Raw genomic sequence first — 72089 nt, 5'->3', positions numbered from 1 at the left:
GACCTATAAAACATTTATAAAATTACATGTTTGTTTAGGAAAAAAATATTTTTTAACTAAAAATAATTATCATATATATATATATTGAAATTGTATTAGAAGCAAATAATAAAACATAAATTTCAAAGTTATTTTAAGAAAATAAATACATAAGAAAAACTAATGTTGTACTCGTTTTGACAATTAACCATTGATTATATTACATACTTTTTCGCATATTCTTTTTTTAATTAAAATTGACTACTATATTTCTATTTTTTTAAAATTATATTATATGTTAGCAGTGAAAACTAAAATATCAAATTTATTTAAAAAAATAAATATAGGAGAAAAACTAATGTTGCACTCGTCTTGACAATTATATCTGATAGTTTTTTTTTTAATTTCTTCCATAATGTTTTTTTAATTAATTTTTTATTATAATTTTATTCTTTTTATTATTTATATTAGAAGCATAGAAAAATAAAGTGTCAAACTTATTTTAAAATAATAAATACATAAGAAAAACTAATTTTTCTCTCGTTTGGCAATTAACCTCTGATAGTATATAATTATCATCTCCACCATTAAAATTTTGTTTTGTAGGTTTTCACTAAAAAAATTAATTTTCTTACAAAAAAAAATATAGATTAAATATCTATAAAATATTTTATTTATATAGAGAATTTAAAGAATAATTTTTTTTTATATAAAAGTTAAAATATTTTATAAAAATATATTATTTAGACAATGAACAAAAGAATTAAAATTTAAAAAATTATGTGAATAATTGATTACTATTAAATTTTAGAAAAATCAAATTTTAACTAAGCATACAATTTAAAAAATATATATTTTCTATTTTCTCTTATACTTCGACACTTCTCTTTATATTTGTCTATAAATATCACGTAATGCGAACTCGGTCTTTTTTAGATTTTCCTAAGTCAATTAAAGTAGCGATTTCATTTGTCTCATATAAAAAATATGTTATTTTTAATTGAAACAATTTTTTTTTATATATATTAAGTATTGCTAGGCTGAGAGGTCTAATTGAAAAATTATACCGAAAAGTATAGTCGAAAGGTGTAACAAAAAAGTATATAAAAAAATAAAAAATAAAAAATAAAAAATAATATATATATATATATAATAAATATAATAAATATGGTTACGGTAGCAAGATCCAGTATGATAAAGTCCAAATTAATAGATGTGTGTTTAAAAAGATATTGGGTACAAAAAGAAAGGCCCAAGTAAGTTATGAGCCCAATAAGAAAATACTATAAATAGGACATTAGTCTAAGAAGTAAGTTAGTGATTTTTATCTAATAATTACATAAAACTGATTTTGACTTTGACGTCAGAGCGTCTTACAGGTACACACACCCAACCGTGAGAGGAGATTGAGAGGAGAAGCCGAAAGGTGCAGTTGATCCAGCCCAGCTTAGGAAGCTTGTCAAACTTAGGTCCAACCCGAAGAGCCCAATTCGAGAGTCCAACCTGAAGAGCCTAATCCGAGAAGTCAACGCATTCTGCTTGAAGAGAGTTTCTGGGCCCTTTTGCATGAATATTTTCGCGTACTGTTAGGCCGAGAGGTCTAACCGAAAAGTTGTTAAACCGAGAGGTTTGAATAAAAGTTTTTTCTTTACAAGTTAGCATTTTGCTTATAACAAAAATAAATCAAGAACAAGTTGAGAGAAATAAAGTTGAAAGGTTTCATATTAAATAAACTTCAAAATAATACAATTAACACAATCATAAAAATGACTATCAAAATGGTCTAAAACCTGATAATTATTCGGGATCTATACAAAAATTGAGTCAACACTCATTTAATTCACAACATTAATCTCTGTTGCATCTTCATCGGGAATTTCATTGATAGGAACTAATTTACCATTGTAGAAGTCCTTGCCCACATAAAAGTTTCCCACATCTAAGGGAATCCTGTAAAAATATTTGGCTTGTTGAAGAGTTTTATCGAAACCTAACTTATGTTGATCAATCACAAAACCTTCAGCTTCAGATACATTCAACTTCAATTGACTTATTTCTTTTTGCAGAAGCTGAATAGTATTATTTTCAATTTCTTTAGCAATGGATAGTTATGATAGTTTTCCTTCAGGTGTTGATTTTCATCTTGAACCTTTGACTTTTCCTCATGAATTTTCAATCTTTCAGCAGTTAAATAAGCAATTTCATTCTTAAGAGATTCCTTCTCGGTTTCTTGCTGAACATTCAAAGTATCCAACTATTTTATTTGAGCAGTCAAAGATTTAAGCTTTCCATTTGATTCATCAATTTTGGTCTTCATCCTTTCAAAATCAGTAGAGGAAATACCACTTGTACTTTTTTCCTTCATCATTTTTCCGATTAATAAAGTACGACTTGAAAGTTCAATAACAGAATCAGCCAAAGATGGAGCATCAAATGCTTTAAGCATGTTGTAGGAAGACTCATCAAGGTTCGTTTGAATAAATTTTGAAAACCGAGTAGTAGCATCAAAGATTGAATCTAGAAGTGATTGTGAATAACTCCCTTGAATATGACGATGACGCCTAGAAGATGAATGCGATCTCTTAGTACTTCAATCTCTTTTCTTATTCTTCTTTGAAGGACCATCAACATGTTCATCATTTCTGAGCTCAATAGCTTCAACTCGAGATATCGGTTCGACAATCTCCATTTGAACTGCATGATTAATTTATGGTTCAGGTCGAGGAGTCAAACCTCCTGCTTTGTTCACAATTTTGGAGAAGTAAGATCGAGCTTTCGGATTAGTGGTAGCCATCAAACTTGAAAACCAATAAAACATTTAGCCAAGTTAAAAATCTCTTGTTACGTAGCAAAATTTGAAGAAACACATACCAAGGAAATCTCGTTTCGGCATTTTTGAGGTGTATAACCGTAATAGAGTGCGAGTAGGAATCTGGTAGGATAAGTGACTGAGAACTTCAATAACACAACGATCTTCGGCATCCATCGAATGGTATGACCAAAAGTTAAACTTCAAGAGTTGACTGGTCTAGTAGAAAGGAAATTTTGGAGCATCACCATCAAAGAAATATTTCCTTCCATCCTCCTCTATTAGAATTTTGAAGAAACCTCCTTTGAAATTCTTATATGAGGAAGTAAAATGTTTAAGAAAACAAATTATAGATCTACTAATAAACGGCAACCAACTTGGTCATTTACCAGGCCGAGAACTATAGTAATACAAGAAAGCTTTTGGACTAGGAAAAAAGCGATAGTAGTTTACACAAGATACAAAAAGCTTGCATAGAAGCCCAACCATTAGGATGAAGTTGGATAGGAGAAATATTTAGATAATTCAGTACACCCATTTGAAATTCGCTTAAAGGAAATCGAATGTGAAGATCAGTAAAAAAAACATTCATAAAAATAAAAAAAAATCACAACTATCATCTTCACAACCATGACAAACATTATCAACATCTCCAACATGTCGAAAAGAAATTATTTCTTCAACAACATTGGGAGAATAAATGTGAATATTTGAAAGAAAATCACGAAGATCTTTAGAAGAACGATACCAGAGAGAAAAATTCTCAAACCTTAGGATTGACCCAATTATAACTAAGACGAAGGTTTATCCTTGGTGTAGTTCTCTCGGCTCTTTCGGCCTCAACATCTGTAGTCGCTTCATTTGAATCCTTCATACATGAAAGAGTAGCAAATGATGAGACCGAATATGCATCTCGGTCGGCTCGTATCACTCTTCCAGTAGATTTTCCACCCGCACTTGAAAAACCCGTAAATTCATTAGAAACGGAAACAGAGTTGGAGATAGACATTATACCTTTTGATGCAATTTACTAAAACTCTCAGAAGTAAGAATAAAAGAAAGTGTAAATAAGAACAAATGAGATTGAATATTTATAATAACAATAAAACCATACACTTGAAAGGTCACAACATCTTAACCATTAAAACGTTTCGCATCTAACGGTCAGGTGCATCTATCACATCAAGTCAATCGTTGTGATCAAGAAAAAACACATAAAACGAGGCATTTAATATGAAATCAAAATGATTTGAAAAAAGATTTTTGTCTGACAAAATTTGAATGCGTTTTTTTCTTTTTATTTTTAGGCATAATGTCTTTTTCAACAAAATCCTCATGTCCGGAGGCCTAGTGTACTGCTCGGCCGAGAGATCTAACCGAAAAGTATGTATGTAAAAAATTTAAATGTAATATATATATATATATATATATATATATATATATAAATAAATATGGTTACTGTGACAAGATGATAAGGCCCAAATTAATAGGTTTGTGTTTAAAAAGATATTGGATACAAAAAGAAATGCCCAAGTAGGTTATGAGCCCAATAAGAACACATTATAAATAGGACATCAGTCTAAGAGGTAAGTACGGTGATTTTTATATGATAATTACATAAAACTGATTTTGACTTTGGCATCGGAGCGCCTTGCAGGTATACACACCCAACCGTGAGAGGAGACTGAGAGGAGAAGTCGAAAGGTGTAGTTGATCCAGCCCAACTTAGGAATCTTCCCAAACTTAGGTCCAACCCAAAGAGGCCAATTCGAGAGTCAACCCGAAGAGCCCAATCCGAGAATCCAATTTGAAGAGCCCAATCCGAGAAGTCAACGCATTCTGCTTGAAGAGAGTTTTTGGGCCTTTTGCAGGAACATATTATATATAAATTTTTTTATATAAATAAATTTATCATTTTTAATTGTAATTTAGTTTTGATATAGTTTAACATAAATTTATGTGATAACACGTATAACTCAAATGTTTGGTAAAAAAAATTCACATTTTATTAGAATTATTGATGATGTAATAATTTATAAAATTTAGACTATATGATCTCTCTTCATAAACATAAATATGTGTATGTGTATGGTTATATAAGAATTTAAAATTTGAGAAACTGAATTTACATTTAAATAAAATATTAAAAAAATATAAAAAATTGAATAAAATATATTTTAATTCCAAACACTTTAATTTTATAAAATTTTAAAATTTCTTATATAAACTTAACCTTCCATGAAACAAAACACATAGCTTTCTCTCATCCTTCTCTTTACATATTCTCTCTCTTCTCTCTAAATTTTTTCTCTTTCTATCTCATCTATTTTGGAATTTGATCTCCCCTCACAATAGCTCAAGAATCAGGAATTGATCTTATCTGATTAAACATATTAAGTTTTTATTTAATCTAAAGATATATTCCTCTCTTTTTTAAGATTTTATCTCAATCTTTGTAAGGTCAGAAAAGTGTTCCTCTCAACTTGGTAAAACTCATACTAAAATTTGGTGATTTTTGGATACCTTGCTCTAGGTCCCTATACTTTGGAATGACTCCACTGCTTAAGAATGGACTTCCACTATAATAAGAAAATTCAGGTAAGGAAGATAGTTTTAACTTTTCAATAGTACCCTAGGCTAGAAGATCTGAATGTGAAAGTAAAGTAGTCACAAGTTCCAAAATTTTCTTGCATGGTCTATTTTTTTTAAGTAAAATAGATGTTATTTTTTAAAAATGGTTTAAAGTTTAAACAATTTGAAAAGTGATTGATTGTTTAGATTGATCATGACGTGTATTTTTGAAGTTGAAGTCTTGGATTTATTTATCAAATTTTGATAAAAATGATATATACTTGTATATATAAATCAAGACTTTATAGATTTAGGCTAACTTTCACTTTTAGAGTGCTCTTTGCCCCAATTCTGCTCAAGCACCAACTATATGCACTCAACACCAACCCCTTATGCTCAAGCAGGATGAGGTGCAAATTTGGGGTGCTCCCTGTCTTAAATTTGCTCAGCATTAGCTCTCTATGATCCAACGTTAGCTTTGCACTCAGTACCAACCCCCACTCAAGCGAAATGAGGTACAAATTTTGGATTGGTCTATGCCTTAAATTCACTCAACACTAGCTCTCCATGCTTAAGCGTTAGCTCCCTACACTCAAGCGCATCTCCCTAGGCTCAAGCTTCAACTCCCTAAGCTCAACCTGAATTCCCAACACTAGTTATTTTTGCTCAGTTGCCTCTTGTTTCTTTTCTACAGGTCATGAAATTTAACCGAATCTTATGAAAATTTATTATTTTGTAAATTGCAAGTGATTACAACTTTCTAAGGCCAATAATGGGTTCAAATCATGCAAATTAAGTGTTTAGAACAAGTAAATATGACATTATCAAAATGTAAAGTGAACACTAGTTTGTATATTCAACTGATTTGTGAAATTTAAACGTTGTACTATATGAAAATGGCTATCGAGATTGATGAAGTTTGTATGAAATTGAGGTCATACATTTGGAATAATGTGACTCATTATTTGTTTGTGTATTAAGTATTGCCTCCTATATTTTAATAGAGATATTTTAGTTTCATTAATGGTCTAGGTCACATAGACTAAGACATCAGATGGTGAGAAGTTGATGAAGCACACTATGACCACTTGTAGGCATTCAATTTTGGATGTATTGAATTTACCGTGATTTTTTTCTCTTAGGTTCGTTTGTAAATCTAAGTCTTGGATATTAGAGAAGATGTTAATCTTTGGTAGGGGATACTTAATACAAGTCTTTCTGAAGACGTTAGTCAATATTTTGCTTGATGAATATTCTTGATTATATAGATCCATATGTGGTCTATATTGATGTCATATTGTTGGTATTTGGATGAGATTAAATGATTATGATTTGTTGACTATAAATTTTTTGTTTATATATACACTTCTTCTTATGATTAAAATTTATTTTAATAACTTACCCTTTCGTGTCTTGTTTATTTTGTAAACTGCGATGACTATACTGCATACATGAGCATGTAGAGATGCAGGTGCAATAGAATCTGGAAAACCATAGGTTTTTATTAGACTCCTCCTTGTGAATATCTTGCATATGCCTAAAGTTTTATGTACGTATAATTACTATTATACTATTTTGAAATACTTTATGCCTTGTATAGACTCATTGTTGAGTCCACAATGTAATAGATAGTAAGCAATTTTTTATGGTGTTTCATAAATGCTCTATTTTCATAAATTAATAATATTGTTTTTAATTATTTTTTAAATCAAAGAATCTTTTTCTCAAATCAATACTTATTTTTCCCATAATTGTTAAATATGATTTTTTTTTCAAATCATACTATTCATTTACAAATTTATAAGATGAAAAAAAAATTAATGGCTTAGATTATTTTTTTTTTCATCTTCAATAAAATGTAAATTGTGTAACATTCTTCACATGAGTTAACCGGACAAGGTTCCTAAACCATCATTTGGATTTGTAGTCATGCATTCGGCCAATCAATTAATGAACAATAAACTCCTATGATGTCTCGACCTTGCGCCATAATTATTCATTGTTGAGAATAAGACGAGGGTTACTTAATTAAAAGACTTAATCAAGGATTAAATCTCTTAAGGAAGCCATGATCATATACTAGTAAGAGGATTGGGTTTGAATGCACTAGTGCAAAATAGCAAAACGAATGCGGCTATTTTACATTTATAAGGACGGTTATATAACCGCATTTGATGAGTACGCATTTGTAAATGGAAGAGATAAGAAGACAACTATATATATAGTCGCATTCGTAAATTCGATTTATAAATGCGGCTATTTACATAGCCGCATTTATAAATTGCATTTACGAGAGACATTTAGGGTTTCTTTTCTTTTTCATTGTTGATTGAGTTTCTAATCAATGTTCTCAACTTTGATCTTTTTCGAAGAACATGGTCATTATTTTAACATTTCTTTTGATCTCTTGGTGCATCCATATTATACATCTTCGTATTTCATCCCAATGGAAGTCCAGAAAACACAAATAAAAATTCTCCAATGAAACGCAAATATATGACAGAGTAAGGCGGCAACAACGACAAGGAAGACACAAAGCGCAAACAAAAACCTTCTCAAGCATGACCTTAACAATGACATAAAACAAAACATACAAAAAGGTGAAGAAGAAGAGAGGAAGACAATGCTTACCGATGGCACGAAGACAATGCAAAGAAGAGAGGAAGCACAATTAATGGAGGAAGCACATTAGAGAAACGAAGAGCGAGAGAAATGAGAGTATCAAAACGTAAGTGGTGCGTTTCTGAATTAAAGTTAAAAAGGTTTTAAGAAGGCGGCTATTTGTAAAGCCGCATTCGTAAATCAAATGTTTTGATTTACAAGGGTGACTGTACAAATAGCCGCACTTGTAAATGAACTTAATTACAAAAATATCATCGCGTTTTTTACGAAAACGTTTGAGCGCAAAACCGCACTAAATAAACTGCATTTGTTTATACATTTTGCACTAGTGATGAGACCTCCAATGCAAAAGCCCATAAATATTATATATAGGTATTTAGAGAAATTCATAATATTTATAACTTATTAATACAATATACTTACTTATCATCGACATCATTGTAAGTACAACACCCTTTATTACCAAGATTTAGCCAGAAAGAAGACTAATACGAAGAGAAAGAAGACATTGAGTAACAAGACCACATGTAAATAAAGAAAAGAGAAGTATAATTACGAAACTCACTTCCACCTTGTAAAAACATTATGTTTCAAATTTTAGGTGATATAGATTCAATGTTTTTTAAATATTTATCATAAAATATGAAGGAATGAATTTAGAATGTGAAATTGTAAAAATGAAAAGTAGAATAATAAATGTTATATATATATATTAAAATATTGAATTGTTATTAAATTTTAAAAATATAGTTTTAAGAGTTTAAATTATTCTTTAAAAAATTTATAAACATATTTTGATTGAAAGATTGACAAAATAATGTTTTAATTTAATATGTAAGATTTTAGATTGATTATTCAAATTATTAAATTATGATGAATCAACTTATTTTTCTTGACACACGAATTACAGCCTAAATATTAAAAACATAATTATTAAGTTTTTTAAAATACATTTAGACTAATTTAAATAAATATTTAAAAAATTGATAAATACATTATCTTTTATTAAATATATAGGTTGATTATTCGAGTTTAATGTTAAATTATGATCAATAAACTGAATTTTCTTGACGCATTAAAAACAAAAAAAAAAATACTAAATACACTGAATTGTTAAAAATTATAAAATATATTTAAAATAATATAAATTATTCTTTAAAAATGGAAAAAATACATTATACTAAATATGTTGTTTTGGCTATTTAATTTTAATATTAAATTCTGCTCAACAAACTGCTTTTTCCTTACATATTAAATTATAGAGTAAAATATTAAATGTATATTAAAATACTGAGTTGTTAAAAAGTTTAAAGTATGTTTAATGATTTCAATTATTTTTAAATATTACTAAATATATTATTTTTATTGAATATAAGAATTTAGATTTACTATTCAAATTTTATATTAAAATATAGAGTAAAATATTAAATGTATATTAAAATACTGAGTTGTTAAAAAATTTAAAGTATGTTTAATAATTTCAATTATTTTTAAAATTAATAAATATATTATTTTTATTGAATATAAGAATTTAGATTGACTATTCAAATTTTATATTAAATTATTACCGATACACTCTCTTTTAACACATTATAATGACAGAACCAATACTAAAGACATATTAAAATATAATTCAAAATATAATTAGAATAATTGAAATTATTCTTCAAAAATTCACAAAGATGTTATTTTTAATAAATATAAGATTTTAGATTAACTTTTTAAATTTAATATAAAATTTTGGGATCAACAATCCGAAGAATAAAAGACCTCAACCCTAGAAACTTATTATATGGGTAGCTTTTAAAATATTTTACTAAAAAATAAGAAGGAAAGGAATATAAAAAAACAACTTTTGATAAAATGTCAAAGAAAAGGTATTTTTCTAAGCACCAAGCTAACTAGACAATTAATATTAATTTATATTAAAATATTTAGACAAAACTTTTAAAATATAACTATTAATAATTAAAATATGTTGACTTTATTAAATATTTTAGACTAACTACTTAAAACTGAAATCTCAAAAAAAACTTAAAGCATTTAAACTTATTGAAATCTAATTAATGTTTGGTCTCAACTGATATTAAACTGTTGAGAAAAACACTTGAAGTATCAACTTTACTATTTAAACATTGTTTTGTAGTTACTAAAACATCATCCAAGGAGATGGAATCTTCAAAAGTTTACTTGGTTTGTGTAGTATCTTTTTTATTAGTTTCTTTTGTTATGGGTGGTCGTTTCATAAACAATGAAATTAAGAGCTTTGTTTCTATAGGTCCAAATTCTACTAAATTTCTTGATCCAATCTCAACATCAGTTGTTTCAATTGTTGATCCTACTAAATATCTTTATCCAACATCACTTGTTTCAACGGTTTTCAATGACATAAGTTTTCAAGGTGATATTAAGAGGCTTGTTCCCACAGGTCCAAATTCCGCTCAATCTCCTGATCCTCCAATCAAAAGACCTGTTCCCACAGGTCCAAATCCCGCTGAGTCACCTGACCCAACACCAATCAAAAGACTTGTTCCCACAGGTCCAAATTCTGCCCAATCTCCTGATCCAACTCCAATCAAAAGACCTGTTCCCACAGGTCCAAATTCCGCCCAATCTCCTGATCCAACTCCAATCAAAAGACTTGTTCCCACAGGTCCAAATCCCGCTGAGTCACCTGACCCAGCACCAATCAAAAGACTTGTTCCTACAAGTCCAAATCCTACTAAATTTCTTGATCCAATCTCAACATCAGTTGTTTCAATTGTTGATCCTATTAAATCTCTTGATCCAAGATCACTTGTTTCAATTGTTTCCAATGACGTAAGTTTTCAAGGTGATATTAAGAGACTTGTTCCCACAGGTCCAAATTCCGCTCAATCTCTTGATCCTCCAATCAAAAGACCTGTTCCCACAGGTCCAAATCCCGTTGAGTCATCTAACCCAACACCAATCAAAAGACTTGTTCCCACAGGTCCAAATCCTACTAAATTTCTTGATCCAATCTCAACAATTGTTTCTGTACCTGAGTGGAGAGATGGGGCCTAGGCACGGTCGGTTGATGTAGTATAGTAGCTGACGTGTCGGTCTTCTTCTCTTTCGGTCGGTCGCTTCTTCTTGGTTTCTCCTTCGGTCGGGCGGGGGAGGGTACCTGCGAAGGCACTCCGACGCTCAAGTAAGTATGAGATTCTAAGTGTGGTTTAGTAAGTGAATGAAAACGTACCTTTCTCTGGCTTGAGCACAGTATTTATAGGATTGCCTAATGGGCTTTCTATCCCTTGGGCTCGGGGTGGTTATGGATAGGTCTTGTCAATCGTGCTCCAGAATACCCGGGGAACATATCTTCTTTCAACGCGTATTCCTTATTTTTCGGAGGTGTATCTTAACTGCTTTAGCTTGTCACGGGTGCACTTACATTTATTATGCGTTCGGTCGGTCGGTCGGCTACGTGTGTTCGTCCGGTGCCTACCGGTACACTTGCCCCCCAGGCTCGAGGTGAATAAAAGCCGAAGAGTCGTAATGATTGTTTGGGTTTTCCAAGGTGTCAGAAATTAATGATAACGGCATGATGGGACGTTTTTCCTTTTTGTCGAAGGCGGCGGAGATGGATCTAGCGGTGTGGATTGAGTGGCGGTTCAGCTACCGGCTGATGGAGGCCGTAGGATGAGTGGGGATCTAACGGATGAGGGTGAGGGGGAAATGCTATAAATAGCGCTTGCATTTGCAGAGGGACTACGTTTTCTAGAGTTCGGCATCCGAATCGCTCCGAGCGCCGAGTCCAAATTGTGAGTTGTGTGACTGTACAATCCGTCATTGCCGACCGAGCTGTGATTTGTGAAAGGTTAGTTATGTCGTCCCAACTTTCTTCAAATAGAATAGGGAGTAGAGAGTCGAGCGAAAGTGGGGAGTCGTCGTCCGGTAGTAGTGAGAGTACTAGTGGGTCGTTGGGATCGACCTATGATTGGGTTGAGATTGCCGTTAGGAATGCTGCTACGATGCTTAGGAAACCTGATGACCTGGATAAGGTGATAGCAAAGGCTTCCCTTGTGCGTTCAGGTCTGCCGTCGGACATGATAGTTGCCGAGATATGTGGGTATATCGACCGTGTGTGTCATGGGAGGGAAAATGCTCTGGTAGATTTTTTCTTTATGTATAATACTTTGTTTGTCGATTTAAGAGTGACCCTGCCGTTCGATGAGTTTACGACTGATGTGCTGAGGTTTCTCAACCTAGCGCCGACTCAGCTTCACCCGAACTCATGGGCGTGTTTACAGGCCTACCGGATGGTGTGTCAGCTCTTTGACCTGACGCCCAAAGCGGAGGTTTTCTTATTTTATTATAACACGTATCCGGCCAACCCAGTAAGTTGGGTTTCGTTGGTGAGTCGTCCGGGGTGTGTTCGTTTTGCGGCCTTCACCACGTCATACAAAAATTTCAAGGAAAGGTATTTCAAAGTGTTTGTAGAGCCGGACGGTCGAGAACATTTCTATCTGGCCGAGGGTGGCACCAAATTTCCTTTTCATTGGAGGCAGAATCCAACGGCTCTCAATACGAATTCCCGAACGGCCGTGTCAGTAATGGGCAAGGCTAAGATGGCAGTGTTCGATCAGCTCCCTCACAAGTTGCCCACGAGGGAGATAATTTCCTTATATACGTCATCCGACCCTTGGGCGGATTTTGTTGGTATGTTACTTTGTAATTTGGGTTGATCGGGTTGTTTCATTAATAGTGTATAATTCCTGTATGTTTTGCAGAGATAATGACTCGGACGGATGCATCCCTTAGTGCGTACATGAATGACTTACACCGACAAAGGAATCGACAGGTTGGTTCGGTCGAGGCGAGTGGGGTATTGACGATTCAGCCGGCCACCACTATTCCTGCCGGGGGTGCTTCGGCTGCGGGGGCTGCCAAGAAAAGGGGACGGCCTACCAAAGGGAATCAAGAAGGAAGAGCGGGTCCTTCCCGGACGACCTCGGAGCCGACCTTGCTAACGGTCGGCATGGAGGTGGCGGCTCATTTGCAAGTGGAGTTGACGGCGGAGGATAACGAGGTTTTTCCAACCATTCCCACAACTAGGCTGATGGTGGAAACCTTGGAGTTACAAAGCCGAGCGCTCATAGCGAGCCGAACGGTGGTTGAAGAACTCGAGAGAGTGACGACCGTCACCGTTCCTCGGTTGAAAAAGGACGTGACCGAGGCCACCAAAGTCGCGAAGGCGGCGACCAAGATGGTCGAGAAATTGAAAGCCCAAGTGGAGGAGAACTGGGCAGCCGTGAAAGTGCAAGAGGGATTGACGAAGAATCTTGAGGCGCAACTAAAAGAGGGAGCCGACCGGGAGGAGGCGCTGAAAGCAGAAGTGGCCAAGTGCCATGACTTTATGCTTCGCATTAGCGAAGAGTATTTCCGGCTGGGTATCCAACAAGCGGCCTGTTTGCATGGGGCACCAATGGAGGATGACCGGTACGATATCGAGAAAATAGTGGTGGATGGAAATCTGGTACTGGCCAACCCTGACGACAACTCAAATGAGGAGGCCGAGGCGGAGACTCCTGACCCACAACCGGACGCCTCATTTGAAGAATTAATGAACAATGTTCCATAGAGAATTGCTGGACTTGGCATGTGGGCAATATACATTTTGCATTTTGTATATTTATAATTTCAGCTAGTATGTATGATGCGTAGGCCGAAGTAGTTTCTTAAACATGGTGTGGTTTATATATAAGTAATGATTTTGAATTCGGGTGCCGAACGAGACATAGGTAATGCCGAACGAGGCATAAGTAATTTTGATTACTTTTAAGTAATAAGTTAATTCTGATGCCGAACGAGGCATAAATAATTTCTCATTATGTTAAAGTAATAAGATAATCTTGATGCTGAACGGGGCATTACGTTAATAAGATAATTTTGTTGCCGAACGAGGCATAAATAATCCTGATTACGTTAAAGTAATAAGTTAATCCTGATGCCGAACGGAGCATTACGTTAAAATAAGATAATTCTGTTGTCGAACGAGGCATAAATAATCCTGATTACGTCAAAGTAATAAGTTAATTCGGATGCCGAACGGGGCATTACGTTAAAATAAGATAATTCTGTTGCCGAACGAGGCATAAATAATCCTGATTACGTCAAAGTAATAAGTTAATTCGGATGCCGAACGAGGCATAAATAATCCTGATTACGTTAAAGTAATAAGTTAATTCGGATGCCGAACGAGGCATAAATAATCCTGATTACGTTAAAGTAATAAGTTAATTCTGATGCCGAACGGGGCATAAATAATCCTGATTACGTTAAAGTAATAAGTTAATTCGGATGCCGAACGAGGCATAGATAATCCTGATTACGTTAAAGTAATAAGTTAACTCGGATACCGAACGAGGCATAGATAATCCTGATTACGTTAAAGTAATAAGTTAATTCGGATGCCGAACGAGGCATAAATTGAGAGTAATAAAAGGAATATGAGACTTTGATTTTATAGTGCCTCGTTAAAAACTTCTCGGTCGTAAACCCTCCTTAGGGAAAAACCGACCGAGCGAGGAAAGAGTACACTTTTATTAAGTTCAACTGTAATAAAATTTGAGATGTGTGGCATTCCACGTTCTCGGTATGTCCTTCCCAGATAAATGTTCTAAGTAATAGGCTCCACCAGCTGCCATATCTGCTATGCGGAATGGTCCCTCCCAATTGCTAGAGAACTTGCCTCCTTCCTTCCAGGCGCTACTCCGCATTCGCCATAGTAAGTCGCCTTTGTGGAACAGTCTCGGTTTGACCTTGGAGTTGTATCGTCTGGCCGCCCGAATTTTGCATGCTTCTTCTCTAATTCTACACTTGTCCCGAAGTTCGTTGATGAGATCGAGGTCGACCGAGAGGCTTTCCTTGTTTATATCAAGATCAAGGGTTTGTCGGCGGAGAGAGGGTTCTCCAATCTCGACGGGGATCATAGCTTCAGTGCCATACGTTAGGCTGTACGACGTTTCTTGTGTAGTCGTCTGAGGAGTACAGCGATATGCCCATAAGACCTCTAAGAGTTCTTCAGTCCAGTTGCCCTTTGCTGGGCCAAGACGTTTCTTCAGTTCGTTCAAGATGACCTTGTTTGCCGACTCTGCTTGTCCGTTTGTTTGCGGATGTTCGACTGAACTGGCGATGTGTTTGATGTGGAGTTTCTCGTAAAATTCAGCTAACGTCCGGTCGGTGAACTGTCGACCGTTATCGGTGATGATGATCTGTGGAAGGCCGAAGCGGCAAACAATATTTTTCCACACGAAATTTTGCACATTTCGAGCGGTGATAGCAGTCAGGGGTTCGGCTTCGATCCACTTGGTAAAGTAATCAATGCCGACCAGTAAGAATTTACATTGGCCTTTACCGGGGGTGAAAGGGCCAATGATGTCCATACCCCATTGGACGAACGGCCAGGGTGATAGCATAAAATGAAGTTCTTCAGGTTTTTGGTGGGACAAAGTGCCAAACTCTTGACATTTAAGGCATTTCTGGACGAAATCGGTACAGTCGCCTTGGACGGTCGGCCAATAGTATCCGGCTCGGACTACTTTGGCGACCATTGTTCGTGCGCCTGAGTGAGTACCACAAATACCTTCATGTAATTCCCGGACGACATAGGAGGCTTGATCAGGTGTCAAACATTTAAGGAGTGGCCGGGTATAACCTTGGCGATAAAGGTCGTCACCGATTAAGACGAAACAGGCGGCCTATAACTTCATGGTTTTTTCACCTATAGGACTACATGTACCATCGAGTAAATATTGCTTAATTGGGGTAATCCAAGTGGATTCCGCGTCAGTCGTTAGGCATTCCTGTAGGTCAATGCTTGGGCGTACAAGCGTAACATGGATGACCGACCGATGTATTCCCTTACACTTCGTGGTTGCCAACCGGGACAAGGCGTCCGCGCGAGTATTGTGATCGCGTCGAACGTGTTGCATGGAAATTTCAAAAAATGTACTCATCAACTGTTTGACTAAGTGATAGTATCGTTGCAGAAAGCTTTATCGGACTTCATATTCGTCATTAAGCTGACCGATGACTAGTCTGGAATCACTTTTACAAATTAACTTAGTGATTTCCAATTCTTGAGCGAGGCGTAGGCCGGCTAAAATGACTTCATATTCGACCTGATTATTTGAAGTTTTGAAGTCGAATTTTAGGGCTTGCTCGATGACAATCTCGCCGGGGCCTTCCAAAACGACTCCAGCGCCGCACGACCTTTCGTTGGAGGAGCCGTCCACGTATAAGATCCACGATGAGGGTTCGGTCTCGGCTGAGGAAGGGGTGAGTTCGGCTGCGAAATCAGCAAGAGCTTGCGACTTGATGGCCCCTCGTGGTTGGTACTGAATATGGAATTCGGATAGTTCTATCGTCCATCCGATCATTCGTCCGGCTAAATCTGGTTTAGTGAGAATCTTTACAATGGGGTAATTTGTCCGAACAATAATACGATGATTTTGAAAATACATACGCATTCGTCGGGCGGTAATGATGAGAGCCATAGCCATTTTCGATCGTTTGGTATCGGATTTCGGCGCCGTGGAGGGCGCGGCTGACGAAATAAACTGGCCGTTCTTCAAAATTAATTTCTTGAACTAAGACCGAACTAACGGCTTCGTTTGAAACGGCGAGGTAGACTATAATGGGCTCTCGGGCGTCCGATTTCTGGATGACCGGTGGGGAAGATAGAAAAGTTTTCAATTGGAGGAAAATTTCTTCGCATTCGGCCGACCACTCAAAGCGAGATGCTTTTTTCAATAATCGGACGATGGGTCTCGTTCGTTCTGCAAGTTTAGGAACAAATCTGGATAAGGCGGTGAGCCGGCCGATGAGTCTCTAAATTTCCTGAATGGAGTTGGGGCTTCTCATCTCGGAAATAGCTTTACATTTCTCAGGGTTAGCTTCTATGCCTCTATGGGTAAGCATAAAGCCTAAGAACTTCCCCCCCTCGACGCCAAATGCACACTTGTCAGGATTGAGTCGCATCTGGTGCTGGCAGAGGGCCTAAAAAACTTCTTTTAGGTCGGCAATATGTTGCTTACATGAGTCGGATTTGACAACAATGTCATCGACATAGACTTCAACATTCCTGCCGATCATGTCGTGGAATACGTGGTCCATTAGTCTTTGATAAGTGGCCCCAGCATTCTTGAGTCCGAAGGGCATAACTTCATAATAGAAATTGCCGGAATCAGTCATGAAGGCTGTCTTCTTTCGGTCGGCCGGGTGCATTTAGGTTTGATTATAACCTGAATAGGCATCAAGGAAGCTGAGGATGTGATGTCCAGCCGCCCCATCTACAAGACGATCAATGGTAGGCAGAGGATAAGAGTCTTTTGGACATGCCTTATTGAGGTCCATGTAATCAACGCACATTCGCCATTTTCCTTTTGCTTTCTTTACCATAACTACATTGGCTAGCCATGTAGTATAATGGGCTTTTCGAATGAATCCGGCTTGTAATAGCTTATCAGCTTCGGCACGTGCGGCTTGGCGTCGTTCGTCCCCTAAATTTCTTTTCTTCTGAGCTATTGATCTAGCTTCTTTATATAATAATAGTCGGTGTGTAATGACCTTCGGGTCTACGCTAGGCATGTCAGCGGCTGTCCATGAGAACAGGTCGGCATTTTTAGCAAGCGTTGTGCCGATGGCCGATCGGTCGTCCGGCGTTAGTGAGGTGCCAACATGTGTAGTGTGGCGATCATCGCGAAGTGGGAATGGATGCAGGTCTTCTCCTGCTTCCATACGGGGATCGTCCATACGAGGGTCGAGATCAACAAGGGCTATCATCTGACGACGGGACATGTGCCGTTCGGAACGCCGAGTGGGGGATCGTCCTCGTTTTTGTGGGAGTCGGTCGTCCGGATTGGTCGTGTAGAGTCGCCGAGTTGGCTCACTTTTCAAACTCGCAACATAACATTCCCTAGCGATTTTTTGATCAACATGGATTGTTGCTATGTCATCATTTGCCGAAAGGAATTTCATGGCTAAGTGTGGGGTGGAGACAATGGCTTTTAATCTGTTGATGGACGGTCGGCCGAGCAGGATGTTGTAGGAAGTCTGGGCGTTAACCAGCAGATATCGTACGTTTATTGTTTTATGGAGACCGTCTTCCTCACCAAAGGTTGTATACAGGTCTATATACCCCTTAGTGTCGACCTGTTCACCTGAGAACCCTACAATTTGCTCGTTATAGGGTTGAATGTCTGCTTTTGGGATGCGCATTTTCTTGAAAATTTCCCAGTATAATATATCGACCGAGCTACCCTGATCTACCAAAGTCTTGGCAATTGTGAACTTGTCAATTTCTACAGTGATTACCATAGGGTCGTCCTGGGCTGGATCTATAGTTGTGAAGTCATCGTCAGTGAAAGTGATCGGAGGTATGTGTGGACGCCTCCTTGTGGTAGCATGAGCGGACTGGATGTCCCAGAGATGTTTCTTTCTGGCGGAATTTGAGCACCCGCCACCGGCAAAGCCCCCGGCTATATAATTTGCTTCATGGTTTGGTTCGCCCAAGTTAACGGGTCCAGCAATCATGTTGATGACTTCGCGGACTCGTTGGCGAGGGTGGGCGTTTCGGTCGGGACTTGTGCTGCGGGCACGTGTACGCCGAACGGGGCTTTCACTGCGTTTCCGCGAAGCCTGGCTATGGTCAGTTCGGTGTTTGTAATCGTTACGGTATGACCGGTCGATACCACGGGATGGACGGTCGGTACTCCGTGGTGGGGATCTTGAATTCCTTGTCCTCTTGACGAACTGCCGCAAATGGCCAGCCTGGATGAGCTCTTCGATTTTGTCCTTCAACGCCTGACATCCTTCGGTCAATGCAATGCAACTTCCTGCTTGAGTCCTCGGATGTTCATACATGCTTTGTTGAACCTATCTAGAAAGGTTCTGAGAGATTCACCTTTTTCTTGTTGTACCGCCAGGAGAGACATGGAGGACATGTGATGCAGTCGGCTGGTGGCATATTGAGTGGAGAATTTTACGGCTAGGATGTCAAAGTCGTCAATGGAGTTCGAAGGCAGCTCTGTAAACCAGGTAAGAGGTTCTCCCTGGAGGGACGTGGGGAATACTTTACACCACACATGGTTATCTGTGGTATACAAAGTCATTTGCGTCTTGTAGACATTTAAATGCTCGTCCGGGTCGGTCGAGCCGTCATAGAGTTTAATAGCGAGGCCTCTCCATTTGTCAGGAAGTGGTGTGGTGATAATTCTGTATGTAAAAGGATGACCCCTTTTACTTGACTTTCTTTCGACTGTTTCAACTCTGGAAGCAGGATTGGTGTCGGCCGGTGTAGGTATGCGAGAGGCGGTTCGGTCGGCCATATGGGATTGGCCTTCTCGTTCGGGATTATCGACCTGTCGCTGGAGGCGTGCATTCTGCTCTCTCAATAAGGAGATTTCTTCTTCTTGGCGGCGTCTATCCTCTTCGTGTTGACGATGGTCTTCAATCCCCTTTTGTCGCAGTTCCTCCATCTGAGTTTGGAGGGTTTGAATCATAGTCATCTGTTCTGCCATAGTGTCGTTGTTGTTTCTTGTCGCAACCATTATAGCTTTAAAAATTGAAGATTTGCCTCGGCCCCACGGTGGGCGCCAATTGTACCTGAGTGGAGAGATAGGGCCCAGGCACGGTCGGTTGATGTAGTATAGTTGCTGACGTGTCGGTCTTCTTCTCTTTCGGTCGGTCGCTCCTTCTTGGTGTCTCCTTCGGTTGGGCGGGGGAGGGTACCTGCGAAGGCACTCCGACGCTCAAGTAAGTATGAGATTCTAAGTGTGGTTTAGTAAGTGAATGAAAACGTACCTTTCTCTGGCTTGAGCACAGTATTTATAGGATTGCCTAATGGGCTTTCTATCCCTTGGGCTCAGGGTGGTTATGGATAGGTCTTGTCAATCGTGCTCCGGAATACCTGGGGAACATATCTTCTTTCAACGCGTATTCCTTATTTTTCGGAGGTGTATCTTAACTACTTTAGCTTGTCACAGGTGCACTTACATTTATTATGCGTTCGGTCGGTCGGTCGGCTACGTGTGTTCGTCCGGTGCCTACCGGTACAGTTTCAATTGTTGATCCTACTAAATCTCTTGATCCAAGATCACTTGTTTCAATTGTTTCCAATGGCGTAAGTTTTCAAGGTGATATTAAGAGACTTGTTCCCACAGGTCCAAATTCTGCTCAATCTCCTGATCCACCTCCAATCAAAAGACTTGTTCCCACAGGTTCAAATCCCGCTGAGTCACCTGATCCAACACCATTTGTTTCCGGTCACATAAGTCGCCAAGTGGATATTAATTAAAATACTTGTTCCTATGATCACACTCAATCCCGCAACCCAACTCCAAAGTCAATTGATACTTACAACATATATTTCCGAAGATGATAATGCACTTAGCTTGGTTTGTATTTTGTGATGATTGTTTTTGTTTTGTCTTGTGGAACTTTGTGTGACTAGTGTTCTTTAATATTTTTGTTTGAGGTGTTGTTCATGTTTTTGTTTGAAGTGGATGTTCTTGACGAACCTTAATAAACCAGTCATATATGTGAGAATTGGCTTTTGAGTAATATCATCACATAATTAATTATTTGAAAAAATAACTATTATTTCCATTTTGTTTAATAAATTTTCTTACTTCAGTGGCCATAACAAACATTTAATCGGAACCATATAACTGAAAATCTATTTAAAGAATCTCAATCTAATAACTTTTGCTCGTATTTAATTTTTTTATGATATAAATTTAATTTTATTAATAAAAAATAATATTATAATCACTAAAAACTTATAACAGAATTGGTGAAAATCGAACATGCAATTTTTTTCAAAAAAAATAATTATATATATATATATATTCACATTTAAGTATTGATATTAAGTAATATTATATTAAAATTATAACTAATAACAAATTATGATAAATTGTAAAATACGGAAAATAACATTATTATATAAAAATGTTCACATCATTTGTACTTTTAATAATTTTATTCATTAGTCATAACAAAAAAAACTACAATTATTTTTATAATATTTCTCGAAATTTAAATTTATTGATAACATATCATTTTATAAATTAAATAAAAGATTAATTTAGTTTGTAAAAATTAATTGAAAACAACACCTGCATCAGCAAAGAAAACTATGAAAATTAAACAAAACAAGAAAAAACTCCTTTCCTTATGAAACCCTACTTGAAGGATGAATTTGCATGTTCTGTAGTATATTAGCTTCACCTAATCTTGAAAAACAAAGAACTTTTAAGAGATTCAAAAGGTTGCCTTTGTCATTTACCATAATCCAATCGAAAGAGGAGGAATTCATCTATCTAACCTGAAACCTCACCTTTCTCTTCATCTTTTATGTATCGTTTGTAAGTCAAAACAGGAATAAACGTAAATTGAACACATACAATTATGTTCACAAATAGATCTTATCATATCATGATTCTCACACAAAACATACAATGAAGAAGGAATAGGCACTTACCTTGATCCATGAGTGATCCTAATTGAGCAGTTACTTTATCTCCTTTATCCCAATCTATCTCTTAGCAATTCCGTACTTGTCACACACTTTCGTGATGGTTAACAGTGAGACAACTATTATTTGCAGAGACAGAACCCTATAGCCTTTAGTACCCAATCTCCATCAGATGTAGGTTTTCATTAGGTATATCATCAGATATATATTTTTCATGTTAACCAATGGGCCCTTTATTCTATTATTATTATTAAATCATATTTGGGCCCAAAGCCCAAACTCTAAGTCATGTGAGTCACTTTATAGAAATTAATTTACATAATTTCTTACATTCTCCCACTTGACTCATATGAGTTATAATACTTTCATGATTTAATAATTACATAAATGCGCATTTAAAAGGCCTTACATAAATTGGTTCTATCATTAATCATAATCAAGGATACAAAAATAATAAGATTCATGGCGGTTACATGTCATTTCAATCGACACATTTCCTTCCATGTACTACTATATCATCCTTTCTCCTTAATATGACTTTATAAGGAGAAATCCATAATAGGTTCAAACATAATGTCATTGTCATTAATAACAACATAATTTGTTTTCCACAACATAATAACATAATTTGCATATACATAAAGTAGAAAACAACATAAATTTCAGAAACTTTATTTATCAATGAGCTCAAAGTGTCAAATAAGCATTAATAACAACATTCATAATTCACTAGTAACATAATGCCCATATTTACAACATGACCAGTAAATGTTTTGGGCGGTAACCCTTTTGTTAAAGGGTCAACAATCATAAGATCAGTGTTAATACGTTCTATTGACACTTTATGTTTCTGAACTTCTTCTTTAACGACAAAGTATTTCAATTCCATATGTTTAGCACCTTTGGAATACTTGTCGTTTTTTTTTTAGAAAAGAAGATTGCTGCGGAGTTATCACAATAAATTTTCAGCGGCTTGGCAATACTGTCAACAATTCCAAGTCCTGAAATAAAATTCCGCAACCAATTAGCCTGAACTATGACCTCAAAGCATGCCACAAATTTAGCCTCCATGGTGGATGCATCAATGACTTTCTGCTTCACACTTTTCCATGAAATCGCTCCTCCGGCTAAAAGATACACATAACCAAAATGTAGACTTTCGTGTATCCACACAGCCAGCAAAATCTGAATCTGTATATCCAATCACCTCAAGGTGATCAGATCTTTTATAAGTAAGCATGTGATCTGTTATGTCCGGTTGACCTGGAACGTCTTCGTGTGCGACCTCGACCGTCTGCTAGGGACTCCTTCCCACAGATCACCCGTGGATTACTGCAAAGAAGGACAAAAGGGCGCCCTAGCGGCCGTTTGCACTCCGACGCTCAAGTCAGCCAGCAAGAAACACCAAAAACTATGCACCTCCGTATCGGAGCACCGCGTATGGCACTCTGAAGGTGGTAAAAGGAAATTGTGTCTAGTGTATATTTTCTCGTTCTGGCAAAAATCCTTCCCTAGTCCCTTGTGCAAAACCTCAAGGCTCGAGCAAGCAACTAGAGTGTTTCTGGAAAATTAGCCAAAAGTTCGAACCTCGTTCCCAACATTCTCGGCGTTATTTAAACTACCCAAGCATTTAAAGCGCCTTAAAGCGCTTTTAATCATAAAACGTAACACCCTTAATTAACGTGTCTAATTAGAAAACGTAGCGCATTTAAGACGTTGAAACGCTTGGGAGCCTTTATAGTACCTTAAACGCTCGAAACAGAAACTGTATTAAATGACTTTAATTACCTGGTACCTGACTAAATGGTGTTTCTATTCTGACCTGGCTGTCGTACACATGGAGGGCCTCACAGCGCCATGACCCCATCTGGGGACGTTTCTATGTGTAAGTCCTCCTGCTTGGGAGTGCTACTGCGCAAGGGGTGACTTTTTGGGTGCCAACTCATGCCCCCAATCATCTAGTCACTCACTTTGAGAGCGTATTTGCCTTCCTCTCGTGCTCTGCACCTGGCTACCTTGGGCGTGACCCTCCCCTTGAGTCGTATCTGTCCCAAAGGCGTCTCTGGGGCGGCAGGGGTACTTCACGAGTCAGGCTGCCCTACACTGGTGCTATCACTATGGCCTTGAAGCCACCTTTTCCTTCTCTTTATCACTACCCCGGATTATCGGGACCTGAGGCCTTCCCACGGCGTCGCTCCCTCCATGGTCTTTCCTACCCATGGGTATTGGGGAACCGCGCTGTGACTGCCTTGACTTAATGATATTTGATCTTGGTGACGCCCTGGTTGGGCGACGCCTCCACCTAGGCGACGCCTCGCCTTGGCGACGCTTCCTCTTGGCGACATTGGTACTTGGCGTCTCTTCACCTAAGCGACGCCTTGTGTTGACTTTGACTCCTTGCGTTGACTTTGACCTTGACTTTGTCAACGCCCGGATACGGGACGGTACATGATCCTTCGTTCCTTGCAAGTATCTTAAAACTTTCTTTGCAGCTTTCCAATGATCCAATCTTGGATTACTCTGGTATCTACCAAGCATACCAACTGCAAAACTAATATCTGGTCGTGTACAAGTTTGAGCATACATTAAACTCCCAACAATAGATGCATAAGGTATATTCTCCATCTGTTTCCGTTCCAAGTCATTCTTTGGACATTGCATGAGACTAAATTTGTCTCCTTTCTGTATTGGAACAGGAGATGTCGAACATTTATCCATTCTGAATCTCTCTAAAACTTTATTAATATATGCTTTCTGAGACAAACCTAACAGTCCTTGTGATCTGTCATGGAATATTTCAATTCCTATCACATAGTATGCCTCACCCATATCTTTCATCTCAAAGTTATTAGAGAGAAACTTCTTAGTCTCACTTAATAGACCAAGATCATTAGTTGCAAGCAAGATATCATCAACATACAGAATCAAGAATATAAACTTGCTCCCACTGACCTTCAGATATATACACCGATCAACGATGTTTTCCTTAAACTCAAAGGACACAATAGTATCATTGAACTTAAGATACCATTGCCTAGAAGCCTGTTTAAGCCCGTATATTGATTTCTTAAGTTTACACACCATGTGTTCCTTTCCTTCTTCAATGAACCCCACTGGTTGGTCCATATAAACATCCTCTTCTAAATCCCCATTCAGAAAAGCAGTTTTGACATCCATCTGATGCAACTCAAGATCATAATGAGCTACTAATGCCATGATAATTCTAAAGGAATCTTTCTTAGAAACAGGTGAAATCAATGCCATCCTTTTGAGTAAAACCTTTGACAACAAGTCGGGCCTTGTAACGTTCGATATTGCCATGAGAGTCACGTTTAGTCTTAAAGACCCATTTACACCCGACTCTCCTGCATCCTTCTGGCAATTCTATAAGGTCCCATACATCATTATGTGCCATTGATTTAAGCTCATCTTTCTTGGCATCTAACCACTTATCAGAATTATCATCATTGATGGTGTCTGAAAATGAAACTGGATCATTATCAATACCTAAGTCATTTTCTGACTCTTGTAGATAAACCACATAATCATTCGAAATAGCAGACTTTCTTTCTCTTTGAGATCTTCTTAATACTATTTCTTGTGGTTGTTCTACTACAGGTTCATTGTTAACTTCATGATCATTAATTTGTTGTTCTTCTTCATCGTTGAGTGATTCAACTACATTAGGAACAACAATACTTGAAATAGAGGTACTAGTTAAAGGAACTTGTACTCTAACTTCCTTAATCTCCACATTTTGTGAAGTATCACTCCCACTGGTTTCACCATTTACAATGAACCGTGCATTTCCAGATTCAACAATTCTTGTGCTATGGGTAGGACAGTAAAACATATACCCTTTTGACTTTGCTGGATAACCAATGAAATATCCACTGATTGTTCTTGCATCCAATTTCTTCTCTTGCGGATTGTATATTCTGACTTCTGCCTAACATCCCCAAACATGCAGGTGTCTCAAACTGGGTTTCCTTCCTGTCCATAATTCAAAAGGTGTCTTTTGAACTGCCTTACTAGGAACCCTGTTCAACATATGCATGACAGTTTTTAAAGCATACATCCACAATGAAACAGGTACAGTTGACTTACTTAACATGCTCCTAACCATATCCATTAAGGTTCGATTACGCCTTTCTGAAACACCATTTTGTTGTGGTGTACCTGGCATTGTGTATTGAGCACAAATACCACGTCTCTCAAGGAACTTAGCAAATGGACCAGGGTGTTGTCCACTTTCATCATATTTTCCATAATATTCACCACCTCTATCTGACCTGACAATTTTCACCTTTCTGTCTAATTGCCTTTCCACTTCATTTATATAAACTTTCAAGGCATTCACCGCTTGCGATTTTTCATGCAGTAAATAGACAACCATAACGTGAAAAATCATCAATGAAGGTGATAAAATACCTTTCTTTATTGAAAGAACTTGCATCAAAAGGTCCACATATATCAGTGTGTATAATTTCAAGAAGCTGAGTACTTCTTATGGCTCCCTTCTTTGTGTGTTTTGTTTGTTTGCCTTTAATACAATCCACACATACATTCAGATCAGTAAAATCCAAACTTGGAAGTATTTCATTCTTTACCAATCTCTCCATCCTTTCTTTAGAAATATGTCCCAAACGTTTGTGCCACAAGAAAGCAGAACATTCATTCACTAAACTACGTTTAATGCCAACATTATGATGCGAGGTCATAAGAGTTTCAGCATATAGATTATCGAGATTCAATCTATATAATCCCTCATAAAGAGTACCAGATCCAATCAAATAGGTACGCTGATATAAACTGAAACATCCATTCCCAAATTTAAAAGAGTATCCGGCAACATCAAGTTTAGACAATGACACTAAATTCCTAGATATACTAGGTACGTAAAAAGTATCCATCAGGTCTAAATAAAATCCAGTGTCGAGGATTAAACGATAAGTCCCGATTGCTTCCACTGGAACCTTCTCTCTATTCCCCATGAAGACAAACTTTTCATTTGGCTTTATGGTTCGGGTTGAAAGGAATCCTTGCATCATGTTAGAAACATGAGTTGTGCATCCAGAATCAATCCACCAAGAATTATGTGGAACTTCAGTTAAGTTTGATTCAAAACATACATAATAAGCATTAAAGACTGGAACAGACGTAACTTGTGAATGTAAGGCTACAGGAACAGATACTGCAATCACACATGCTTAACATTAATACTTCGAGTCATAAACTAAACATACTATACAGATTCAGAAAACATTATATGTATACTAATGTTCTCCTTTGGGAGATCCATTAATACACAAAACATAATGATGCTAATAGTATTAACTTTATTTGGCAAGATGTATGCATTAACTAGAAACACTTGTTATCTTTGGATATACAAGCAAAACTAATAACACATACTCACTACCAACAATCATATCCATTAATTATAAGGACAACTAATCAACCTTTGGGTGATCCATAATGCCCTATAATAATGAATTTCCATTTACCCATATATATAAATAATTTAGCATCCATTCTATAGGTAATTGGAATAAAATTTATCAGTAATCTGGAATTAAATAAAACTTAAAGATTTGATCACTTTGGTGATTACAAATCTATCATACAAATAATTCCATAAATAATATCATTAATTGAAATAAAATTTCATCATCCATAATTTGGAATTAAATAAAACATAAAGATTTGATCACTTTGGTGATTACAAATCTATCATACAAATAATTCCATAAATAATATCATTAATTGAAATAAAATTTCATCCATAATTTGGAATTAAATAAAACATAAAGATTTGATCACTTTGGTGATTACAAATCTATCATACAATTAATTCCAAAATTTTAATTTAAAAATTAATACATAAAGCGGAAAAATAATTTTCCATTCCTCACTTTCAATCAATTAATTAAACTTTAATTTAATGAACATAATAAAATTTCATTAAAACTTTAATTTAATGCAAATAAAATTACATTAAAACATGATACATAAAACATAAAATAATTTTCGTTACTCACTTTTAATTAATTAATTAAAGTTTAATTTAAATGTAAATTTAATTACATTATAACATAACCTAAATTATAGAAAAGTAACAATTGATTAAACTTTAATATGGGTGCAGCAAAGAATTCATGCATTTCATGATGACAGAGAATAATTCATACATAGATTCATTAATTGGATTCTTTTCATGCATTTTATTATATTATATTATAATATAATATTAATAAAATTGATAACCTAAGGCACAGTAAATCAAATTTGCTTCTTTTTCATGAAGCAAAATTGCTTAAGCTGTAGGGATGCCGTTAACCACCCCTCTCACAATGAGTCACCGTGCCGCAGCAGCAGCCACTTTCTTGCGTTTGGGTTCAAAAGGTTTTACGCCGTTAATGGTGTTGATCCATAAACCCTAATTTTAAAAATTAGGGTTCTTCAATTGGGATTAATTAAAATTAGGGTTCTTTAATTTTGATGGTTTAGGACAATTAGGGATCTATTATAGAGGAATGGAAACCTTAATCTATAAATCCTAATTTTAAAATTAGTGTTCTTAAATTGAGAATATTTTAAAATTAGGGTTCTTTGAATTTTGGAAAAACATTAATGGAGAATCACAAAAATGAGCAACAAGGCTCTAATACCACATGTAAGGCAAAACATGAATAAACGTAAATTGAACACATACAATTATGTTCACAAATAGATCTTATCATATCATGATTCTCACACAAAACATACAATGAAGAAGGAATAGGCACTTACCTTGATCCATGAGTGATCCTAATTGAGTAGTTACTTTATCTCCTTTATCCCAATCTATCTCTTAGCAATTCCGTACTTGTCACACACTTTCGTGATGGTTAACAGTGAGACAACTATTATTTGCAGAGACAGAACCCTATAACCTTTAGTACCCAATCTCCATCAGATTTAGGTTTTCATTAGGTATATCATTAGATATATATTTCTCATGTTAACCAATGGGCCCTTTATTCTATTATTATTATTAAATCATATTTGGGCCCAAAGCCCAAACTCTAAGTCATGTGAGTCACTTTATAGAAATTAATTTACATAATTTCTTACATCGTTTACATCTAAATTTGCATCCTCTTATCTTTTGTAGTTATAATAACTTTGATTTTCTTGAAATTACTTAAGTCTTGTAGTTTTATCAAAATCGAGGTTCCGTTATCAAATCCCTTTTGGTGTTATATATAATGCAGCAAAAATAAAAGGTGAAAGACTCCAAAATCACTCATGTGAAGTAATGTATAGTCTTCATAGTGAAACCTGAAAGGTTTTGGTTAGAGCAATAACAACAAGAACAGCACATGATTCTGATTTCAGAAGGGTCATCGTGTTCTTTCACCTTGCTAAAAGGGTTGCTCGGAATATTGATGAAAAGTTAGGTGAAGTGTCAAAATTGGCACTTTCTAAAATGTTTGACTAGAAGCAATCGATGATCCATGTATCTTTCAGGTTTTAGGGTTTAAGGTTTATGATGCTATTAAAAAAATTAACTCTATTGGAGTACTCCCATATAAGGTTATGGATGGTGCTGTATCATTTGTTACTGATGTTCTTGGTAACGTGGTTAGTGGTCCTTTGATGGGAGTAGAGTACACACATCTTTAGTCCATGTACAACCAACTTTCCGAAGATGTTTATGACATTAGTGACAATGTTGTTATTACGAAAGACCCAGAACTATTACAAGTTGTTTCTGCTATGTTCGATGAATTTAATAAAGCTGGTGCACTTAAGGTATGTGGTTATAGGTTGACGTGTGTCTTAAGAAACCCTAGGCAAAACCAATTATAAAAGATAGAAATTGTGTTCTTGATGATCAAAAATTTGTTTGACATGCAAGGAGAAAACAAAGTTGGAGATAAACGAAAACAGAGGTGAAAGAAGAAAAGAGAATATTATTGAGTTTGTGGGTTATGACTCACCTTTAACCGTTTCCTTGGCATAATTGAGAGGGTACTTGCTACAATTAATTGCAATCAAAGGGAGGTTACTTACCACAATTAATTGTAATTAAAGGGAGGTTACTTACCATTAATTGTTTTTATTATTGTTGTCTCCTAGAACCAATATATATAATAGTTTCCTTCAAGCAATGTAACACACAACAAACAGCAACACACACTTGCTTCCTCTCTCTTTTCATATACTCTCTATTTCTTCTCTTGGGTGTAAGTGTTTAACCCATATGGAGAGAATTTGTTTTAGGGCTATTTATCTATTAGTTAGAGAGGAATTCATTGTACTCCCAGTACCATTATAGTGGAAGTTTTGGCTCTCTCGCCAGTGGTTTTTTTACCTCTATTTAAAGGGGTTTTCCACTTAAAAATTCGGGTATCATTCTCATTTTTCCGGTTACATTAATTTCTCATAATCTTTGGTTGAAAGTATCACACTTCCACACACGATATCCCTACAGAGCTGATGCTTGAAAAAACATGTCCAAAGAAACCAAAAGGACTGTTATTTATAACATAAAAAATGAAAAAACAGAAAAATGCACTCGAGCCAGAGGAGTAAGTTGCAGCAAGACGAAGAAACGACCTTTTCCCTGAGTCAAAAATATGTCAAAAATAGAAAAGATATAATGGGCTTATACGGGCCCAACTACCTAAGCAGAAAAGAATAACTAAAATAAATTATTTTAACAGTATCTGCAAAAGGTACTCGACGCTCAAGTGAGATATTGATATTCAGTACCCAGTGCAATAAATACGTGATGATAACGTATCTTTTTCTCAAAATTCGTGACTATTTATATTGTTATTGTGGGTCTTCTGTTATTGGGTCAGAATAGGGTTTTAAATAATAATTAAGAGCGTATTACCTAATCCTTAATCATTGTTTAGTCCTGTTAACCTTTTGTTCGAGCTTAATGATGTTCTTTATCTCGGTCGGTTCAAGCCGGATGACGAGACCTTCGATGGTCGTCCGGTTCCGGCTAGTACACTTGCTCCCAGGGTTGAGAGGTGTCAACATGAAGAGTCATAAATGTGACGGTTGCACTTACCGATGCTGGATGTGACATTAGCGGAGCCGAGCTTTTGACAAGATGTTTGTCATGAATTACCTTGAATTTATTGGCGCTAATCAACGGGGACTATTAGATCAAAAGAAATCTAATGGTTGGAATGAAATAAACATTTACTATTCCTCTCTCCTCAGAACCTATAAATTGTGGTCCCCTCCTCTCTCGTCCATTACCTTCTTTCTCTGACTCCCGAATCCTTACTCATCCCGGTGAGGTGTTTTCCCTTCATTCTGAGAGGTTAGTCATGTTTTCCTCTAGCTCTTCTTCTTCTACTTCGTTTCCTTTTTCCTCTGGTTCGTCCTTGACCGAAACCTTATAGGTCGATGCGTTTCAAAAGATGCCTCCTATGACTCATGAAGCGGTGTCTCCTATTGTGGATTCAGTTAGGGTTTACGACCTAAGTGTTGCTGCCGATCGATCGAACCCTGCTAGGGAGTCATCCCATTATTCGAGATTTGACTGGGTTGACCCTAAAGTTACCAGGTTCTCCTCCCTGTTCAAGGATTCTTCTTTTATTTCGTCTTTTGTTCATAAAGTATGCCTTATGAAGCCAGATGCAGTTGATGGCATTCTCGCTGTTGACTTGTGTCATCCGGCCGATACTATTTGCATCAGTCAGTCACCTACCGAAACAACTTTCTTCTTTGCTTATTCTTGCCTCTTTTATGACTTGCATTTAGCTCTTCCTTTTGATGATTTCACTATGGGTGTCCTCAGGGAACTTAACATATCTCCTTCTCAAGTTTACCCCCAATTCTTGGGCCTCCTTGTAGGTCTTTCGATTTGTATGTGATATGTTTTGTCTTCGTCCTTCTCCTTCTTATTTTCTTCATTAATTGTGGCCTTGTTCAACCTCGAGCGCTAAAGAGTTGGAGGTGTATTATGTTTTTGATAACCTACCGAGAAGGCTCCCTACCCAAAAGTTTTTAACTATATATAAATTGTCCCAACGATGGAGCGATTTTCATGGTATGTTCACATTGTTCTTCATCTCGGTCGATTTATATCTTTTGACTGACTTGTTTTCATTTGATACAGGTATAGGTGACCCCCCAATCTGCTAACATGTTGGCCGAGCTTCGCGCCAAGGGCAAAGGTAGTCTTGAAACAGTTGCTACGGGCAACCCTTATGTTGTCGGCATACCTGAACCTGGACTTCCTTCTGCTAAAGGGAGTAGGAAAAAGAAGAGGAAGATGACTGCCTCCACCACTTCGTCACCTCACAGGACTCCGATACATCCTCCTCCCGCCTCTCCTATCCGGCTAGGATCCCTCTCTCTCTAGCTGATACTGCTGCTGAGCCCCTTCCACTGCATAAGGGGATGCCCAATTCTCAAAAGGGCATTCAGATCAGTTTGAGATCGACCGAGGAGAACATGATAAGGGTCATCCCTCGACAATACTTGTTTTCAGCCGCAGTTGAGATGTAGGCCCGAGCTTTGGTATTGACCAGGCTCGCCCTTGATGAGGGCAATCAACGGTCGGCAAAAGAAATTTCTCGCTTAAAGAATGAATTAGTCGAGGCATCCAGCTCTTTGACGTCGACCTTGGAAGCGGTGTTGTCCTTCGAAGGCTAGAAACACAACCTTGGAAGCCAAGAAGGCCTCGGTTGAAGCCGTGCTTGAAAAATTCCAAGACAATATCTTGGTCATGTGTAGTGAGAGCTTCGACCAAGTCGGTCGACAAGCCCACCTATTGTAGAATTGGCCACCTACTGGTGGTGAGTTTGATGTTAACAAAACAGTGATGGACAGTCGGATGGTTTCCTTTGACGAGTTAGGTGTCTCCAAGGACTTGGAGCCGAGGGCTGATGGTCGTAACATTGAATTAATGCCTTTTGTTCCCTCAAGGTCAGGGTGTGGCCTCCTCCTTTTATATAAATGAAAAGTTCAATATTTTGCATATCCCTGTTTTCACAATAAAAATAACTAAGTAATAGTAATGGAAATATGTCAACAGTATAATACAAGTCTTCGGTTGATCGTAATTGCTTTTGACAAGTTTCTTTGCTTAATTGTGTCTTTGGAGGGATTACCGGTTAAGGTAAGCATCCTTAACCGAGCCGAGTCATTAGGTCTCAGGAGGGATTATCGGTTAAGGTAAGTGTCCTTAGTTGATTCTTTAGGTCACGGGAGGGATTACCAATTAACGTAAGCATCCTTAGCAGAGGCGAGTCTCTGTTATTTGTCCTATGGTTCATCATTAACTTATATTGGAGAAAAGAATAGTACTAATGAAATTCCCCCTTAGGGATAAAATGGCGGGGCGAGGAAAGAGTGCATGAATTTATTTATTTAAATGTAATAAAACCTGAGGTTTGCGACATTCAACGTCCTTGGTATAATTTTTCCTACCATTGTAGATAATATGTCCCCCCGACCACTATGTCTTGGATCCGAAAGGGGCTTTTCCAGTTGGATGAGAATTTTCCTTCGGTCTTCCTTGCTTCGCTACGCATTCTCCATACAAAATCTCTTTTCTGAAAACTCCTTGGTCGGAATGTAGAGTTGTATCTAATAGCAGCTCTGAACTTGCATCCAGCTTCTCGGATTTTGCTTTTATCTCGGAGTTCATTTATAAGGTCATGGACGACCGATAGGCTTTCTTGATTAAGGCTTGGATCAATACTTGTCCTTCTTAGGGATGGTTCCCCTACCTCGACTGGGATCATGGACTCGATCCCATAGGTCAAGCTATACGGTGTCTCTTGGGTTGAGGTGTGGGGTTGCAACGATACGCCCATAAGACCTCTATTAACTCCTTTGTCCACCTCCCTTTTTTCGTGCCAAGTCGTTTCTTCAACTTGTTTAGGATGATCTTGTTCGTCGCATTAGCTTGCCCATTAATTTGAAGGTGTCCAACCGAGCTTGTTACGTATTTGATATCGAGCCATTCGTAGAAGGTTTCTAGCCCTCAATCGATGAATTGTCGTTCATTGTCAATTATGATTGTGTGCGGGATGCCGAATCTACACACGATGCTCCTCCATACAAAGTTTTGAACTTTTTTGCCGAGAAGTTATGATTGTGAGCTTAGCTGAGAAGTCGGTCATACATTGAGATTTTATTGTGCCTCGTGGTTCATACTGGATGTCGAACTGGGATAGCTCTATCGACCACCCAATCATTCGTCTTGCAATCCGGTTTAGAAAGAATTTTAATGATAGTAGTTGGTTCTTACCACTATGGCATGATTTTGGAAGTAGGGTCTCATTCACCTTGTTGTTAGGACTAAGGTGAACATAACCTTCTCTACCATCTCTCTTTGTAAAGACATTAGTAATGTCATCTTCTCAGCTTTCGACATCCTCTTGTTTGCCATGTTCCTAGTTTACGCCATTTGATCGTCTGTTCCTTCAAATTCCCTCGGCCCTAGAGTGGACGCCAATTATTCTCGTAGGGGTTGGAATTGAGAGAACTATTACCTTCCTCCTTGGTCGGTCGGTCCACTTCCGCCTCTTCTTTACTTCACTGAACAACTTCCTTCTCGCTTTTCGCTAACCTCCTTTCCTTTGCAAAATCTAGGTCTGGATGGTACCTGCAAAAGGCACTCTGACGCTCAAGTGAGATCTTGGTATTCGGTACTCAGTGCAATAAATGCGTGATGATGACATACATTTTTCTCGAAACTCGTGACTATTTATATGATTATTATGGGTCCTTTGTTATTGGACTGGATTAGGTTTTTGGATCATAGTTAAGAGCGTATTACCTAATGTTTAATTACTATTTAGTCCTGTTAACCTTCTGTTCGAGCTTAATGATGTTCTTCATCTCAGTCAGTTTAACCCGAGTGCCTAGAACTTCGATGCTCGTCTGATTCATTTTCTTCTAAACTTTTAAGAGTCCCCTCAACTAGGAGTAAATATTGATCATCCTAACTTGTAATGAAAATTATGAAAATAGTAAAAGAAAGAGTTTTGGTCATGATGTCTGCTTGTTGGATACTCAAACACGAGTAAAACCTTGATCAGACCTTGATGGACTTCCTTTTTTACAATCTGGCAATCAATTTCTATGTAATTAGTTTTTTTTATAGAAGACTTAATTCAACGCTATCTGAATGACAAACTTATTATCACAATATAAAAGTGATGGTTGTGTGTTGGATTTTGGGGTCTTGCATAAGGTAAGAAAGTCATTGAACCGGGTTTGGAAAGGGGTTTGGGTGACAGTTGTATGGAGCATATGACGCCAAAGGAATGGAGTAGTTTTTAAAAAGGGTAAGTGATGACTTTTTTACGGCAAGTGCACCGCGTTGTCAAAAGTAATAATTTGTCTTTAAGGACGGATATCGAACCCACAAGGAACAATTTAATATTCAAGTAAAAGATTCGCTAAATATAAAACAAAATAATAAAAGTTTGTTGGAATTTGTTGTGATGACAATGATTGATAAGAAAATCAATCATTAAGAGTTTGAACAGATTACTCTCAATAGGTCTGCCTTCAAACTTTGTGTTGCATAATTAATTGCATATTAATTACAATTATTATATATGTTATTACCAAAGAAACTTCAACAACTACACCAGACAAATATTTTTGTCATATTATGATTTTTATTATACTTATTATTATTATTAATATAATTTATATATATATATATATATATTTTATCAGCAAAGAATTAATTTAATATAATTTATATAATTAAAATTATTAATATTATTAACTATTGTTAATATTGTTAATATTATAAATAATATAAATATTAATATTATCACTAATATCAATATTATTATTATTATTATAATTATTAAAAATATTTAATACAAATCTATATGTAATGTTAACTTTACATACGGATCTAGATCTGTATATAAAAATCTGTATGTAACGCTGACTTTACATACGGATCCAAATCTGTATGTAATGCTAACTTTACATACGGATTCAGATACGTATGTAAAATTTGTATGTAATGCTGACTTTACATACAGATCCAAATCCGTATGTAAAAATCTGTATGTAACATCACTTTACATACGAATTTAAATCCGTATGTAAAATCCGTATGTAATATCCGTATGTAATGTTCAATTTACATATGGATTTGAATCTGTATGTAATAATCGACATGTAAATAGCAAATTTCTTGTAGTGTAACCCTAAAGTGTCACTTTAAATTCATTTATTCTTTACTAATAAAAAAAAAAGTCATTGAACTTCACAAGTGGTGGCAGCCAACACTTTATACTAAGGTAGCTTCATCTTATAATGTTTGACAAACATGGACATAGAAATGCATTAAATATGCTCTATGTAGCATTAAATATCAATATCTTCTTATAATAACATCTCGATAATTAAAAATAGTTTTCACCTATTAGGTTAAAGAACTTTTTACTCAAAACAAAATAAAATCAAACAACTATAGAAGATAGATAATAAGATTAATAATTGGTCAAACTTTAATTTTCACTTCTCTAATCAGACACGAAAGTTAAACATGTAGACAAACGATTTCTTTAAATGTAATTTCAATACTTAACTTTTTTTCTATTAATAAACCTTTTAATTCAAAAAATAAAACATTCATACCTTCATCCATTTAAATCACGTTTACTCTTAAACAATTAACTAGATTCTTACAACCTTTCATTTAAATTAAAAATTTATTCTAAATAAAAAAGGATCTGCAATATATATTTATTATTTGTTTTTTTTAAATCGAATCTTAAATTCAGAATTTCATGGAAAACATACCCTTTCCTTTTTATTTTAATATACATTTACTGTTAATACACTTTCTTTCACTCATCGTAGCTAATTTTTTTCTTTCCATATTAATTATATTAAGAAAGTAATTAGAAAAAAATACGTTATCTTAAAATTTAAAAAATGATATATAAAAATAAATAAAATGTTATTAAAAAAGAAAATGATAAAAGAACAAAAGAAAAAATATTTTCGAATTATTTTAATAATTATAATTGCTTATCCTAACTGTGCGACATTTTATTTTTTAAAAATATCTCGAATAAAAATGCTAAATTAAACAACTTATAAAAATTATTGAACTTATAAACAACTTATTACCAAGATTTACTCAGAAAGGAGACTAATACGAAGAAAAAGAAGACATTGAGTAACAAGACCACCGTGTAAATAAAGAGAAGTATAATTACGAAACTCACTTCCACATTGTAAAAACATTATGTTTCAAATTTACATTATGATTCAAATTTTAGGTGATATAGATTCAATGTTTTTGAAATATTTATCATAAAATATGAAGGAATGAATCTAGACTGTGAAATTGTAAAAATGAAAAGGAGAATAATAAATGTTATATATAAATATTGAATTGTTATTAAATTTTAAAAATATAGTTTTAAGAGTTTAAATTATTCTTTAAAAAATTTATAAACATATTTTGATTGAAAGATTAAAAAAATAATGTTTTTATTTAATATGTAAGATTTTAGGTTGATTATTCAAATTAGTGAATTATGATGAATCAACTTATTTTTCTTGACACACGAATTACAGCCTAAATATTAAAAACATAATTATTAAGTTTTTTAAAATACATTTAGACTAATTTAAATAAATCTTTAAAAAATTGATAAATACATTATCTTTTATTAAATATATAGGTTGATTATTCGAGTTTATTGTTAAATTATGATCAATAAACTGAATTTTCTTGACGCGTTAAAAACAGAAAAAATACTAAATACACTGAATTGTTAAAAATTATAAAATAATATAAATTATTCTTTAAAAATGGAAAAAATACATTATACTAAATATGTTGTTTTGGCTATTTAATTTTAATATTAAATTCTGCTCAACAAACTGCTTTTTCCTCACATATTAAATTATAGAGTAAAATATTAAATGTATATTAAAATACTGAGTTGTTAAAAAGTTTAAAGTATGTTTAATGATTTCAATTATTTTTAAATATTACTAAATATATTATTTTTATTGAATATAAGAATTTATATTTACTATTCAAATATTATATTAAAATATAGAGTAAAATATTAAATGTATATTAAAATACTGAGTTGTTAAAAAATTTAAAGTATGTTTAATAATTTCAATTATTTTTAAAATTAATAAATATATTATTTATATTGAATATAAGAATTTAGATTGACTATTCAAATTTTATATTAAATTATTACCGACACACTCTCTTTTAACACATTATAATGACAGAACCAATACTAAGGACATACTAAAATATAATTCAAAACATAATTAGAATAATTGAAATTATTCTTCAAAAATTGCACAAAGATGTTATTTTTAAGAAATATAAGATTTTAGATTAACTTTTTAAATTTAATATAAAATTTTGGGATCAAGAAGCCGAAGAATAAAATACATCAACCCTAGAAAGTTATTATAGGGGTAGCTTTTAAAATATTTTACTAAAAAATAAGAAGGAAAGGAATATAAAAAAACAACTTTTGATAAAATGTCAAAGAAAAGGTATTTTTCTAAGCACCAAGCTAACTAGACAATTAATATTAATTTATATTAAAATATTTAGACAAAACTTTTAAAATATAACTATTAATAATTAAAATATGTTGACTTTATTAAATATTTTAGACTAACTACTTAAAACTGAAATCTCAAAGAAAACATAAAGCATTTAAACTTATTGAAATCTAATTAATGTTTGGTCTCAACTGATATTAAACTGTTGAGAAAAACACTTGAAGTATCAACTTTACTATTTAAACATTGTTTTGTAGTTACTTAAACATCATCCAAGGAGATGGAATCTTCAAAAGTTTACTTGGTTTGTGTAGTATCTTTTTTATTCGTTTCTTTTGTCATGGGTGGTCGTTTCATAAACAATGAAATTAAGAGCTTTGTTTCTATAGGTCCAAACCCTACTAAATTTCTTGATCCAATCTCAACATCAGTTGTTTCAATTGTTGATCCTATTAAATATCTTTATCCAACGTCACTTGTTTCAACGGTTTTCAATGACATAAGTTTTCAAGGTGATATTAAGAGGCTTGTTCCCACAGGTCCAAATTCCGCTCAATCTCCTGATCCTCCAATCAAAAGACTTGTTCCCACAGGTCCAAATCCCGCTGAGTCACCTGACCCAACACCAATCAAAAGACTTGTTCCCACAAGTCCAAATCCTACTAAATTTCTTGATCCAATCTCAACATCAGTTGTTTCAGTTGTTGATCCTACTAAATCTCTTGATCCAAGATCACTTGTTTCAATTGTTTCCAATGACGTAAGTTTTCAAGGTGATATTAAGAGACTTGTTCCCACAGGTCCAAATTCCGCTCAATCTCCTGATCCTCCAATCAAAAGACTTGTTCCCACAGGTCCAAATCTCGTTGAGTCACCTAACCCAACACCAATCAAAAGACTTGTTCCCACAGGTCCAAATCCTACTAAATTTCTTGATCCAATCTCAACATCAGTTGTTTCAATTGTTGATCCTACTAAATATCTTTATCCAACGTCACTTGTTTCAACGGTTTTCAATGACATAAGTTTTCAAGGTGATATTAAGAGGCTTGTTCCCACAGGTCCAAATTCCGCTCAATCTCCTGATCCTCCAATCAAAAGACTTGTTCCCACAGGTCCAAATCCCGCTGAGTCACCTGACCCAACATCAATCAAAAGACTTGTTCCCACAAGTCCAAATCCTACTAAATTTCTTGATCCAATCTCAACATCAGTTATTTCAGTTGTTGATCCTACTAAATCTCTTGATCCAAGATCACTTGTTTCAATTGTTTCCAATGACGTAAGTTTTCAAGGTGATATTAAGAGACTTGTTCCCACAGGTCCAAATTCCGCTCAATCTCCTGATCCTCCAATCAAAAGACTTGTTCCCACAGGTCCAAATCTTGTTGAGTCACCTAACCCAACACCAATCAAAAGACTTGTTCCCACAGGTCCAAATCCTACTAAATTTCTTGATCCAATCTCAACATCAGTTGTTTCAATTGTTGATCCTACTAAATCTCTTGATCCAAGATCACTTGTTTCAATTGTTTCCAATGGCGTAAGTTTTCAAGGTGATATTAAGAGACTTGTTTCCACAGGTCCAAATTCTGCTCAATCTCCTGATCCTCCAATCAAAAGACTTGTTCCCACAGGTCCAAATCCCGCTGAGTCACCTGATCCAACACCATTTGTTTCCGGTCACATAAGTCGCCAAGTGGATATTAATTAAAATACTTGTTCGTATGATCACACTCAATCCCGCAACCCAACTCCAAAGTCAATTGATACTTACAACATATATTTCCGAAGATGATAATGCACTTAGCTTGGTTTGTATTTTGTGATGATTGTTTTTGTTTTGTCTTGTGGAACTTTGTGTGACTAGTGTTCTTTAATACTTTTGTTTGAGGTGTTGTTCATGTTTTTGTTTGAAGTGGATGTTCTTGACGAACATTAATAAACCAGCCATATATGTAAGATTTGGCTTTTGAGTAATATCATCACATAATTAATTACTTGAAACAAAAAAAATAACTATTATTTCCATTTTGTTTAATAAATTTTGTTACTTCAGTTGCCATAACAAACATTTAATCGGAACCATATAACTGAAAATCTCTTTAAAGAATCTCAATCTAGTAACTTTTGCTCGTATTTAATTTTTTATTATATAAATTTAATTTTATTAATAAAAAATAATATTATAATCACTAAACACTTATAACAGAATTGGTGAAAATCGAACATGCAATTTTTTTCAAAAAAAATAATTACATATATATATATATATATTCACATTTAAGTATTGATATTAAGTAATATTATATTAAAATTATAACTAATAACAAATTATGATAAATTGTAAAATACTGAAAATAACATCATTATATAAAAATGTTCACATCATTTGTACTTTTAATAATTTTGAGATAGTGTGTCAGGTAGGCTGAAATTTTTTGGGTGATGTTTTTTTTATAATGGTGTTCGCTTAATAGGAGCAGGAGTGGTATTCAGTGAAGTAACCAATTAATTAAGTATATGGTATAATAAACTGTTTGGACTGGTATTACTAACTTAGTAAAGATTTTTTTTTGTAATTTGCAGGGAGAAAAACACGAGTCACATGATGGAAGGAAAATATAGATAATATTGACTTAAATGTATATTTGTATTTTGTACGAATGATTAACATAAAGGAGGATAAACTGACTTAATAAACTATGAATCTAAAGACAGCATAGATAGGAAACATGTGATATGTATAATAGGGGCTTTATCAAAAAGATGTATTTTTGTTGGGTGTTGTTAAAGGATATTTATTTTGCTGTCTAATATTGGCTTGGAGTATAGAAATTTGGTAAATAACTTTTTAATGTAAAAAGGTCAAGACACCCTAAAGTGTCTCAATTATTTAATTTATTCATTATTGAGAAAAAAAAACTCACTACAAAAAAAATCAGTATTATCTACGGATTTTTACCTAGGGATCTGAGTCCGTAGGTAAATTCAGCATTACCTACGGATATTACCTACAGATTCTAATCCGTAAGTAAATTCAGCATTACCTACCAACTATTACCCACGAATTCTAAATTTGTTGGTAAATTCAGCATTACCTACCAACTATTACCTACGAATCTTATTACCTACCAACTTTTACCTACGGATCTCTATTATCTACCAACTATTATACATATTATTAATATTAATATAATAATTTAAATAATATAAATAGTATTATATTAATAATAATAATATTTAATAATATTAAACAATATTAATAATAATGATGATATTAAATATATGAAGAATGTTATTAATTTTTATTTTATTAATTATATTAATATTGATAATCATACTTATAAATATAATAATAATCATAACATGACAACAAAACTTGACTGGTGTAATGGTTAAAGCTTCTATAGGCTTCGAGTCCCACCTGCTGGCTAATGTTGAGTTCTAACATTAATTATAATTGTCATTGCATATATAATAATTATCAATAAAATTCATAAAAATTGTCAAAAAAAAAACTGCAGTTGGTGGGTAATGCTATTTTCGTTACCTACGAACATAATATCTGTAGGTAAATTACCGACGCCAACATTACATACGGATTTTTTTCTGTGGGTAATCCGTAGGTAATGTTGATTTACCTACGGATTTTGTTCGTAGATAAATTGAATTTTTCTTGTAGTGACTTTTAATAATTTTATTCATTAGTCATAACAAAAAAAACTACAATTATTTTTAGAATAATTCTCTAAATTTATATTTATTGATAACATATTATTTTATAAATTAAATAAAAGATTAATTTAGTTTGTAAAAATTAATTGAAAACAACACCTGCATCAGCAAAGAAAACTATGAAAATTAAACAAAACAAGAAAAAACTCATTTCCTTCTGAAACCCTACTTGAAGGATGAATTTGCATGTTCTGTAGTATATTAGCTTCACCTAATCTTCAAAAACAAAGAACTTTTAAGAGATTCAAAAGGTCGCCTTTGTCATTTACCATAATCCAACTGAAGGAGGAGGAATTCATCTATCTAACATGAAACCTCACTCTTCTCTTCATCTTTTGTAGTTTTATCAAAATCGAGGTTCCGTTATCAAATCCCTTTTGGTGTTATATATAATGCAACAAAAATAAAAGGTGAAAGACTCCAAAATCACTCATGTGAAGTAATGTATAGTCTTCATAGTGAACCCGGAAGGTTTTGGTTAGAGCAATAGCAGCACTACAAGAAAACAGCCAAATAGCTTCTAAATTTTTGCGTGGGCCATTTTCGGACGCTACTATCGTCGGTCAAAATGGCGAGAAATCCACGCAAAAATGGCAATGGACGCAAAACGGACGCACTTATGGATTTAATGTTTTTTCTTAAAACATTCCAGTTTGCGTCGGCTCAGGCCCATGCATATGCGTCCGTTACAACCCACGCAAAGCCCACGCATCTTTATATTTTAGGATTTTAAAATTATTAATTTAAATTTATTTAATGTATAACAAATATTTTAATATTTAATTCTTTATTGTATTTATTTTAAAATTATTTCTTTAATATTATAATAAATTATTTAATTTATCAAATTTTAATATAAATTAGTTAAATTAAAATTATTAAATTAATTAAGTGTTTGATTTAAAATTAATTTAGTAAAAGAAAAGATCTATTTAAATTATTTAAATGTTATATAAAATATTTTATTATTTTAAAAATTATTTATTTTAAATTTATTTTATTTATATATTGTCATAAATTCTTTTTTTTAAAATTATGATATAAATTAGTTAAATTAAATTTATTAAATTGAGGAAGTGTTTAATTTTGAAATTATTTAAATGAAGTTATCTTAAAATGTTTATAAAGATTTGAAAACATGTAGAAAAATAATAATTAATTAAAAAATAGTAAAAGAAAAGTACTCCAGTTAAGCACGAAGACGAGAAGTACCCCAGTCAAGCACCTAACAACCTTGCCCGACCGAGGGACGAAGACGAAAACTTTCAATAGTTCTCTAGGTCCTATCTAAGCAAGCTATTGATGGGAACAACAAGTACCTGTTAGTAGCAATGTCAAAACCCACATCACCACAACCAAGTAATAAGGTAGGGTGTGTTGCATATTTTTGCAAGATGCCTAGACCTTCAAACTTTGCTGAATAATTCTGCAGGAAGCTTAGGCATTCAAAAACATTGGTCTTGTTTGTTTTTAGTGTAAGATTGTAATGTTTCTAGATTTGTAAGCAAGAAGGTAAAATTGTAGGTATTTGTATAAGGGTTAAGACACCCCTGAAATGTTCTTTTTAATTCATTTATTCTTTGCTTAAAAAATCATTGAATTTAACAGGTGGTGACAGCTAACACTCTATACTCAAGTAGCTAGCTTCATCTTATAATGTTTGACAAGCATGGACATAGAGATGCATTAAATATGCTCTATGTAGCATTAAATGTCAATATCTTCTTACAATAACATTTTGATAGTTAAGAATACTTTTTCCCCATTAAATTAAAAAACTTTTTACTCAAAATAAAATAAAAAACAAACACAACTATATAAAACAGATAATTAGACGGATTAAGATTTGTTTTTGTCAAACTTAAGTTTTCACTTCTCTAATTACACAAGAAAGTTAAACATGTACACAAACGACAATGATTTTTTTTAAATAAAATTTGATTACTTACTTTTTCTATTAATAAACTTTTTACTTAAAAAATAAAACATTTATACCTTCATCCATTTAAATCACGTTTACTCTTAAACAATTAACTAGATTCTTACATCCTTTTATTTAAATTAAAAAATTATTCTAAATAAAAAAGGATCTGCAATATATATTTATTTATTTTTTTAAAATCGAATCTTAAATTCAGAATTTCATGGAAAACATACCCTTTCCTTTTTATTCTAATATACATTTACATGTTATTACACTTTCTTTCACTCATCGTAGCTAATTTTTTTCTTTCCATATTAATTATATTAAGAAAGTAATTAGAAAAGAATACGTTATCTTAAAATTTTAAAAATGATATATTAAAATAAATAAAATGTTATTAAAAAAGAAAATGATAAAAGAACAAAAGAAAAAGTATTTTCGAATTATTTTAATAATTATAATTGATTATCCTAACTGTGCGACAGTTTATTTTTAAAAAATATCTCAAATAAAAATGCTAAATTAAACAACTTATAAAAATAACGTTTATTGAACTTATAAATAATGTAACCCCACCTTTTCAGATACATTCTAGAAAGGTTTTTACTAACTAATAAGGACAAGTTGGGGTCACCTGCTTTTGTTTCGTTGAGAATTGTTCGTTTCTAACACAATTATTGCATTTTAACCAATAAGAGCTTTTTATAGATTCACACTTATCAATAACCCAAAAAATTAGATGTAGAGTCACGCAATATAAAAAAAAAATGATGATTTTGGGTTTTGGATTTTGAATATTGAAACCCATTTAATCCCCTTAATTATAAAATACCTTTTATTTTATTTTTTTATATTAAGAAGGTTTTCTTTTAAATGTTAGGTTATTATATTTATTTTTTCATTTTCTTCTTCATTACTCTACCTCGCGTGAGTGAGTGTGTTGAAGATAAGAACATTTAATAATATATAAGTCAGTTTTATAAAGTTAAGTTATGTCTAGAGTTGAAATAAATATGTAGTTTCACATCTGAGTTGAAGGACCTGTGAGAAGAGATGTGTTGAAAATCCCACATCGAATATAATATATGTAAGTGCAGACCTCGTCTTTAAGTTAGTTTTACGCCTATAATAAAAACTTGATGATTTTTTTTATGAATGGATGGAATGAAACTTAAACCTAATCTCTAAACCCTATATCAAGATCATAATGACAGTTAGTTTGAAAAATGTTAGAAATTAAAGAGAAATGTAATCACATCTAACCATAATTAGATAGTGATGTAAAAATGAATAGGTTTCCTTTTTGGGTGCTTTCAACATCTATGTGGAATATAGAAATGATTGGTGTGAAGTTGTGGTGAGAGTGGTTGCAAGGTAGTGGGATGAAAGATGCAACCTAATGAGAAGAGTGCAATGGGAGAGTGTTTTAGTGAGTAGTGATGGGTGAAAGAAGAGTGAAGTGGTTGGATTGGTTTTGTTTTCTTATGGAATATTACAAATATTAGGAATCGGTTGGGTTTTGATTGCATGTCTTTTTGTTGGATGTTGATATTGCATCTCTCATATAACCATTTCTTTAATCACCACTTCAAATCATTTAAAACATTATGCTATAATATGCATTTATCTCGTTTCCAATAAAAAAAAAACTTCATAAAAAAACAATTTTACGTGGAAGATTTGGACTCTTTATATGTGGAAGGGAAAACACGAATTCTAAGTGTTTGGATTTATCAATTTTCTGTGATTTGAATGGGAGATGAATTAAAATTTAATTATTTTTACACCAATCTAAATATTGTAAGGTCGAATTGCCTAAAACATAATTGGACAATGCTTAAATTTTTTATCTAACCATTTATAAATTAAATAAACAAATTAGTTTAGTTTAATAATTAGTTATGAAGTGTTTTATAGTAACTTTTCTCGTTTTTATATAATAAGAAAATCATATTTAAATTAATTAGAAGTGAAGTAAAATAAATATGTAATTATTATTTATTATAAGAAATAATTGATATTTTCTTAAACTTAAAAAAGTAATAAATAAATAAATAACTAATCATATATTTAAATCTTATGAAAATGTGTCAAATATACAAGAATTGTGTATTTAAGATTTTTTTAAAAATATTTTTTGAAAAACATTTTTTTTAAATAATGTGTAATATACTTAAAGAGAGATTAGATGTGTAATATACTTAAGCGAGATAAATACCCTCTTTAAAAAACTTTGCTCCTTAATATAGTTACAAATAAATAACATAAAATATAAAAAGATAATAGTTTAGAGAGATTTAACAAGTTATTTTTATTGGTTCATTTAATAAACTCAAACCATATTTAGTTTTTTAACGATTTATTTAATAACTCAAATCATGTCAATTTTTTATCAACACAATTAAGGTTCCATTAGTATAAACTAACATTACAAGTTACAAGACAAATATTATTTGGACTCATCCATTTTTCGTAAACTATAAGTATTGTTTGGATATAAACACTTGTTGCTAAACTACAAGTACTGTTTGGATACAACAATTTCTAGCTAAACACAAGTATTAATTAATTAGAACACAACTACTTCTAGCTAAGCACGAGTATTGTTCAGTCAAGCACTCATGGCTAAAAGACTTTGTTTGCATTAAGGTTGTGAACTAAACATTCATAGGTTTCACTCACTAAAAGATAAATGCCTACTGATAAAGACTCTTTTTTAGATAAATATGAAAATAAACAATTTTCTTTCTCATAAATAGAAGGTTAAAGATTGGTTAAGATTGCAAGAACTTGTTCTCATATTCATCGGAAGAGTTTCTTCAATCTTTCTTCTTCACAGAGATCTTCTTTATATAAAATTGAGAAGAAAATAGTTGTTGCAAATCCTTCAAGAACCATTGTGAGGTTATATGTATTTCATCTTAAATACCGCATAAATATCTCTTCACATAAATGCTCTGATACACGACATTACTTATCAGACCTAGGGTAGGTAACTTATTTCCTCTTTAGTGTGTAAAGCATAGGGCTCATCAAAGCTTGTTGACTTTCGCAAAATTATCATTTTGCCTTTTTAAAAAACTTGTTTGCGTACAACATCTTTAAGCACATTCTTCAAAAAGATCTTATATCAACACTTCAAAGTGAGATCCTCCTACTAGAAACAAATAGAATAACATTTCTGTTGGTTATTAATTCATATTTTATTATTATTAATTCTGATTTTATTACCCTTAAACTATTTTACTGTTATTATTGCATTAATGATCACTTTACAAGCCTGTTAGTATTTTTATTTTATAGCTTAATTTTATTATATATACTATTGAAGTAAATCAAAATGTATGAGATCACCTCAACAATTTTGCAATCTTGTGCACTTACCTTTCATTAGTTTCTACAACCTTTTGTCTTTTTTTATTTCCTTCAATTAGTTCCTACAACATGCACACACAAAGTAAACATTTATAAGTCTTCGACGTGTACCAATGAATGTTGACCGTGTATCAACTTCATATAACCCAACAAAAGTTGATTAGATGAAGTATATAAGCAAAATGCTTGCGTCTGTTCGATGAAATTTGAGCCTATTTTATTTCTTGTGTGATTTACTTATATTTATAGATATTCTAGAAGAGAACTTGATTTTTTTACACTACTTGTTCTTACATATTATTGATATGATTTAGGTCTTTTGAACTATTTAATCAAATTGACCAACCCTTCCAATAATTCTAATTTGTACAACCTTTTCCATTTTATTAACCCTTTCTTAATTATTTTAGCTCATTACAAGGGTTGAAGGTGAAAATCATGAAAAGTAAATACTCATATTTTATATTTTTCAATTAAAAAATTATTGTTCCATACCCAAAAGTTATAGGAATTCAAGAAAGAAAATTATTTATACATAATTTTCTCTTTCAACTCACCTAAAGATTCCTAAAAGAATCGTGATAGAAGAACCGAACTCTATAAATATATAAATAATGCTACATTATTTGTTTATGAATAAATTTTAAACAGAACAACTCTATTTTTAAAACATTAAATAGAAAAAAAAATTACTTATCCTAACGTGACAATACATTTTTTTTTTCTTCCTAACTAGAATAAGTTGCATTATTTTAAAGCACAAATTTAAATGATATATAACTTCCCAAAGGAGAAGTCTCCGCTTAATTGGTATTTATGTAGCACCACCAATCATGCTTTAATTTAATTCATCAAACAAATTAATCAACACATTCCATCCGTTGACTCATCGGTCTCTAAAATTTAACACTTCATAAATATAACTGAAAATAAATTTAAAAATTAAATATCAGTGTTTTTTTTAGGTTTTTTAAATTTATTATTAGTTTAAATGGCTTTCTTAATAAAGGAGAAAGAAAAAAAAAATCGTCGCCTGAGAGATTCGAACTCTCGCGGGGAAACCCCATGTACTTAGCAGGCACACGCCTTAACCACTCGGCCAAAGCGACGTCGTTGTTGATGAATCAATCAAGTTTTATTTAAAGGAAATTTGTTTATGGTGAAAGGTTGCATTAGGGAAGGTACCAAATGGAAGGAAACAAAAAAAGGGGAAAAGCGATAGAGAAACGAAGCACTAGAGTCGGTGGGGGTCCCACTTTTTTTCTCTCTCTAAATTCCTCACCCAACTCAACACCTCACACTCATTATTATTATTATTTTTACTGATTCTCTCCTCATTCATTCCCGCGGCCACCGCCACCACCCACCTCCTCCTCCTCCGATGGCGACGGCGGCGGAGCCCGAAGCGAAGACCTACTGGTGCCACGAATGCGACATGAGCGTGTCCCTCACGCTCCCTCCCTCGCCTCTCCTCTGCCCGCACTGCCACACCCACTTCCTCGAACTCATGGACTCTCCCTTCTCCCAAAACGACGCCGAATCACCGCTCTTCGACGTTCTCTTCCAGGACGCGCTCTTGCTGCTCTCCCCCAAGCCCCTTCCTACCAAACCCCGCCCTCTCCCCTCCGTCCACGTCACCCCGTCGCTCCTCTCCGCGCTCGACCCCAACGGCGTCGTTTTCTGCGCCGTCTGCAAAGACCAAATTGCCCTCGACGCCGAGGCCAAACAGTTACCCTGCAAACACCTCTACCACGCCGACTGCATCACGCCCTGGCTCGAGCTCCACGCCTCCTGCCCGCTGTGCAGGCTCCGCCTGGAGGAAGAAGCGGCGGCGGAGGAGGAGGAAGAGGAGGGTGACGGCGTGGTGACGGAGATCCGGCGGGAGCTGATCGCGAGGCTGTCGGAGTTGACGGAGGAGGATTTCTACGGGCTGAGGACCACGCTCAGCCACATTGCCTCGCGCCACGCGCTCATCGAAGAGAACGAGAACCGCCCGCAAATTGGCGAACCTCGAGGTACCCAAGCGCCTTTGCTTTAAGGTGCTCTGTCTTTTCTTTTCGTTGCCTTAGATGCATCGCATTTTTAATGCTAAATTACACTACAATTCTGCTCTGTAATCAACTCTAGATGGGAAAAATGGGAAGAAACTTAAAAATAAAAATATAAAGAAATTCAATTTTTCTTCCTATTCTTCTCCAGTATAATTGCTTATGGAGAATGTCTCCAAACAGATCCTCTGTGTAAACTTATATTGTGATAATTGTGAATTTGATTGAAGCTCCAATTTTGGTTGGAGATGACCATTTGAGAGGGTATAGAATTTTGGTTAGGTTAATGTGTGTGTTGTTGTAAGTGTTGAAGAGCCTTATTGATGGTCAATCCTAATTGCGTGTTTCAACTGGGATCTTGAAATTTGAAGGTTGATTTTGTTGAAAGAGGGAATACGTTATGATTACTGAGTGGATATTACATAGTTCAAGATTGCTGAAACTGGAAATTTTTGGTGGTTTGTTTTGCCTAGAAGTTGTTATGAATTTCATGTTTGTAGTTGACTTGAAGCTGGTTTTTCCCCCTTCAGTTGGGCTGGGGAAGGGGAGGAGTGTCAGTAGACTATAGTCGATTCTATCTTTATATGCCAGAATGGGATTGGATCTAAGCATTTTAATTAAGAGCTTAATGAATAAATGTTTGTTATGTAAGTCTTATATATAAGCTTTTGTTTAGTTGAAAAATTGTTTGAATAAACTTCTCGTTAAGTATATGTTTAGAGACCTTGAATATGATCATGTTTAGATAAGTTTTTCCGTAAGTATTTATAGTAAAAAATTAGAATGAAAAAGAAAGCTATTATACGATACAATTTACTTAAGAATTAGTTAAAATAAACCTTTTAGAAAAAGTTAAAATCATTTAACTTCTCCTTAGTGTTGATTTTAACTTTTAGATAAGCTAATTTTAGATTATGGGATAAACTTATTTCACTTTTGCTATTTTTTTTTCTTCTAATAAGACTTCTGGAGAAATTTATTCAAACAAGTTCTAGATACGTTTAAATACTATCTTAGAAGTTACAATTAGTTTTTTGGTAAGCTATCTTGTAAAGGTTGAAATATAAGCTAAGAACAGCTTACCGAGAAATCCAAGTTAGTTTCATAAACTCTCACAAATACTTGCAAAAATGCTTACATTAAAAGACAAGTTTAAATCAGCTCAAAATAAGCATAGCAACTAATAAGTACTAATAATGCCTTGTGGGATAATTAGCTTACTCTAATGTCTTCGTCACTCAATTTTCTTGATCATACATCTTCTACTGTGAAAGAGACTCAATTGTTGCTTATAAACTAATGGTGCTGCTGTTATGATATATGATTGCAGGTATATAGTGTATTAAAATAATGTTGAAGTTGTATCACCACAGATCGTCTTATCAAGTGTAAATCTGCACCGACGATTATGTTGCTTCTTTTCTTTCCCTCCTTTTTTGGGAATCTCCAATTAGCTAGTTGTAGTGTTATAGCCAAAAATACAATAAATTGATGGAGTGCACCAGTAATGTGCACTTCTCTTCCTGTCTTCCACTATCTATGTTGGTCTTAGGAACTGAGTTTCCTTAGCCAAATTTCCCCTCCATTTTAGGCAATAAAATATCGTGTAAAATTTAGCTTTCATTTGTGTTATGTATGAATTGCTCAAGTGGATGGATCCTTCCCACTGAATATCTTCTGCTTTGGCCTTACAGTAGATGATATTTTTGCTGCCAATATTTCTGTAGTTAAGGTAAGAGATTATTGAGGGATTGAATTATTTGAGTGTGGCTGTGTTCCATGGAAAGAAAAGCCTTAAAATGCAAGTTTTGTTGTTGTGTGTAAGTTGTGTTCTGATCTATAATTAGTGAACGAATGCAGCTGGTTAATTATATCATCACCACTTAACTAAACAATTTGGTGCTTCAGATAACGGGTAAAACGGTTTTTTTTTTTAATCATAAGCAGTGAGCATAGAAAATAAGCAGTTTCAAGTATAATATCACAAACGTGAACAATACAAAAAAACTTTGGAATCTTAATTATCTTTATCAAACTACATTATGGTTGGTTTAGTTTTTATTTTTAATTTAAAAACTGAAATAATGTGATTTTTTCATAAAATGTAATTAAGATTATGCTTAAAATTACAAAATAAAATAGTTATATTACTTTACGTAATAAAAAGACTAAACAATAATAATTTAATAAAAAATATAATTTTTTTAAATACTTAACATAGACTAAGTATTGTTTGGGATGATTCAAAGGTATGTATAATTTTTACATGTCTTTATATATTTTTCTTCGAGTGAAATACTTATTTTATATACAAGTGCAAAAAGTTGATTTGGTATGTTTGGAACTTATGGGTCAACTTGTTAATGGATTTTTAAGACTTCATAAATTCAAACTATTTATTCATTGAACTTTGTTTTAAGTCTTACGTCTTCTATTGTATGGTAATCTTCTAAAAGATTATCATCTAAGAATAGTAAAAGAGAAAAAAAAATCTCACAAGTTAACTAAATTTAAACTTAAGTTTTCTTATGAAATAGTGGTTTCGTAATATTTTTCTAACAAACGGATATAAAATAAAAGAATTAATATATTAAATTAGACATTATTTATTATAACTAAAACTAAAATACCAAACATATTGAAATTAATTTTTAAAATTCAAAACTTATGCAAAAATAAATTTAGCCCATATGAATTACAGGATAAGAATATATTTTGGACAAACTTTTTTTCTTAAAACTATAAAAAAAATAGAATAAGTTTGTTTACAAATTAGAGTTAATTTATTTATAAGTTAAAATTAGTTTATACATTATTTCACATAATTTCTATAAATTCTTATGTTTTAATTTACGGAAAAAGTTATGTTATTGGATATTTGAAATTTGTTAGTAAGAAGTTTGTTAGTTGTTGAGGTGGGGGCAGGCATTGAGTGATTGAGGGAAGAATTGAGAGAGAAATTTTTTGATGAATTGCGTTTTGTGAAGAACCTATGTGTCCCACATCTAAGGATCACCCAAACACACTTCATTTCAGAACCCTTTAAAGGGTTTTCAACTTTATGATGGTAAGGCAGAGACGTACAGATTTTGCTTTTGTTGTTCCAATTTAAACGCAAGCAAAGATGTATAATATTTTACATTTGTCGTCAACTCGAAACGAATCTATTAATTGAAATTAGAATAATAATACTCTAATTATTTTTCAAAATTAAACTTAAAAAAAAAACTCATTGATCATAATAGTTAATAATAATATTATTATTAGTAATAGAATATATAGAATAAACATATAAATAATTTATTTTTTAAACTGTCTCAAAGACATCTGTATTTTAAATTTATCTGCAATTATTACAAAAGATGGGTGAGAGAAAACTCACATTTTTTCCTCCAAAAAAAAAACTATAAAAAGAAAAACATACAAATAAATTTAAAAAGAGAATAGTCATACATTTGATTTTTACTGTGGGTAAAAATCTGTTAGATTAATAATTGTGATAGCATTAGCATTGAGATTTAACCATATGATTCAATGAAATAGAAAAAACATATTAAAGAAATAACAACATGAGATGGTGTCCCACAAGAACAAAGAGTAAAATCTATGTCGTCACCGATGGCTAAAGAAGCAAGGTGAGAAATTTCGTTCACTTGTAAGACAAACCAATTAAACAATTATTAACTTGTAAGAACATTGTTTAGATAGAAGCGATGAATCAGCACCTGCCATCAGAAACACCAAATTGACCAAATTTAATATATTTCTTCACAAAACGTGCTCAACTTCTCCTAATAGGTCAACATGCAAAACTCCTCATTCATTGGGGTGTTTTTTCCTTCAAATATCATACTTTTATATGGCCACTACACTCTCAACACGTTTTCTCACACGTCAATTTTCTAGATGACAACAAAAGTTCCAACGTCAAACACTTGGTCAAAACTGCATGGTGTGTTCCATACTTTTCCAAATGGTTTTTCCAACTCATTACACGCATTAAACTCTATAAAAGGACGCATCTCATTTCTCTCCATAACTCATTCATCATCAATCCCTTCATTCTTCATTCTTCACTTCAAATCAACTCATATCATATTTGGTTGCATTCAACTTCAAAAGATGGAGAGCAGCTTAGGAGACATGCTGATTAAGGTTGGTGTGTTCGTACTGGTTCAAGCTTTGGTGTACCTTATCCTTTCCAATTCATCAAACATCTTCTCCAAGAACATCAAGAGATCCAACAGCTTCAGACCTGCAAGATCTGTCAGTATTCGTAGGATGCTGGCTTTGATCTCTGATTTTCCATCTGAAGGAGAACCTTCTCCTTCTCCAAAGACTCCTAAATCACCATCTCTTCAAAGTTAAGTGATTGTCAATAGTAAGGTTTTAGGTTTTAAGGTTACAAATTGCAGAAGGTTGGGAAAATTAAGCTTATGGGGTGCCATGATTAAGGTTCAGAAACCCCAAAATCATGATCTCGTGATTGTGGTTAAGGACTTGTAGTTTGAAACCTTAAACTAGACCAAGTTGTGTGTAAATTGTTTCTGTTTCTTGTACTATTGCTGAAGTAGTCAAACACTCCAAAATTATTGCTTGTAGGCATTGAATTCTTTTGTTCATTCATTTTTTTATGATGAATTTTGTACAATATTTGTGATTGGAATATATTAATATTCATTTACTTTTACCTCTTGTTTCCATCTGAACCTCTAAAAGAAGAGAAACTTCTTAACAATTAGCATAAGCTGCATGGATAAAAGTGATTTAGATTTTTTTTTTCTTTTAATAAAAACTTATATGCAATGCCTCATTGTGATACTTTGTCATCCCAATGAAATTAACACTTCAAGACTCAACAAGTCAACAACCATATAATAATTATGGTAATTATTATATGTTGAAAGTTTCAACATTATATATAAAATTATTAAATTACAATTAATTTTAAAAAAAAAATAGCTACTATATTTACTAAGTTATATAAAATTATTAAATAATAATTAATTTTAAAAAAAAATAATTGTTATATTTACTAAGTTAAATAGTATCTTATACACTAAAAAAATATTATCTAAAATGACTTATATTATTAATAAAAACTATTTTGATACTATTATTTTTTTAGTTTATAAAATTTTATTCAATTTAATTTTTTATATCTAAAATTATTTTTTATTTAATAATATATATATATTATATTCTTTTTCCTTGCACTGTCAAATATTATAAAAAAATAGAATTGTAACCGAGTAATGAAATTATAAAGTGAAAAAATAAATCAGATATGATAATTGAATTTAACATTAATATCTTAATGAACTTGAAGTGAAAATATTATTGGATATGAGAATAAAATGTCATATTAAAGAGTTTTCTGATATTCTTTAAGGGTCTTAAATATTGATTAGGAGTCAAAAAGTCAATAATATATCTTATATTTATCTAAATAAATAATTGTCACCTCATACTTTTTAAGGCATTAAGTACCTTAAACATCTATAAAACCATACCTAACACATAAAAATCAAATCACGAGCAAGTAATTGAATTTCAAAAGAAATAATAACTGATACCTCATACATCTTAAGGAATAAATAAAATTCTCCATATATATAGTTTTAGTAGAGAAAAATTTTAAAAAAAATGAAATGAAATTTTTAATAAAATAAAAACTATTTAAGTACAAGTAAAAAGTAAAATTTCAAAAAAATAATGAATTTTTTTTACAAATTAACTTATACATAAACTAATTTTTTATTTTATAGAAAAATTAATTCTAAATTTTTTGTTCTTTTTTCTATAAACATGTCCCTTAATTAATTTTCACACCCCTTATAGAACCCTTTATAGAAGAGAAAAAGAAAAAAGAAAAACTTCTAAACAAGTTAAAATTAATATGCATAAACTAATTGTAATTTTATTAACTTTATTATTTTTCCTAATAAAATCTTTATAGAAAAAAACTTATCAAAATGTAGCATGGCCATAAAGCTAAACCTATGGTACTCTTTGGACTAAACGTTATCTGAATAACTACCTTATCCAAAATTTGAAAGCTGTGATGATTTTATTTGAAAAGTTGAGATTGATGCGTACAAAACATGAAAAGAGGATATTCCATTCTTAACTAATTCCAAAACATTAAGATTATTCCATTTTGAGCCACACTTTGCAGAGACGCCAACGTGTTTATTCTATCATATAAAGTGTTGCAAATTATTTCTTTCAAGTAATAATAAAGTAAGTCAATTCAGAAAGCATAGGTTGTTTAGTAATTGAAATTACAAAATATTCATATTAATCTTTTAATTTGTACCTAAAAATCTATAAAAAAAAAAGTAGTACCTAAAATTACAACAAGCCAACATGATTCTTAATGTTTAGTAATTTTAGGAATTAAAAATGACCGATCAGTTAGTTTAGAAGATATTTAAAATGGTTTTTATCGTTTTAAAAAATAAATTGCTTGGTATACATAATTTGGGAGACTAATTTGGTATTATTATGTATCTTACAAGCAAGACTAAATTATTATTTTTGGGTAAATATACCTGTTTTATGTTCTTGTGTATTTTTAGTTTAGGATAAATAAAGTGAAATTTAATAAAATAATTGTATTATTGAGCTAATTAAATATTCCAAAAAGTATTTTATCTGTAAAAATTCTTCCTGTTTGGGTCAGGAATATCTTCTCTACTGATTAAAATTGTTCTTCAATCTTCTAGGTGTTGACAGAAGTCTATGTTTGATTGTCGACTTCTAGTCAAAATTTGTGGTATTTGAAAAAGATTATCTGATATTGAAGTTAATGTTCAGTTTTTTAGTGATTGAATATGATAAATGTTAATAAATATGTACTTAGTATGAAATTGTTCAATTTATTTACAGAGATTGGTTGAAACGTCGTGTTTATAGACCTAGGTTAACACAATTTTTGTGATTAATTTCTATATTAGTCTGACACTAGGTACGACATTTTAGTTAATCTCTCACTTAACTTATTTTTAAGGTACTGATTTGTATTTGTTCGCGTAATTAGCTGTTTAGGTGAGGTGTGCACACTATAGAAACATAAGTTAATGTCATAACTTTTTTTTAAAACATAATTCACCTAAAGTATATATGTAATGTTAATCTAAATATATAGTTCTTGTCATTTCGTTAGAAGAAGAAAAAGTTCACAATGATACAATTAGTGATGTTGCCCAAACTAACAAGGCAAAAAAGTAACCCTTTTAGATATAAAATCCTTTCAAAATTATCAGTATTTGTCACTCTGAGAAAGGAAAATTGTTAAGATTTGAAGTGTGTAATAGATATTTAGAAGCACTACATTATCTTTCACGAGAAAAGTTGTTTTGAGATATTAACAAATAAAAACAATTGAATTAAATCACTATGAATTGTAACATATGTTTTGTTTAACTGAATTACAGTTATATGCATCATAATCTTCTAAGTGTTCATATCTTACATAAAATTATCCATTACTGACGCATAATCAAAGTCTTACCATTTTTTTTCTATTTAAAAACAATATATACTTGGTACGAAAGACTTTGCTGGAATAAACTTAAATACAAACAACTAGTGTCCAACACACTAATTTATAAATAAGAAAATATGTAATTCTAGCAGCATTCAAATAATTATTTTAAGGAATTAATTGATCAGGAAATCAATCAGGAAATATAAAAACAAACATAAGCAAAGATATTCTATCTATCAAATATACTTAAGTTGCTTTCATATCTACAACTTGAGGATTTTAATAGGAAATACAACCTTTTATACTTGGATTATAATCAACAAGCAACATATGTACAAATTATGTGAATATTCACGTTATCAAACACAAAGGTTTTATATGTGAATATTATACAATAATACTTGTCTCCTTTTATAATATATAAAAGGAGAAGTTAATAGATGTTCATCATAAAGAAACACACAACATCTACAATGTTTATAACTGTTTATCTTGCATGTAATTTATATTTACACTATAAAAAAATCATTAAATAATAATCAATTTTAAGACAAAAAATAATTAATCACTATATTAACTAAATTATATACTAATTTAGAAACAAAAAAATTATTAGTATCTAATGTGATTTCTATTATTAATAAAATATTATAAAATAGTTTCTAAATTGGTATCTAAATTAGCTACCAAAGTTTTAGCTATTAATATTTTAGATTATAAATTAGTCTTTAAAATACTAATAGAGACTAATTTAGAATATAAGTAGTTAGTAGCTAAAACCTAGTAGCTAATAGTTAGATACCAATTTAGAAACTACTTTATAATTTTATTAATAATAGAAACTACTTTAAATACCAATAATTTTTTATTTTATAAAATGATCTATAATTTAATCAATATAGTAACTAATTATTTTGATCTTTAAAATTAATTTCTATTTAATAATTTTCTTGTAGTGTTATTTGGAGTGTGCTAAAATTCTTAATTTTTCACTTTGTGAAGTTATCCATATGAGAGGAAGTATTTATCATGTCCTCCGATTGAGAGTAAACATTTCTTCAACCATCTCATCTTGTTTGTATATAGGAATGAAAAGAAAGAATACTCGTGTTCTCAATATCAAGGGGAAATTAAAAGTGAAAATCACGAGTGGTTGATGTACTCATTTATAGTGAAAGTATTTTTATTAGTGAAGCCTCTTAAGTGTTATCTAAGGGAGAACTAGATGTAGTCTAAGTTGTAAGTGAACTAAAACTACAATGTTGATATCCTTTTTAAGTCTCTATCTATTAAACAATCTAACAATTCGTGAAAAAAAGTTGTGACTAAAATGGGTTTGTTAAGACACTATATTGGCTCTCGATGTTGGAAAGTCATAAAAATATACTCAGTCACGTGAAGAATGTAAAAAATATTGGAAAAGTTTTAAAAAAATTTAACTAGTGAATTATATTGAATTATTATTAATCTTCTAGTGGTTTGATTATTTATTTGATAAGAGAAATTCACTTTCATTCATCGAAATATATTGTGATTAATTATTTAACTAAATAGGTAAAAGCAATAGCAATACCATTAAAAAAAAGTTGATCTTGTAAATAACTTATTAATAAAGAGTCAACAATTCAAGTTAATAACTAGCTTAGATAAACACAGAGAGTTGGTATTAAAATTGATAATTGAAGTTAGTAAATGATTTAGAAAAACATAATAAAATAGACACAGTTTATATTTGTTGATTTTTTTTTTCCTTACACACAATATTTTCCTCCCTCTTCAACCGGATACTTTTTCTAGTCCATCAAATATGTTTGCAACTTCAATATTCACCCATCTATTCGCGTACAATTCGATATCATCTATGCATTATTACTAATTTATATATTATTAATTTATTTATTTTTGTTATAATTTCCAAAATATTACCTACTACTCTTATTTATTTCCCAATTAGACAATATTAAGTTTTTATTTCACATTTATTATTTCTATATAAAAATATTTATATCCAAATATCAAAATGAAAAACATCATTTTTATCTTAAATAAGACTTGTGCGTTAAATTTTTTTTATCAAATAATCCAATAACTTTCCACGAGTGTAATTAAATATTACAAAATTTAGTTAAGTTCAATATTTAATTTTAATTTATTTTAAAATAAATTTAGTAATTAAATAATTAAATAAATATAACAAATAAATAGATAAAACTCGTGCAAAATTAATCATAGTGACACATTTCATTTCATGTACAAAATTTTTATAATGGTATGACTTACTCATATGAATAACTTTTAAAAAATATGTCGATTAAAACGTACATAACTGTATTGGAAAGAAAAATCTATATAAAAATTGTAGACATAAAATTGAGACAGTATATCTGATTGTTTTGAACTAGGATAAAGCTATGCCCAACAAAATCTTAAAATAAAACTAATAAAAAATATTTTTAACTTGTATATTTATAAATCACTAGTATCACAAATTTCCATTTTTACTTTTTTTTTTCATTTCCTTCTGAAAAATTGGTAGTATTATTATTCTGATTGTGAAGAGCGAAAAGGGTGATGCATTGTTATTTTTTTTTCGGCAATAAAAAATAAATAAATAGGAATCATTTCAGGGGTGGTTCAACCTTTATACACGTGCCGGTCTAGAACCTTCAGACTTACAAAACAAGCCTAACTCAGGAGATTAACCTCATGCAAACCAAAGATTCTAAACACCAGTCGTCAGAAAAGGAAAATGAGGCTGACCTACAGTTAATAGAAACCCACAACCAGACCTTTACTTGTACCAAAGAAAAAACTTCAGAAGCATACCCACTCCTCTATTAAAAATAAGGTTATTCCTATGCTTCCACAACTCGCTTACCACTCCTACCCAAATTGTGGACCAGACGTTATTAACCGTTTCTGAGACATACTCAACCTGAAATTATCAAAATTACACTTTTTGACTCTGTAACAGCAATTCCACTATTATAGTATTTTTAGCGAATAATAAAAAAAAGATAATAGTTGAAAAAATTGGAAAAAAGAATGAAATAGTTCCTTCATAAGATATAAGATATAGAAGACAAAATTGACATGGCTGAATATGAGACGCCACCGAAACCCAATGCATTGTACTTATTAACCGTGTCTGACAAAAGCTTGAACTAAGAGTCACGTGCATGGAAAGAGGGACCACCACTCCACCACCGTGGGTAGTCTTATCAGAGAAGGAAGGAACCCTTCTGCCACCGTATTATCTTTGTGATCTTCACTTCTGTCAGAGAAAGATACTCACTCTGCATTCCCTTTTCTTTTCTTCCCCAACTTATTATTCAACACTCATTACTCAATTCTAGTTTCTAAGAGATCTTTGGAAAATCTTTTTCTCTCACCTTCATCTTACATACAATACCAAAATTACTTTATAAAGTTCTTACTTTATTTTATAAAATGTAATTCAAGCTATATTAAACTTTGAAATAGTTAAGTATATAGCAGATGAAGTTACTCCACTTTGATTTCAAAGTTTTTCATTATAGGAATTTTCATCACCATAAGTTTAGTTTTTTTTAAGCTGTATATCTATCTCATTTATTAACGTATTGTCTTTGTATAAGACTTAGATAGTAGTTCTTACTGGTTTGAATAATTGTCTCGCATACTTCTTTAGTTGTTCTTTCTTCTTTTTCTTTTCGTACTCTCTGGTACTCAGTCGGGAGTAAACCTGCAAAAGGTTCTCCGATGATTAAGTAAGTACTCTGTATAACAATGCTTATTTATAGTGTTAATAGTGGGCTATTTCGTTTATGGGTTGTATCTTATACGTATCTTTAATAACACAACATTACCTGATTTATTGCATGTTTACCAAATTTGTAGCATATTACCTGATTTATCGTGTATCTTTTTATTTTCTATTAATGAAACCAATTTATCCGGTTGGTCGGCTACTAATATCGAGTGACGTGGCTAACTCGGCTCCGACGATACACATACAAAAAAGGATTTTTACGTTAGATATTTTAGACTAATTACATTAAGAGTCTGATGTAGATGCAAAAGACGTAATTTTATATTAGATACAATATCCAACTTAAAAAAAATGTGTATTTATGTTGAATCATAAAGTGACCAACGTGAATAATAATAGGTAAGAGCAAAAAGGATCCAAAATTGATGTTTGCTAGCACATAGTTTGACATAAATTTTGGATATTTTTTAAAATTTAATTAAATTTATCTTCAAACCAAAATTTAAAATGCAAAAAAAAAAAATACCAATCCACATTCACATACAATATAAGTTAACATTTTAAAAAAGTTATAAAAAACTTAATGTAACATAAAAATTAGTTAAATAATAAAATAAAGCTTACTACACTAACTATGTTGGAGAAAGAAGGTTGCACATTGTTCTCTTTGTTGGATGTCATCTTGGGACAATGGAATTCAACATTGAAGACCTAAAACATTTGAATGGGGTTATTATGAAATAGTTATAAAAGTAAAAGACAATTTAGCAAATGTTGAAATGTGTTAGTAATACATTTGTCCATGAGTTGGTAATACCTCCTCAAATGTTGACTATCTTTTAGTATATGATATAGTAGTCACATTCAGACGAATCAACTTGTCTATTACACTAAAATGAGAAATAAGTGACAAAAATTATTTTCATGAAACTTTTAAATAAAATAATTATTGTATGTATCGAAAGTTGTCTAACCTTAGGATAATTGAATTACAATGATCTTGTTATACTCCTTCCATTTAAAATATTTGTGTTAGTCATAACTCTAATCAGAGTAAAGACATATGTAAGTTGGAATACAATTATACTTGTTCACTATAATGAAAATTTTCAAATTTATCCTGGTAATACTTTTTTTCATTTCTTGGTAAGATTTTCTTTGAAATGAACAAAATCACACTATTATATAATCTTTAGGTATAATTATAATTCACTACCAATGTAACATACAAACAATTAGTTATATAATTATCATAACTTAAAATACAAGTTATAAAATCAACCCTTCAATGTATGGAGTTAAGTAAATATACTTATGTAAGTCAATCATCCTTGTTTGGAAGTATTGTTGTATTTTGAGATTTCTCAATGGATTAAGACTCAACAAATCCATCACTACAAAAGAACGTTTCAGCTATGACAATTTTAATATGGAGGTTATAAAAAATTGTCATAATTATCTGTATAATGCGACACATTAATAAGCGCCACACAAGGAACATTTCTCTTAAAATTTTAATGTGTAAAACTCACTAGATATTGAAATATGTGCAATGAGTTTATTCAAGAGATATAAACATTGTTTGAATAAAATGTGCTTGTAATTTAAATAAAAAGCAGAATAAATGATTTTGAGAATTTCATTGATAGAATTGGGATTGAAATTAATCTTTCTCACTCGTCTCTATTTTAGTAAATAAAATCATACAACATTCTTACTTATTTGATATTGATGCAACACAAAGAGTCACTCACATTGATTCCTCAAACATGAAATTATTAAGATTATCTCCTAAACATTGATCCCTCAATTATGTAGAAAACTTCTTATTGTTGAGAGAAGATGTTATAAAGTATTTGATATATTATAATTTATTCCTAGTATTAAAACACATAAAGTATTTTCATTTAGGTCAGATCATTAGAAATACTTCCCATACAATTTCAAAGATCTAAATCAAGAATAAAAATTCTAGCTTTAAGCATAAAATGAAAATAACAATATCAAATAAGAACAAAATATTATAGATAAATATCATCTCAATACATAGGAGTTTGAAGCGATTACATTCAATCCCAAAGGAAAGGAATTATTCACTCATAGTAGCCTTTACATGCACCAAAAGATTATTGAAAGCAAGAGAAGAAGATTTAGAATGTTTCTCCTTGACGGCTACCTCCTAAGGTTTCCTTCTTGTCTTTTCTCTTCGCCTTACACCCCTTTTTAACCTAATTGGGCTTGGATCAAGTGACATCTCTATTCATAGTATATCCCTTTGCTTCATCTCTCCTTAAATTTATGAAAAAAACCCAATGTTGGGATTAAATAGTTTTATTAATCTTATAATTCCAAAATATACGTCATAGCTTAATCAACAATTAAAATCAATAAATATCTAACTTTTTGCATGAAATTTCACTAAATAATGACACTTATCAGTAATACATATGTCCATGTTGAGACTCACATGACCAAATTTGTAAGACAAGCCAAAAATGTGCATAAAGCCTTCCCACCAATGAAATCTCTCTATTGTACAAAGGACATATTAGTATATACTTAACCAACACTAAGTTAATAAATATTAAAGATATATTACATTAGTATTAGCTTAATCGATGTTAACTTCATAAATAATAAAAAAAAATAAACTAGTATTGATCTTGTCGATACTAACTTAAATAATATATTATTAGTGTTAGTTAAGTTGATGATAACCTTATTGTTTTAAATATTTATTTTAGTTAATGAATTAAGCCAACACTAATATAACACTATATATAACAAATACTTTTACTTATTAAAAAAATATAAAATAGTTATCATCACCTTAAAATTAACTAAATAAACTTTATTAGCGTCAATTTAACGTTATAGTTAAGTCTATTGTAGTGAGAATGAACTTAACCTAACATATATATTTATATAACATAAAATAAATTTAAAAATATTTTTATACTTTTTAACTTTTAAAATATTAGTATTTTACGTTGTATTTTAGTCACTCCAGTCAATTTTAATAATATCGTATTTTGACTTACATTATTATTTGAAAGTTTATTTAATATATTTTTAGAGTTTTTAGATTTGAATTTTGTTATGGTTAAGTAAAATTTTTATTTTCTATCTAAATTATTTAGAATGTGAAAATTGTAAGTATTAAAATATGAAAGACTTTTATAAGAAATTTTTCATTAATAAAACTATTATCTTAATATATATATATATATATGGGTTTCTCAAATATGAATTTTTTAACATCGAGGGGGCTACTTAAACAGGTAACATTCTTTAACTTTAAAATTTTACAAAACTCTTATTCATGCAATTCATATTAAAATAATATTTTATTTAAATAAAAAAGTTGTTACATTCTTAAAATTTTAATGTCAAATCAAACATACTAACATCTACATGAGGTTCACCTTGTGATCGATTATTTGATCAACAGGAATCATGTTCTTAAAGTACAATTAGCCAATAATTATTTACTTTTGAAAAATAAAGCTAACACCTCAAAGTTCCAAATTGAATTTAAATGTTATATAATAGCTTAACTATTTTGCAATGATGGAGTCATGATTACCACGAACAATCATAATCATACCAGAGAAGAAGCAGTCTTCAATAGTTGTATAATATCATTCACTAAAAACGTTGTGTAGTGCAAGTCCCAGTAATATTGTGAGGTTGTTGGAACTTATATAAAAATATGGACATTTCTGAAATTTTTATTTTTATTTTTTTATAAAAAACATAAATTTATTTATTTGATAAAAATTCCTATTAAATGAATATTAGATTGGTGCCCTAATAGACAACGTAGTGATGCTTAAATTGCTCATTTAGGAGCTAAATGGATATACCTCAAGACTTACAATATAAAAAAAAAAGTCATTTGAAAATTAATTTTTAAAGGACATAAAGTGTATGATATTTGATTTTGTTTGGAAGAACTATATATAATTGAATATCTTTTGATGAATGACACTCTTCATCAAAGATCTTAGATTAGTTTTTAGTATTTTTTCGGTTTGAAGTATGGTAGTTGTAGAAACATTCTGACGTTCAAGTCTGATGTGGTTGTATGTTATAAACGTGTAACAAGGGTTAAATATTCATTATTTTCACCTTAATTAAGAGTATCAGTCTATTTATAATTTTTATCATGATCTTTTATATAAGAAAATCATTCTAGGTTCAATGTTCTTTTAATCACGTTCTTAAGAAATTGTTAAATTTTCTCCGTAATTATCTTTATTGCAGGTTTTACCTGCTAAACCGAGGGACCGATTGATTGTAATAATATTGTTTATTTAGTCGAAATACTCTAAGGTCTTGATATAGACTGTCAATCAATACAATAAAATCTATCATGGCTAAATTAGTAAAAACAAAGACTATAAGCATTAAAAATAATAAATATAAAATATTTTTAAATGGTTTTAAATGGTTTTGAGGCTATAAATTAGGAAACTGAGCTGAAATGATGAACTAAGGGATTGGATTTGGTTTAGTGATTGCTTTGACATGTGACAAAATAAGATTTATTTTAACCTTTCGATATCGGTTTTGGAATTTGAAATTTAATCGTAATTTTATTTTTGAAATATATTTCAGAAAAAGAAAATATATTTCAATAATTTTTTTATTTTAATTCTTAAATAACGTGGAAGTATTAGACCTATCATAAGAAAATGAAATTGAATGCAATAGGGCAAATAACCTATGGACATGTCTCTCATATTTGTTTGTTATAACTGTCAATGTCAATGCACAGAAACATTAAATAATGAAGAAGAAAATAACATGTGAGAGTAGGAAGAGCCATTAATGTGTTTCTCACTTTATTATTTTATTGACAATAAATTTGGTTAGATGTTATGTCCAATCTTAGTTGCCAAAAGACATCTTCAAGTAAACTTGAGAATCTGCACCTTGTTTTCTTGCAGGATATACTTCCATTATTTTTTTCCACTCTTGTTTCAACATTCAGAATCAACCACTACACTGCAACTTTCTATCAGTGTTACCAAGAAGATATGACAAAGCTACACATTTCTTCTCCAAGCTCACTATCCTCAAAGCTAGGAGTTAACAGAGACTCACATGTCATCTCAAAGTTCAAGTCAGAGATTAGGATAGTTCATATATTTGCTCCTGAAATAATTGAAATTGATGCTGCTAATTTTAGAGAGTTAGTTCAAAGACTCACAGGAAAGCCAGAAGAAGGGAGAGGTAGAAGCAACTCCAAAACTTCACTAACCAAAGATCCCATGGATTCACACCCGAAGGAGGCCTTGATCATTCAGGATGAAGAGGAGTTTCTGAGTCTGCAAAATGGGATAAGGGTAAAAGATGAACATGAAGAGGAAGAAGCTCAAGATGATCTATGGAGATCAAAGTTAAACAAGAAGTTCAGTGGCTTCCTTGATGGGTTCTCAGAATTTGATTGTCTGCTGGAAGAGTTAAGCACTACGCCTGAAGTGAATCAAGATTAAGGACAGGTTTTGATATATTGTTCTTGTCTGAATACTTGTTGTTCTGTATAAGGGTTGGAACTTCTCTGAAGTGTCTGTATAATGGTTGGAATATTCCTGAAGTCTCTTTATAAGGGTTGAGACATCTTTTAAATGTCTGTATAAGAGTTTGATCGAAGTATTTTATTTATTTATTTTTGAAAAGAAAATGAAAATGAGTCGATGAAGAACTGATGTTTCATAATTGTAGAACTGCATGTGTTGTTGATGTATTGATTTTATTTAGTCCTTTTGATGTTCAAGGATTACAGTGAATATTCATCAACACCACATGCTATTATAAAATTTTGTTGTGTGCATAATAGTTTTCTTATTGCGTCTCTTTCCGTTGGTATAGGTCTTTCACATACCAATTTTAGCTGGTTCAGCCATTTTTTTCTCTAGAATATTGTGTTTTCCTTCTTGGAATTAATCATTCCCAGTGGATCATAAGGGATATATGCACTTTTGCTGGCAAAAAATTATACCAATTGACTCCATTTGAAGCAAAATTATAATTCGAGCTTTGACAATATTGGAGTAATCAACAAGTGTCTTTGACATGCTCACAGTACAATGGAGATCTGACAGTTTTTTGTTATAACTCAGTCAAGTTAGAGAGGATGATGGAAAAAAGTATCTGTTTAATTTTAATGAAAATGTTCATCACGAATCTCTTATAACGAAGAATAAAAAAACATTCACTAGAGTAAATAATGGCTGATAAAGATATTGGAGTGAAAAAATGCGCAAAGGGCAGAGAGAGACAATTCTAAAATTGATTCACCCCCTAATACTATTGCTCCTTAAAACAACCTCATCGCATGAATTCTTTCCCAATCAGTTACTTCTTAGTTTCACTTTTTTTTTTGCCATCTACTCGTTGTCTTTATTAACCATTTTATGAAGTGACTATTTTACCCCCAATAAGATTCTTATCCACCATTTTATCAAACACTTTTATCTCGTAACATTTTATTTTATTTTATGAAGACTATTCAAATAAACAACTTTAGACTTTGAAAGCGAAAGAAATATCATTTAGACACTAATGTTGTGTTTGCTTCCACATGTGTGTTGTTTACGACGAAGGAAGAACGCGAATGATTATTGTTTGGATTTATGTGTGAGGGAGTGTGCGACGATGGAAAAGATAGTGAGTGAAGATTTTGTTTCTTCTTTCAACCGCAGATATATCCTTAAGGAAAGTCATGTAGACACAAATTGTTTTACTTCATTGTCCTCAATTGCATTCACTAAACTATGATTTTTGAAAGTAATAATCGATCATCCAATAATTTTTTTGCATGCATAATCGACTAACTAAAGGTTTTGAATACATAATTGGTAAATCAAAGATTTTGAATGCATAGTCGATTATGTAATATGTTATAAATGAGACATAATTGATTATTATAATTGATTATGTAGTATGTTATAAATGAGTTATAATCGATTATCCACTAAGACATATTTAATTATGTAGTATGTTATAAATGAGACATAATGGATTATCCTCATGATATATGTTGCATGTTGTTGGATTTGTGTTTCTTTTTTTGTGTGAAAATGATTAAAAAATCAATAATACGTGTAAATATTGAATTCATTATTATTATAAAAAACTATTATACAATTAATAATATTATTTAAATTTAATAAAAAATTATTTTCTAATTATATTTTATAAAAATATGAACATTTAAATTATTTATTTCTATCTAACAATTTAAAATTTGTACATAGATAATTTTCCATCTAAATTTTTTTACAATTATGAATATCAAAATTATATTTTTAACGTAAACACAATTATTTTAAGATAATTTTGTATTTTCTGACAAACTTACATATAGTGTATATTTTTTCCAAAGTTACTTCCTACACAATTTCAAAATTAATATTTTAATTATAAATAAATAAAATACATAAATAAATAAATATTTTTTGTTAAATTATTTTAAATGTAACTGTAAATTTGTATATGCTTAGATATTATTATTTTTTATGACAACTTTCCATGTTCTGACAATGTTAAGTAACTAATATTTTTTTTCAAAAATAATTATTCAACAATACCATAAATAATTTACAAAATTTTAATTGACTGAAATCTACACAAAAAAAACCTCATATTTCATTATTCAAATAATTTTAAAGATAAGAGTAAATTTGTAAATTTACATTTTACACCTTTTAAAAAAAAATTATTAGAGTAAGTCGGAAACTCGCCTATTATTACTACTACAAGAAAAATTATCAAATAGAAACCAAATTTAGAGATAAAAAAAAATGGTTTTAAAATTAGTTTCTAAATTAGTATCTAATTAGCTACCAAGGTTTTAACTACCAATTATTTAGATTCTAAATTTGGTAGCAAAAATTTTGGTCACTAATTAGATACCAATTTAGAAACTATTTAATAATAATAAAAACTAATTAGAAACCATTTTTTTTTAGTTTCTAAAATGGTCTCTAATTTAATCAATATAACAACTAATTATATTTTGTCTTTAAAATTGGTTTATGTTTAATGATTTTCTTGCATTCTGTTGTAGTGTAGAGGCTTGCCTCTGAAGATCTCTGCATAAGATTTGTATACAAATAACTAACCTCCTCAAAACAAATTAGATAACAAAATATTTTTATGATAGACGGTTTTATTTCTATCCAACCCGTTCATCTAATATATTTCTATTTACAAAAGGATTATATGTTATTAACGGTAGTTCTTACTCTTCTTAAAGAACTCAATTACGGTAGAGATGGCAATGCGGGCCAACTCGTCCGCACTTGGCCCGCCCCGCATAAAATATGTAGGTTGCTTTTATTGGTCTGCCCGCATGCAGTTAGCTTGTAGGCCTGTGGGCTGCTGACCCACATAAGGTATTTTTTTAAAAAGTAATAAAATATAAATTTTGAATAAATTTATTTTTTGTTTACTAAGTTATTTTTTTTCTTATTTAGATGAATTAGGTAAATGGTCTCATAGTATTATTCTCATGACACATGCATAATAAGATATGGGTAAAAAAAATTATAATGATGTTTTGAATTTTAGTGAAATTTGAATTTCAACGAAACTAATAAATTGACAAATAAAACATTTCATTAAATATATATATTTTTTAAGGTAATACATATAGACACATTATTACTATTCTAATGAAAAATAATATATATATATATATAATACTATATTTAAATTTTATTATAAAAAAAAACTAAGGTCTGACTACTACATTTAATATTTGATGAGTATTAAAATCAAACTAATCTATGCATTTTAAAAAGACAAAAAAAACATTATTAAATATTAAAAAAATAATATCAAATATATGGGAGTGCATAAAAAAAATTTAAAATATGCGAGTTATGTGAGCTAGCTTGCCCCGTCCCACACTTGGTCCGCATGTTGCGGATTATCTGGAGCGGGCTAGCGGGTTGAAATAGACAGTTTGTCCCACATTTTTCTTAGCAGATCGCGGGTTGATTTATCCCGCTTTGTCATCCTTAATGAGAGTCTTATGGTTTGTGCGACCATTATCTATAAGTCAACATTTTATTAATTATAAAATATGATGTTGCAAAGAGTTATTCTTCTTCTAGTTTATCATCATAACCTTGACAATTTTGTGTTGATGTTATGGACTTGCATATCTCTTTTATATGTACTAATTGATGACACTTATAACATTTAACATATGAGCTTTATAACACTTGTGTAAACGATTATTTTTCTTGTCATAGAAACTAAGTGAAACGATACTTGTATTGTTGTTTTTGTTACATTTTCTACCTGTTGAAGTTCTTGTCTTGAAAAACTCCTTTTGTAGATCTGTCTTGCCTCAAGCCTCCAATGTTCTTTGTTGTGCATGTAGTGTGTTCAACAATTTTACAAAAATTATGCTCTCTTGAGTTATCCAAGAACACAATTACGGCTTCAAATTTTTTTAACAATTCTAACATTTGAAAATTCAGTACCAAAGATTCTTATACATAATGCCAAGAAGCTGGTTGAAGTATTTAATCTTCAATGTTTGCATATCAAATCCTCTGATGAAGATTAGTGCTTGCATCCCTTTCAGCTTTTCATTTCCATTGTACTTTTGCTTCAAATATCCCAAATCTGATTGGGTGTCTTGAGTGTCATTATTTTAATTAAAAAAAAGGGATGATACTGCAATGAACAAGGTTAATCTTCTTTTGACTTTTTCTGTTTCCTCTCTTTATGGAATTTGATTTGAACAACACACTTTCAACAACTTCTTCCATTCTATCAGCCCAAAAGCATAAACCAATGGAGAAAGAGTAAAACACGACCCAAAAATCATAAGCCAATGGAGAAAGAGTTACACATGATCAGAAAATTTAAGCCCAAAGCTGCCTTATTACTGATACAACAACAGTGGATTCTACCCAAAGATATATATGTGGCTATCAATGAAGATTTATCACCCAACATGTAGTGATATTGACTATCAATGAAGATCACAGATAATACTCAATTCAGGGTGCTCTTGGCTGGGACTACTCTGGTTGCCTGCTATGCAAGTAATTTTATCTCTGTATGATACCTGAAATAGAGACAAATTATGATGTGCCTCACTAAATTGTAAAATAAATATTTTAGAGATTGAATGGAGAACATTTACAGGCAAAAAGAAAGAAAGAAGAAGAGACCTTATCCACCAATATGTATCATAGGCCTATTTGCAGTCTTTGCTATGTCAAACATGCCAGCATGTGAAGCTTTCTTCTTCTTCACCTAGAACAAAGGAAAGACAACATTAAGAAATAGTACAAGAATCTCTAACTAACTACTTGTAAGTTAGGTTTTGGGGTGTGCTGTCCCTTGCTATGCTTCTCTTATTCTTAAAGTATATCTTTTTTATTCTACCAAGTTAAATTAAAATAGCAGTGAGTGAAATTCTATTGCAGGATCATCATATTAAAAATTGATAAATTCTGGTAAAGAAATAAAAAAATTATAACACATTTGAGATTTAGCAATAATAATCAGAAAAAGTGTGTACCGCTGCTCCTATTATCTCCCCAAGTTCATGATCCTTTGCACCACATCTCAAGGGATCTCTTAAGCTAACCTGAAAAACGACCCATCTAAGAAAATCAAAAAAATATTTTGGTGAAGCTACACATTAGAAATGCTCTATATATTTTATGATATGTTTTATTGTCCCCGAGGATGTCAACATCCATACATACATCAAGCACCTTTAACTTGAACATAATAATAGTATAGATAACATCCGTAATGACCAGAATGTCTTGTAATAGGGAAAATGTTCATCAGTTTCATCATGGAATAATTTAAGAAATGATTAAGAATTCAAAAGAATGATGATAGTACATGAGTGCATCTAAAAAAAACAATTACAAGTCATCAACTAAATACAATATCAAATGAAATAGCATGTGCAAGAAGGGTCAAGGTAGTGCATGTTCAATCCCAAAATTTGTATGTGGTAGAGCCATATTTCTCCTAGTGCGTATCAAATCTTCCATTTACTAACAAATATCTAGATTCTCTACAGGAATCCACTTTCTGAAGGACACTTCTATATTCGTAAACAGATATTTAAAGTTATGCTTTTCTATTATGAGTTCATCAGATAGTTTCCCTTTTTCCCGTTATCGAGCATGTAACTAATCAAGAATTCAGAACTGACAGTAGACATCACAGTTTCAAAGTTCATATCTGATGCTGCCCATTCTTTATCCCTTTACTCTATTAAGCCACTGATGATCACTCCCAGAAGTAAACAACTCCAAGAACCATGCCCAGCAATTGAAACAGCTAACTACAAGGAATCAGACACTCTCTTTACAAAACCAGACCAGACTGCTAAAAGTTTGCATAGAAAGTCTTGATTTTACTTGCCAAAAAAAAGTATAGGCAATAAATACCAATTCCTTAATCCCGAGTGTTTCCCCCTCATCACCTAATTATCCAATTCAAGTACCCGTACATTTAGAAGACCAGCAATTAATATGATCTATGATACTCCATAAATGGAAACATAAAGGTGGTGTTTCCGTGTCAAATACTGATGCTTGTACATTCATATCAATTTTTGAAAGTAAATCATGATAATCTTTCTTCGCCGGTATTATCCATCTATATAAAATACTTTTCAACATTTGTTAACGAATCCAAAACATAGCATATCCTAAATTTCATATCCTAA

At 32.2% G+C, this 72089-nt stretch overlaps 6 protein-coding genes and 1 non-coding gene across 10 annotated transcripts in view; 4 read left to right on the top strand and 3 right to left on the bottom strand.

Moving 5' to 3' along the window:
* Window positions 1-15999: 15999 nt before the first annotated feature.
* LOC137836156 (uncharacterized) lies at window positions 16000-16506 on the bottom strand. Its single transcript, XM_068645012.1, has one exon. It carries the CDS (start codon window positions 16504-16506, stop codon window positions 16000-16002), a length of 507 nt encoding a protein of 168 aa, XP_068501113.1.
* Window positions 16507-38373: 21867 nt separating this feature from the next.
* Window positions 38374-39747, top strand: LOC137836155 (uncharacterized). Its single transcript, XM_068645010.1, has one exon. It carries the CDS (start codon window positions 38374-38376, stop codon window positions 39745-39747), a length of 1374 nt encoding a protein of 457 aa, XP_068501111.1.
* An 8350-nt stretch (window positions 39748-48097) lies between these two features.
* Window positions 48098-48179, bottom strand: TRNAS-GCU (transfer RNA serine (anticodon GCU)). The gene has a single exon. It is a non-coding gene; the product is annotated as a tRNA-Ser (tRNA).
* A 98-nt stretch (window positions 48180-48277) lies between these two features.
* Window positions 48278-50942, top strand: LOC137834926 (uncharacterized). Its single transcript, XM_068643169.1, has 2 exons — window positions 48278-49085; window positions 50449-50942. Exons 1-2 carry the CDS (start codon window positions 48452-48454, stop codon window positions 50454-50456), a joined length of 642 nt encoding a protein of 213 aa, XP_068499270.1. The 5' UTR covers window positions 48278-48451; the 3' UTR covers window positions 50457-50942.
* A 2197-nt stretch (window positions 50943-53139) lies between these two features.
* LOC137834922 (uncharacterized) lies at window positions 53140-53808 on the top strand. Its single transcript, XM_068643165.1, has one exon. It carries the CDS (start codon window positions 53241-53243, stop codon window positions 53484-53486), a length of 246 nt encoding a protein of 81 aa, XP_068499266.1. The 5' UTR covers window positions 53140-53240; the 3' UTR covers window positions 53487-53808.
* An 11423-nt stretch (window positions 53809-65231) lies between these two features.
* Window positions 65232-66203, top strand: LOC137836220 (VQ motif-containing protein 17-like). Its single transcript, XM_068645063.1, has one exon. It carries the CDS (start codon window positions 65245-65247, stop codon window positions 65860-65862), a length of 618 nt encoding a protein of 205 aa, XP_068501164.1. The 5' UTR covers window positions 65232-65244; the 3' UTR covers window positions 65863-66203.
* Window positions 66204-70192: 3989 nt separating this feature from the next.
* Window positions 70193-72089, bottom strand: part of LOC137834920 (GTP 3',8-cyclase, mitochondrial) — a 4265-nt gene continuing 2368 nt past the window's right edge. For all 4 annotated transcript variants that reach the window (XM_068643163.1, XM_068643164.1, XM_068643161.1 and 1 more), the window contains exons 5-7: window positions 70917-70985; window positions 70564-70648; window positions 70193-70457 (exon numbers count right to left, since the gene is read on the bottom strand). In XM_068643163.1, the coding sequence (XP_068499264.1) occupies window positions 70565-70648; window positions 70917-70985 (153 nt within the window). In that variant the 3' untranslated portion in view covers window positions 70193-70457; window position 70564. The remainder of the gene's footprint in view (window positions 70458-70563; window positions 70649-70916; window positions 70986-72089) is intronic.

The sequence above is a fragment of the Phaseolus vulgaris genome, chromosome 5 (assembly GCF_000499845.2).
Source record: "Phaseolus vulgaris cultivar G19833 chromosome 5, P. vulgaris v2.0, whole genome shotgun sequence".
Classification (NCBI taxonomy): Eukaryota; Viridiplantae; Streptophyta; class Magnoliopsida; order Fabales; family Fabaceae; genus Phaseolus; species Phaseolus vulgaris.
Note: the sequence above shows the minus strand (reverse complement) of the source record. Positions and strands in the feature narration are given on the sequence as shown.

Excerpts from the sequence above, each read along its gene's own strand:
- LOC137836220 (XM_068645063.1), top strand. The coding sequence starts at position 65,245 with ATGTCCAATCTTAGTTGCCAAAAGACATCTTCAAGTAAACTTGAGAAT.
- LOC137834926 (XM_068643169.1), top strand. The coding sequence starts at position 48,452 with ATGGCGACGGCGGCGGAGCCCGAAGCGAAGACCTACTGGTGCCACGAA.
- LOC137836155 (XM_068645010.1), top strand. The coding sequence starts at position 38,374 with ATGGGTGGTCGTTTCATAAACAATGAAATTAAGAGCTTTGTTTCTATA.
- LOC137836156 (XM_068645012.1), bottom strand. The coding sequence starts at position 16,506 with ATGGCTATGGCTCTCATCATTACCGCCCGACGAATGCGTATGTATTTT.
- LOC137834922 (XM_068643165.1), top strand. The coding sequence starts at position 53,241 with ATGGAGAGCAGCTTAGGAGACATGCTGATTAAGGTTGGTGTGTTCGTA.